Genomic DNA, 72089 nt, shown 5'->3' on the forward strand with positions numbered 1-72089 from the left:
AGGTAGTTTTCCTTATCAGTTAAGATAATCACCTGTAATGTGATTGAATCATTGGTCCCACAATTTAGCCATACATTAGTATTTCTGATGTCAACTGTGGAGACTTTTCCAGTTGTCTCAAAGCAGGAGACAAATGCAAATCTTGGTAGCTTTTGTCCCAGAGTTCAATGCTCTTTGGCCAGATTCTTTCAGATATTTCATATGAGGAAGGTATAGTATTTAACACAAAATGTATTAATTTGTAGATCATTTAACACGGAATTTTGATATAGCAGAGTGACACAGTAGTGTACTGAAATCACAATACAGCACGAAGTAGGAATTGCAATACACAGATGGATAACAAAGTAAGTGTGATTCCCATTAACAGAGTCTATATACTTACTACCATAATGCTGGATATCCCCACCTGTCAGGAAGGAATGTATGGGTTGAAGTCGGTTCAAGCCTGTTGCTCTCTTCAAAGTTATAATCATGGAAGCACAGAATAGTTAGGGTTGGAAGGGATCTTCAAAGGTCATCTGTCCAACCCCCCCTGCAAGAAGCAGGGACATCTCCAACTAGATCAGGTTGCTCAGAGCCCTATCCAACCTGGCCTTGAATGTTTCCAGGGATGGGGCATCCACCACCTCTCTGGGCAAGCGGTTCCAGTGTTCTACCACCCTCATTGTCAAAATTTTTTTTTGAATCATAGAATCATAGAGTGGTTTGAGTTGGAAGGGACCTTCAAAGGTCATCTAGTCCAACCCCTGCAAGAAGCAGGGACATCTTCCACTAGATCAGGTTGCTCAGAGCCTCATCCAACCTGGCCTTGAACATTTCCAGGAATGGGGCATCAACCACCTCTCTGGGCAACCTGTTCCAGTGTCCTGCCACCGTCAGCATAAATTTTTTTTCTAATATCTAATCTAAATCTACCTTCCTCTATTTTAAAACTATTAGCCCTTGTCCTACTGCAACAGGCTCTTCTGAAGAGTGTCTCCTCATCTTTCTTATAAGCCCCCTTTAGGTACTGGAAAACCATTATAAGGTCTCCCTGGAGCCTTCTATTCTCCAGGCTGAACAGCCCCAACTCTCTCAGCCTATCCTCATAGGATATATATTTGTGCTTGGGATTGCCCTGACGTGTGTGCAGGACCTTGCACTTGGCCTGGTTGAACTTCATGAGGTTGTCATGGGCCCCCCTCTCCAGCCTGTCAAGGTCCCTCTGGATGGCATCCCTCCCCTCCAGCATGTCAACAGCAAGTTCATTTTGTTTTATTTCTTTTTTTTTTCTTTTTTTTTTTTAGTTTTTGTACTCCATGTTAGGCGGAGCCATATATACACTTCCCCATGCTGATTTTGGCTACCTCAGGGAGGCAATACTCTCTATGGATTAACTTGGTGAAGCCCATTTACACAACTAGTTGAGCCTCTCAAGTAATATAGCCAGTTGATCCAATTATACAGAAGTTTATACAGAAGAAAGCCCACTTTTTAGCCCTCTTTGTCTTGTGATATTTTTAGTTTTCCCTGCAACAGTCAGTTCCTCCCTACACTCTTCCTTGAGCTTTAAGAACACATTACATGTGCCCATCTCCTCTGATTCTTCTTTCACTTTAGGAGTTTGTTGCTCCATTGCAAGTTTCCTTCCATATGAAACTTGGCTACTCCTCAGAAACAGTTTCAGTTTCAATTTTTCAGTTTAAACAGCTCTCAGAAACACTGATTTGCACACCCCTCTCCCTTCCCCCTCAGTACTTAGCCTTGGAGTCTATATATTCTGGTATTCTGGTCTGGGAGCTACTCTCTAGAATTAAAAGTGAAAAACTTTTCAGAATATATATAAGGCCATGCACTGAAGAGACAGACCATACAAAAAGAATGGTGTGCACTATATAAATGAAGATTACAAGATAATGTGCACATACTTAAGTGGAAATTAAAGTTACACTGCAAATCTGCATACATTTGATGATTATTAGTGTTTGACTTTGCAAATTTGAGCCGAGTGGTTAGGTTTTTCCTTTTGAATTTCATTTTAACTGGAATACACAAAGTAATCCGTTCCTAACCAGTTTTTAAGCCTGACTTCCATGTAAATAAGCTATTGTGATCAGATAATGGTTATATAGCTAATTATAAGACTATTTAAATAACCCTCTAAGATAAGAAAGAAACACCATACAATATTTCTGACTCAGATTTTTCCAGGCACTTCTTAGCAATATTCCTGCATGTTTTAAATGGTAAAGTTCCAATCTAGTCTACTCTGATACAGGGCAAAGTTCAACATCTCACTTCAGTGTAGTTTAACTTAATGAACATAGGCTATATTGCTGGAATGAATAGGTCTAGTTGTGTTTAACATTAAACATTTTTTAAATAAAATATTGACATTAGTCTGTAACAGTGCCATGCTTTTCTCAGATTTTCTTTAATTGCTGAGGATTCAAATTCTAGAAAGTAGAAGTTTGACATCCATTTAATCTACATGCATTGATTTAAACTTTGAATTATTTATTTCTTTGTGTGGATGTGTATCTGTCAGCTTAGGAAGCTTTCATTAAAATGCTGCATCAGGATGCTTAGCTTGTGTTACAATACTGTTAACAGTATTTTCTATTGCCTCACCCTGTGTCTATTATCTCTGTAGAATCACACCTTTTTGAAGTGATAGCATTTAACTTCTGAGAAAGCAAATGGCCATAGAGAGATGCAAAACACTGGATTACTAGATTTTAAACTATAGGTCCTATACTATTGCTCTCAGTTTGGGTTAAATTTTAGGAGACATTGCATACATGTGAATATATTACCTAAAAGTCATGCAGATAACCCTCTGTAGTAGTCAAAATCTGTAATCTAGAATCAGCTTTTGCCGTTCTTATGCACTGGGTATTGATGAATGTGCAAAATTTCAGCTCAGTCCCTCTCACACGATTGTGTACTGCCTTTTTTCAGTGTCGAGTAAAAGACTTTCATTCCTTCTTTTGATTACGCTATTTTAATTTGTGGTTTCTTTTGCTTGGCTTGGAATTACTGTATGTTTGTAGGATTATGTTTATTTTAAAATAGAGCTATTTTGCATATAAAATCATTACTGCAAGGATATTTCTTGGTAAGTGTTAGATATTTAGAATTTACTCATGCTTAAGGGCACATTTAACATCATAACAGCCTCTGATAAGCAGAAAGTAGGTCACATTATCCAAGCATCACAAGGATATTCTGTTATTCTTCATACATTTGTCTTGTCAGATTTGTCCATGTTTGGGGAATTTTTCAAGTTTCTTCTTTTTTTTCTTGCCGTAACAAGAGATGAGAATTTGATGACTGAGGAAGCAATAAGTATGGATCCCAGACTACTGTCACAGCTTAGTAGTTTGTGCATTAGAATCATAGAAATATAGAATCACGGAATTGGGTTGGAGAGGACCCTTAAAGGTCATACAGTCCAACCTCCTGCAAGGAACAGGGACATCTTCAACTCAATTAGGTTGCTCAGAGCCCCCTCCAACCTGGCCTTGAATGTTTCCAGAGATGGGGCATCTACCACCTCTCTGGGCAACCTATTCTAGTAGTTCACCACCCTCATTGTAAAAAAAATAGTGATAGTATCTTCTGAATCTTCCTTGTAATTCTACCTAGCCCATTTCCACCACATATTTTAAGAGAAGTTAACTGTGTTTTAAAAATAGAAAATGGATGCACTGAAAAATACTTATTATTCCTAAAAACTGATTGGAAAAAAAAAATCCTATACTATGAAATGACTACTGAAAAATCTCTTCTTTTAATGAGCAAATAAGTATGGCAGCTAATAAAGTAATTCTGCTTGCATATATTTTTCTGAAGTAATCAGTTTTCAATCATGTTGTAGAAGTTACAATTACTTCTTGAAGAGGTCAATTTACTATTTTTATAGTGTTACTTTTGGTGCAAGTAGACTACAAAATGCAGGGAGTTTTAATATGATATGTCAATGTAGATTTCTGAGTGGAAAATGTGTTAACAATTTTGCATGTGTACATACGAAATATCAAAGGGTTGATCACTTCATAGGGTTTGGATCATTACACTACTTTGCTACTCTTTTATCAACATGCATTTTAGAATCTACATGAGCAGAAACCAAAACATTTTATGTTTTGCATAATCTCTGAAGCAGACTGTCTTGTCAAACTTGCTGAAAAGGGCTTTCATGCAAAAATGAACTCCTCTTCCCATAAGGAGAAATTTCCACTCTTCCTTAAAACTAAAATACCTCAAATCTGCACTTATTTTTCATAAGTGAGTAAATAAATATTTTTTTTTTCTCTAGGAGAAGAGAGCTTTTGAGGTCACTCTGTGTGTAAGCAATATGTGATGGGAACTTTGTGACTGATCTCACCAAACTTTAGGTGTTTACAACAGAGCTGTCTACATCTGAGGTTGTATGGGTTGGCACTGCCACCAGCAGAGCTCTACTCCCCAGACGCCATCCAGAGTGAGATCCAGCTGCTCAAAGATAGGTGTCCATTTGTGTGTGAGATTATTACCAGAGCTCATGTGAAGGTGGAAACAGTTTTTGTTTTTCTTCCAGTTCTACAGTTCACATTGGTAAAGAGAGGAAGGGGAAAAGTTGTACTTTGCTTGGGTTGTGCAGGCAGCTTTCAGAGGCTCTGGGAATAGAATCCACTCTCTGACTTTTGTTATACTTCTTCGTCTTCTGACAGAGCTGGACTTGAGAGTTTATGAGTAGTTTCAAGGGAAGACAAATCCTTTTTGAAACTGTCAATCTAAATTCAGAGGAAGACAAAACAATAATTACTTTGTTTATGACATTTTCAGTAACTTTGTTTAATAGACATTTGCATTTTGAGATAGAATAATATTTCCAGACTGGAAATTGAACCTCGGATATTTAAGCCAGATATTTTCATCTTTTTAAAGCTTTACAGGGTGTCTCCAAAACACAGATTCTTTTCCAAAGAGTTCTGATTATAAAGAAAATTAGAAAATTCTGAATAGCTTTATTCACTTCTTAAATCACTTATTTAAAGAGAATTTGATTTGTGCTTCAGAGCTGAGCATGCTATGGAGCAGGAGCCAATGCTCAGATTGACATTTCCGTCATATTCCATTAAAGTTTAGTCACTATGTATTTTTTTTTAACTTTTGAATTTACCTTTTCCATGGCAGTTTATTTTTGCAATGATTTGAATATTCAGTTTGTTTTCCATTAGTGGGATATGCTGATTTGCTTAATTTCTGTTTTGCATGTTTTATTTCTCTATACATATTAGCAAGGCTGTATTATACTTATTGTCCAAGATAATTAGTCCTTAATGTTCCATAAAATTACAGGCTACCAACATTTAAATATCTCAGCTGTGATATACAGCAATTTATAATGTTTTCTTACCAATTGCATTAAGCCAGTTAAGGCTTAATTGCAATTAAGAATATTTAATTCATACCAACTCCATTTAATAAATTGACATTACATTTGCTCAGGCTTTATAAAATGAATAATTTGAACTGTTATAGCTCAAATTAAAAGATTTTCAAATAAGGATTGTTTTTCTCACACTTTGGGTAGCTTACCAGGCTCTTAGTTTTATTTTTTAAGTGTTTCTTTTAAAAATAATGGCTTTTTTTTTTTTTCCTTAGTAAAAAACTTTGAACACATTTCGTTAACTGAGAGGAATCTTCCTTTCCTCCCTCAGATATCATAAAACTTGTCTGGCCTTTGTCCTTATGGATTTGTGAACACAAGATCCTTAGCTCTGAAAGAACCCACAGTTCAAACAAGGAACTATATTTTAGATGGATGTCCATGCACATACTTCCTCGCGTAAGTAGCAATAAAACTACTGGCTGACCCTAGAGACTTTAAGGGATCAGAGAAATGTAGAATCTTTTTCAAATTGATAGGCATTATGCAAGTGGGTTTAGGACCTGCAGCAGAACTCTTCTAATACCATCTAGCTTCATGTCTAACAGGATTAACGGCAAGCATTTGGATCTAATCACATTTGTCTTTCTGCCAGTAGATCCTGAGCAACATAAAAATTGCCTGGAAGACAACAGACATTTTTGGATAATGAGAAGGGCTTTGTATTGGGCAAGTCTGCATGGGAAATTCTCTTCCTTTGGGCATTTTAAAGGGTGTGATTTATATAGATATCTGGCTGGATTTTAAAGCCTGTTCCCTATAAAATGTCTGAAGGAAGACAACAGAAATAACCCCAAATCTATGGGCATGCCTATTTCCATTGCTTGCATTTGTTCCAACTTCTTCACAGTACCAGCTGGGTGGGGTAAAACACACCTATGATTTTACAGTTTCATGGGCACAATGGCATATAGTGCTTAGCATACCTTAAAATACACATCTACTTCACATTTTTTAAAATCTTAAAAGAATAGAAAATGGATTTTTCAGAAGGGAATTAAATGATGGACCAAAATTGTCTTCCTTGGGTTTGCATCTTCTATTTGAGCTTGACAGTCTTGAGTTTCTCACCTCAAAGTTTCTTTTTGTCCCAGGCTGTATCAAGGGACTACATACTTTTGTTAACTCTACAATTTCCTTTAAAGGTTGAATTCATTATGATAAGTGGGAGAATTAGATAACACATTTAAATGCATCCTTATAAATTCATTCTGTTTTAAAAGCTAGAGTAACCACCACAAAAAGGATAATAGTAGAAAAGCTGAAGTGGTAGTCAAAGAAGAAAAATCTTTGTTCAAATCAACTTTAGATTCCTACTGTGATTTTGAGTTTTCAACTATGTCATGACCTTACATCATTTTACAGGTCTGGATATAACCTTAGTAACAAGATATCCATAGTAACATGTATATTCCAAGGTAATATTTTGATCAAAACCTTTTAATGGTCTGATTTCTGAAGTTCTGGTGCACTGTGTTACTTATTTCAAGATTAAGTTAGAGCCCAGGATTCCAATTGTTTTTTTTTAATATTCTTTCTCACACCATGGATTACTATTCCCAAAAATTGTCTTGTCACAGACTTTTTGTCTTGTCAATTACAGGTATGGCATTGTGTGTCATAAGTGAGGGCAGAGATTGCTATATCATACGGTACATGGTGTGTGTTGAAAGCGAATATATAAATTAAACAAAGTAGTTTAGAACATAACCCATGGACGTGCTTACAGTAGGAAACACATTACACTAAAAGTGTACTTCCTATGCTATGCCAACAGAAATAAATGAAAATATTAACTGTTATAAATGCATTTGTGTTAATTTTAAGTTACCTTTTAAGAAAGATGAAAAAAGTCTTCACAGTTTTATGACTTTAAAATCAACGTAAAGTACTGAACTGCTAAGACATTATTTGAATATACTAAAATAATATAAAAACTCAAGCAACAATTTGAGGATGCAGTATAAAAATTAGAATGCAATGGCATCCAGCCAATAATTTACATTCTGAAACAGAGTTAAGTTGGAAAACACTTTCTGTTCTGAGGCTGTCTGTATGAGCATTTTAATTCAGGGAAAGCTGGAAATGCTGAACATCTGTTGGATTTGTTGTGATTACGGTCTTCACATTTCATAAAAGTGGCAAATGCAGGAAGTGATAAATTACAGAAGGGATATTGTCTGTAGAGACATGATCATCAGGTTTACTGCTCTGGCACTTTAAAACTTTAGATTGTAAATTGGATGCTTTGGTGACTGGAAGATGTTTGGATCATATGTTAGCAACCAGCATTTAATTTAAAAATTAGTATTCTCTATGAAATCCTCTTAAATATCGTATACAAATATATTTATATTTGTAAAATCTAAATTAATTTATTCAAAGCGTATTATCTTGCATTTAATAACCCCCCCAAAAAAAAAATCACGGCATTTTGCCCTTATCTGTTACCATACATCTCCAATTTTTCTTACTACAAGAAGATTATTTTCTAATTTTTCCTTCAGCACTTATGTTCTTCATTTTTCAGAGGGAAAAAAGTCTCCACAACACACAGGTTATACATTTGTACTAATAATGGAGTATTTATTATTCATGAATTTTGTAATTGCATAATATTGCCTCAGATGATCTTTTAACATATTAGCTGTTTTATTTCTGATAACCTTCCTCTCTAATGTAAGTAGGGCTGATATTTTTTTTTACCTTCTGCATATCAGATTATTTTTAGTCATAATTCTCTACAGTTTTATTTCCTCATTACTGCACTTCAAACACATGAAACAGGAAAAAGGTGCCCCCAGTCCCCCGTATTGTCAATAGTGATCTGGGTTATGGATGCAATTTAAGAACACTTTATACGGCTTTCACCCATATCTTTCTACTGCACAAATGTGTACAATCTCTTCTCTGCAAGCCATGCTAAATTTATGACTTTTACAGTCTCATCACAATCATTGTGTTTTACCTGTTTTTCTTTGTTCGTAGCAAATGCTTGACATTGATGTAGGTAACCTGGTGATGATTCAGAACTATAAACTTCATTGTTGATTCTCAGCATGTCTGCATGACTACACCAAATCTGAACCCATGACTTGAAGAATCAGGTAAAACTAAGGTCAACAGCTGTAAAATCAACAAAGATGATCTATTTTGGATGATTTACAGACATTGTAGCTCTGTTTTAACTTCAGCATTACTGGGCTCAAAATCAAGATTAAGAGACGCAATTCTTAGGAAGGAGGTAGCATTTTTTATCTCTTTGTTTTTCTTCTCCCTTTTTTTTTTTTTTTTTTTTTTTTTTTCCCCTGGGAGATCCACTCTTCTGCACATTGGATTAGATAGACCTTTCTACTGAGACTTAATATGAATTGTTCAACTAACAAGATATGAAACCTGAATTGACAGACTAAATTTGGAGATGATGCAAATGAAAGTGTGTGGAGATGTAGTGTAGTTTAACCTCACTCGGCAACTGAGTACCACGTAGTTGCTTGCTCACTCTCCAGGGGGAATGGGAGACCGAATCGGAAAGATCTCAGCAACTACTGGGAAGAACGTTAGCTCTATCTCATCTGAAACCAGAACAAGATAACAAGGATATTTACTTAGCAATGCACAATAAAAAGAGTGGGTGTTTATTAACTTGACTGACAAGTTCCCTTTGTGTAGATTGACAAAATTTAGATAACTGAAAATTAGAAGATAATAGACATGGAATAGGCTATTTGAATCCATTTGATTCTGACTGAGAATACACCTCAATTTTAAATGTTTATTGTGCTCTTGAATAAATTGAATAAAAATTTAGTGGAAAATATCGTCATTACTGAATCTAAATTAATATAAATATAAATTGAACAAACATTTTCATATGGATGAAATTTTTTTTTTGCTATAATGCTTAAAGCAGCTTTTAAAGAGGAATGAAAAGTTACACCATCACAGACCTAGTTATAGAAAAATATTGATTTTATGAAAGCCTGAAAATATTGGAGTAGTATCTTGATTCTAGTAACTATTAGCAATAGAAGTTTTAAAGAGACGTCTTTTCCACATTCCTAGTAGCTACTACTCGGAATGTTCATTTTAAGCTTAACATCACCTAAACAAATGAAAGGGATGTGTTAAGTCATTTCTTTAAAATTTAGAACAACATACCTAATCCCTGCTGTTAGCCAGAACACAGTAATAAATCACACAGATTTCTTACCCTTTGTGTTGGCTTTTTTTTTTTTCTGCTAGGAAGGGAGATAATCTCTACTGTCTCTCTTCTCTAGTTCTCAATCAAATAATTAGACTGCATAGTTTCCACAAGAAAGAAGAATATACTGTATTCTTGTTCCTTTTATGTGCCATAACGTTACCCATCATTTGTAAGACCAAGAGAAATCTTAAATCAGAAAAGAATGAGGCCAGGCCTGAGGTGCATTATGCAGCTGTAATAGTAAAGAATTCTTTTGACACAATTTTTGATCAGAAAACTATAGCTTCACCAACGCTGAACTAGTTTCTAGACAGCAGTCCTGTAATGTTGAAACACTGCCAGTTGAAACTTGCTTTTCAATTTAAAATGTAATTGGTGCAATAAAATAATATATTCCACGTAAGAAAAGAAAACATTTTTTGTTTGACCTATAATTAGGAGACAAAATTCAGGTTAACAATGTAATGCTGTAATGATAGCCAAATGTGACTCTTGAACAGGTCATAACCATTAATACTATGGATGTGGGATATTCTGAATCATGATAAAAAATTTCTGAAACAGCATATAGATAAAATAGTTGCTTAAAGCTTTCACAGGTAACATCTGAATGCACTACTTATCACACTATGTAATAGCAGTTAAGTGAGACTTAGTCTGAAATCAGTTTATTCTGAATTCAAAGTGAACTTCAGAATACATTATCAAGTAATGAAAAAATCCTTTATCTGCTTCTTCAGAATTTATCGTCTTAAAAGATTTGATTACTGATGAATGTTTTAGTGAACATAAAGAAGACATACATTTTTCATTCATTCAGAAGGTCCAATAATATAATATTTCTTAGCTGTCTTTGGAATGCTTTTATAATCATCATGATAATCAGAGGTCCCACAAAATTTTCCTTCTCGAATTCTGTTTTCATAGAATCATAGAATGGTTTGAATTGAAAGGGATCTTTAAAGGTCATCTAGTCCACCCCCCTGCAAGAAGCAGGGACATCTTCAACTAGATCAGGTTGCTCAGAGCCCCATCCAACCTGGCCTTGAATGTTTCCAGGGATGGGGCATCCACCACCTCTCTGAGGAACCTATTCTAGTTTTTCTACCCTTATTATAAAAACTTTCTATTTTATTTCTAGTCTGAATCTATCCTCTTTTAGTTTAAAATTATTACCTCTGGCCCATAACTACAGGTCCTGCTAGAGAGTATGCCCTTATATTTCTTATAAGCCCCTTTTAGGTATTGAAAGGCTGCAATAAGGTCTCCTTAGAGCCTTCTCTCTTACAGGCTGAACAACTCCAACTCTATATCCTTTCCTGATAGGAGAGCTGTTCCATCCCTCTGATCATTTTTGTGGCCCTCTTCTGGACTTGCTCCAACAGGTCGATGTTGTTCCTATGCAGAGGACTCCAGAGCCGGTTGCAGTACTCCAGGTGGGTTCTCACCAGAGTGGAGTAGAGGGGTAGAATCACCTCCCTCGACCTGATGGCCATGCTTCTTTTGATGCCAACCAGGATGTGGTTGGCTTTCTGGGCTGCAAGCACATGTTGCTGACTCATACTGAAGTTCTCATCCACCAGTGACACAAGTCCTTCTTCACAGGGCTACTCTTAATCCCTTCCCCACCTAGCTTGTACTGATACTAAGGGTTGCCCTGACCCATGTACAGGACCTTACACTTGGCCTTGTTGAACCTCAGGATATTTACATGGGCACAGTTTTTGAGCTTGTCCAGGTCCCTCTGAATGGCATTCTGTCCTTCAGGAGTTTGTCATACCTTCTGAAGTATATGAGAGTATATAGAGACACATCAAACTGAAGGATAATTTAAGAAGCTTAAAAGTCTCTTACAGTCTTAAAATCTCAATTTAAAAATTACTTATTATGTTTATTAACTGAAATACAAGAGCACTTCTCAAAGAAGAATAACTGATTAATAATAGATGAAAACTCTAACAAAGTTTATATGGTACTATAGATATACAATGTGCTATTATTGTAACATTTGTGCTGAAAAATAATAATCTGCTTTTTCGGCATGTCCCAAATATTATTAGGTACAACACAAAATTATGAAGGGGGAGAAGAAACACAACCTGGCAAGCATGTTATTACAACAGAAGAGATTAATACTTATGTACACGACTGAAGTTTTCTGAAGGTGAAAAGGGAACTTGGTGCTGGTAACTTGAATGAAAGGGAAAATTCTAACAGAAGAAGGAAGAAAAAGGTAGAAGTCCACTCTGTGTCTAACACAAGGAATTCCACAGGAGGCAGTCACATGGACAGAGAGTACTATTTAAAGTTATATTAAAGTGTGGATCCTCACCCTCTGCACAAAGAGGAAAGGCTCAGTTTATAATAACAGTTTGTAATAAAAGGTTGTCCATGCCACAGAGAAGTATAAAACCACAGCTGATACTTCACATGTTTTCTTTATGCTCAGAGGAATGCAGGTACAAACTTCCTGGCCTGGAAATCTGGCATAGTTATAACTGCTAGAGAATTTAGGGGCAAATCATAGGAATCACAAGGATTTGGTGTGATGTTTCTAAATATTTTGCCGCATTCAGGAGTGTAGAATTCTGTGTTAAGATATAAAGCATATATAGGTGGTGATACAGCAGAAAGGTGCAATTTTTCCATAGTCAAAAGCTCTAACATTTAAAGATGTGGGAAAAATGGAGATTGAAGAGGTAAAAGGAAGTGACAATATCTTTGTGAATATTTTTGTCCAACAATGAAGCTGAACAGAGGAAGTCCCACTGTTCTCTGCATAATTAATACAGGAAGAAACATATTGGCTGGGGAAATATTTATGAAAATCTGTTATCAGATTAACTAGGAGAGTTCCAGTTTGATTACAACCATACTTGAGTGCATGACGACACAAAATTCAATAATTACATCAGATAAAGTTATGATATACTGTATTCATCTATAAAATATTGTCTTTCTTTCTTTCTTTCTTTCCTTCTTTCTTTCCTTCTTTCTTTCTTTCTTTCTTTCCTTCTTTCTTTCCTTCCTTCTTTCTTTCTTTCTTTCTTTCTTTCTTTCTTTCTTTCTTTCCTTCTTTCTTTCCTTCTTTCTTTCCTTCTTTCTTTCTTTCTCCTCCCACCCCCACAAGTCCTCTGTTCTTTCGTGTTCTTATGGGTTCTTTCTTAAGCCGTTTTGGACAATGTCACCATTCATGATTTCTGGTATAGAATAGCACAGGTAAAACTTCTTCCAGTCTTTCCCTCTGTTTTTCTTCTCTGGCTTACATGGTTCAAACATAGCTTGCAAAAAAAATGCTCCATAAGTGTCCATATACATGTGTAGGTTTTTCTTGAAGTATTTCTGTCTTTTTCTTAAACAAAGCAAGTCAGGAGGGAGATGGAAGGCCTACTGTAATGTACAGCTGTCATAAGGTTGAATAGTGAAATTTTAATTTGAATCCTCCCAGATGGGCATTTAAAAAATGCCCTTAAAAATTTATCTGCATTTTTAATGAATAAAATAATCATACTGACAAAGTCCTCCTAGTTGTCATTTGAGACACGCTGGTTCCAAAAAAATGTAATTTCATCACTTAAAAAAAAAAAGAGTCTTAAACTTAATTCTTCAGAAACTGGTATGGGTTCATGATTAAGCCACAGGAAAAGTACAGTAGGGAACACAAACCATCCATACTAGCTCTTGAAACCTTTGTGGAATATATAGTAACAAGTATATGTTTCAAAACAGTAATTCACGCTGATATATGTTTATAAAACTCCAGAAATAGGTTCCATGACACTTAAGATTACTTTCCCTCTGCAGAACGACATCTGTCAAAATCATCTGTTAACTGGCTGTGCCAACAGGTAAAACCTGAAGAGAAATACATGCCTCAATTTTAGCAAGGATGGGAAGGGCTCTGAATCTTGAGAAAGATATCTTTTATCCTGTTTTCTTTAAACATCACTAAAATAACTATTGACCTCTTACCTCCAACATAAAATGTTTGAGTCAGCAGATCATAAAAAGAAAAAAAAATAAGGAAAACCGTTTTATCCTCTCTAAGAAATAGTGCTATTGGTCAGAAAATAAACAAAGGCTCGAGAAGCTAGAGAAAAACAGATGACACTGGAATTGCCAGAAGGAAGTAGGAAACAGCAAGAGAGAGAGAGAGACTAAACTGTGCTTCAGTTAATTTTTGGTGTACTTGCATGTACAGAAGCCCACTACAATGATGTTTCATGCTTGATTATGGACTTTCTTTTGGGACCTACCATGATTTTTATTCCCTTTACTCACTCTACTACAATTAATGTTGGATTCTGAGAATCTATCTTTCAGAAAGATGTAAGCTAAATTTGATGGAAAGAAATATTAAAAAAAAAAGATATAATAAGAAAGAAATCTAACCAGGTTATATGGGCATCTAAAATTAAAACTTCATTTAACTGCTCTGCAAAATCTTTCAGTATGCCTTGATAACGCTTAGCTTATTTGAAAATCACCTGAATTTATTCATTTATTCTCAAACTAAAGATGTCAAAAGTTGGTTTATTTTGTAATTAATGCTATCATCAGCCTTTAATTTTCATCCTGATCCTGACAAAACACAAGAATTGAAAGTAGTATGTTTAAAAAAAAAAAAAAAAGAAAAGGTCAAGTGTTTGCTCAAGGTAATAAGCAATTAAAAGTATTTTAAGCAAGTGAAAACACAAACTTTCATTGTTTTTAGGATAACTGGCATGAATCTGCCTTGATATTTCAATCTGAATGTCGGTTGGGGGTGTGTTTGATGTCTTTTGCCTTGCCTTCCCCTTCTTCTTCCCCTTTCCCTTCCCCTTCCCCTTCCCCTTCTTTTTCTGTCAGAGTATTCATTCTTGGCAATAAGACAACAAGGTGATGGTGAACTCCATATAACTGACATTTCATTACTGTTATTCCCACAGACATTTTAAGATAATGCATCTTACTCTATAATGTGTGTCAGTACTTAAAAGAAACTATAATAATGATCATTTACTATCCATATCTGTCATCACCCTAATTGCGTTGAATGATTTCACCTCCTGACAAATGAGGTCAGGTACAAAAAAACTGTATATCTTACATGTTCATTTTCATAAATACTAATCATTCAACATAAGGATGAAAAATGGGGTTGTCACCATTGAACATGCATTGAGAGTAAATATCAGAAGGTAAGAAACACAGTTGCTGAATGCTAATTTAACAGGGTTAGGCCTCTGGCTTCTCTTTTACTATCAATAAATAACATGGACTGCTGCTGCATTCTATGTGTAGATTTTAGGCTGTTGTGTCATTGTAATGACTGACAGTTGCAGTGTTAGGAAAGCCAAAATAAAGAAAAAAAGAAATTTCCTGGTTAAGTTTCTGGACTAGGATATACATGTAAGAACAAGTTGATAAAATTCAATGATAATAACCATATGTGCCACCATGGTAAAAAGAGTTTTATTAGTCAGGTTTGCAAAAGCAGCACATGTTCTTTGCATGGATTATTTTTTCTTATGCCTTGTCCTGTCCTGTCTCTTTTACTGGCAACACCTCGTAGGTTGGCTTTGTAGCTTTGTTTCTACTGTGCCAAAACCTTTTAGAAATTATAAGTTAATGCTTGGAATTCATATAGATATCTTTACATGTGCTGTGCTGTCCTCCTACTCCATTGACAACAAGGCTAATCTAATATTACACCAGTGAATCCTGCAAAGCAGTAATTTGTATTTACATTGGGCAGACACTGCCTGTCAGCATCTGATCATAGCCTACGTCTTAGAAGCTAGGGAGAAACTGAAGACAGCCTTCCTTAAAATTAATAAGATAGTGTCGTAGTTCAGCCCCGATCGGGACCAGACTATGCAGTCTCTCTCTCACTTCCCCCACCCTCCGAGAGAATAGGGAGAGATAATGTAAGGAAAAACAGCTCAAGGTTTGAGATAAGGACAGGGAGAAATCCTTAAAGTTACCGTCACGGGCAAAACAGACTTGACTTGGGGAAAACTATTCATTTATTACTACAAACAGCAGGATAATGAGACAGAGACCAAGATAACCTCCCCCCACCCCTCCCTCTTCCCAAGCTTAACATTATCTCTACTGCCTTCCCCCCTCAGGTGGCACAGGGGGGAAGAGGGAATGGGGGTTGCGGTCACTTCATCATATGTTGTTTCACGCCGCTGCTTCATGGTCGGGGGAAGAACTCCTCACATTCCTTCCCTGCTCAGTTGTGGGGTCACACGCATAGGCCACAGTCCTTCCTGAAACTGCTCTGGCATGGGTCATCTCTCTTCCACGGAGCACAGTCTCTCCAAAACGGCTGTCCCAGCAGGCCCTCCACGAGCCACAGCCTCCTTCAGGCATCCACCTCCCCCGATGTGGGGTCCTTCACGGGCTCCAAGTGGATCTCTGCTCCTCTGTGGACCTCCATGGGCTGCAGGGGGACAACCTGCTCCACCATGGTTGTCACCACAGGCTGCAGGGGAATCTCAGCCAGGAGCCGCATTACTCCTGCCCCTCCTTCTTCACTGACCTTGGCATCTGCAGCCGTTCAGTTCTTCACAATTGGCTGGCAGATGCCTCTCAGAATCTCTTCACATCATCCAGCTCATCTCCTCTCCACTTCTTGCAGCAGAGCTGGGCCGAGTCAGGCCCAGTCAGCCACCTGGCAAGAGGCCAGAGGGCGAGGCCTGCAAGGCCCTTGAGGCCTGTGCCTCCCCCTCTGCGCCTCTGCCCCCGCTCAGCTTCTTCACATCTTCTCTTCTCTCTTTTTTTTACTGTTTTCCCCTTCTTAAATATGTTATTGCAGAGGCGTTATCATGGAACATTCTGCTACCAATCGGCTCGGCCTTGGCCAGCAGCAGGTCCGCCCTAGGCCCGGCTGAGTCCACTGAACAAAGGGGAGCAACTTCTAGCCGTTTCCTACAGAAGCTACCACCTTAGCCCCCCCACCACTAAACAAAACCACAACAGATGGTCTCTGATGGCATAGTTCACTCCAGATTTTACACCAACTCCTGCCACTACAAAATAACCTGGGGCCAGTGACAACATGTGTTGCACATGTAGTGTAACTGCCAAGTTTTTTTGGCAGCCCTGCTAGGTGGCATCTCCTTTCAGGACTCTTTTTGGTCCAGCTGTACTCCAGGGAGTCTGTCACCTTGTGTCCCATATAGCAGCTATGCACACTTCCAGCTAACTTCTAAGGCCTCCAAAATCAGTTTAGATCCTAGGGTAAATGAGCCAGGCCAGGCCAAACTCCCTGATCTCAACCTCACTGCACTAACACTCACAGAATCACAGAATCACACCAGTCTGACTGATGTTGCAAGAGACCTCTGGAGTCCATTTGGTCCAACTCTGGGACTGCTGAAGGCCAGGCTTGTGTTTAAAGTCTGAGGTAAAGGAAGCATTCAGTACCCCAGTCTTTTTCATATCCTGTAGCACCAGGCCTCCTGCCACATTCAGCAATGGGCCTACATTTTATCTACTCTTCTCTCTTCCACTTATGGATTTAGCGAAGCCATTCTTGTTGCCTTTGGCATTCCTTACCGCTTTCAGTTTGAGCTAGATTTTGGTTTTCCTAGCCATGCATTCTTCTACATGGTGAGACAGTCTCTCTATAATCCTCTCAGTTTTCTTGTCGCTGCTTTGACCTTCTTTATTTTCTTAGGAACCCCTTGTTCATCCATGTAGGCCTCTTGACATTTTAACCTTATTTCCTGGTCACTGGGGTAAAGTACTCATGATAGAGACTTATTAAATACTCTCATTAAAGCCTGCCACCAGCTTTTACATCCACCACCAGTTTTTTATTGTTTGTGAGTACCAGGTCCAGCAGAGCACATCTTGTTGCTTCCTCTGGTATTTCCATAAGGAAGTTTTTGTTGATACCCTACAGGAAACTCCTGGATTGCTTATGCCCTGCTGTGTTGCTCCTCCAGCAGACAACAGCGTAGATGAAGTCCCCCAGGAAGACCAGGGCCTGTGAACATGAGCCAACTTCTAGCTGCCTGTAGAAGGCATTATCCACTTATTCTTCCTTGTCAGAAAGCCTATAGCAGACACTCACTACCGTGTTACCCATAACTGGTCTACCTGTGAATCCTTACCCACAAGCTCTCAGTTGGGTCCTCATCCACCCTCCAGCAGAACTCCATGTGTTCCAGCTGTTCTCAGACAAACTGCAACTTCCCATCCTATCCTTCCTAAAGAGCCTGAATCTCTCCATTGCAGCACTCCAATCACATGAGCCATGCCACCACATCTCTGTGATCCCAGCAAGATCACAGCCCTACAGCTGTGCATAGGTATCTAATTCCTCGTATTTATTCCTCCGTGCTGTGTGCATTACTGTGCAGGCACTTCAAAGAGGCACTCTGACATGCTGATTTTCCAGAAACATCCTGTTTTGGGTTTGGGTTTTGTTTTTCTTTTTTACCCATAATAGTGCCTTGTAGTTACTTTACATTTACTTATATGCAAATGTTAGATTTCAGTACTCCTAAGCCCAGTTTTGTTGATTTTTGTGTTCATTCATATTGCTCCAGGTTCTTCACTTGTTAACCTTGTCCATCACTCCTTCAGAGGGCTGCTGATAACTTCCACTGCTGACATTCCCATTTTAAAGCCCACCTTACCAGATCAGCCATCCTGCTGGCAAGGATACCTTTGTTTCACTTAATAAGGTGGATCCCATCTCTCCTAAGTAGTTTTTGATGTTCAAGCAGAGTCTCAAAGTCAGAGAAAGCAAAACCTGTTGCTGATATCAGCTCTGCAATTGTTGACACACATCATCAGTGCCTTTTTCTTAATAACCCTTTTCCCTCACTAGTAGGATTAAGTGAAACACCACCTGGGTCCCTGTACCCCTGACTATCATCCCTAGGGCTCTGTAGTCACTGTTAATACTGTCCAGGTTACTCCTGGCAGTATTATTGGTGCCCACATGGCAAAATAGCAGGAGGTAGTAGTCAAGGAACTGGCAAATGCTGGCAGGCAATCCAGTGCTGTTGTTTACTGTTGCAGAGTACTGTTGACTTATACACAAAATGTCACCAGATTTCAGTGCTGAGTGAAATGATTACCAGGTAGCTCATAAATCAGTGTGAGAGTTTGGGTAAAAGGCACTGCAATGTGATAAATATCTATTCTCTGTAACCTTTGCTTTCAATCAAGGCAGTAGAAGTAGGAAGAGACTGCAACTTCATCAGAAGGATCTGATATACTGTATCACAAAACATTGTAATACAGTGCAAATAATAAAAAATAGTTTTTCTTATTGCAATGTGTCCAGAACCTTCCATTGATCTTTTGTTTCTGCAGCAGTTCTCTTTTCTAGGTTATCAACTTGATTTTTCAACACTTTACAGTCCTTAGTATTCCCAGTTAAAATAATGCTGTGTACATGAATCAATCTGCCTGAGAGATTGTGGAACTCAAGGGCAGCCTTGGCTGCAGTGACCATGAGATGGTGGAGTTCAAGATCCTTGGGGCAGCAAGGAAGGTATGCAGCAAGCTCTCTGCCCTGGACTTCAGGAGGGCAGACTTTGGCCTCTTCAGGTATCTGATGGGTAAAGTCCCATGGGATACAGCCCTGGAGAGAAGAGTGGCCCAGGACAGTTGGTTGATATTTAAAGAACACCTCCTCCAAGCTTAGAAGCAATGCATCTCAGTGAAGAGAAAGTCAGGCAAAAACGCTTGGAGGCCTGTGTGGTTGAACAAGGAGCTCCTGGACCAACTGAAAATCAAGAAGGAGGCCTACAGAGGATGGAAGCGTGGACAGATAGCCTGGGAGAATTACATAGAGGTTGTCCAGGTGGCCAGGGATCAGGTTAGGAAGGCTAAAGCCCTGATGGAATTGAGTCTGGCCAGGGACGTCAAAAGCAACAAGAAAAGCTTCTATAGGTATGCTGGGGACAAAACGAAGTCCAAGGAGAATGCAGGCCCTCTCTAGAAGGAAATGGGTGACCTGGTTACCTGGGACATGGACAATGCTGAGGTGCTTAATGGCTTTTTTGCCTGTCTTCACTGATAAGGGCTCTAGCCACATCATCCAAGTTGTGGAAAGCAAAAGCAGGGACTGGGAGAATGAAGAACTGCCCACTGTACTGGAAGAGAAGGTTCAGGTACATCCATGGGTCCTGAGGGAACCGGTGGATGAAGTTGCCAAGCTGCTGTCCATGATATTTGAGAAGTCGTGGCAGTCTGGTGAGGTTCCTGATGACTGGAAGAGGAGTAACATAACCTCCATTTTTAAAAAGGGGGACAAGGAAAACCCGAGGAACTATAGGCTGGTCAGCTTCACCTCTGTGCCTGGCATGGTCATGGAGCAGATTCTCCTGGAAACCATGCTAAGGTTTGAGAGGAGCAAGGAGGTTGTTGGTGACAACTAAGGGCAGATTGTGCCTGACCAATTTGGTGGCTTTCTATGATGGGGTGACAGCATCGGTGGACAAGGGACGAGCAACTGACATCATCTACCTGGACTTGTGCAAGGCATTTGACACTGTCCTGCACGATATCCTTCTCTCTAAACTGGAGAGACAAGAAGTTCAACATGAGCTGGCAATGCACGCTTGCACCCCAGAAAGCCAACCACATCCTGGGCTACATGAAAAGAAACATGACCAGCAGTTCGAGGGAGGTGATTCTGCCCCTCTAGTCTCCTCTAAGTGAGATGCTACCTGGAGTACTGCATCCAGCTCTGGAGCCACAACATAAGAAGGATGTGGAGCTGTTGGAATGAGTCCAGAGGAGGGCTACAAAGACGATCAGAGGGCTGGAGCACCTCTCCTATGAGGACAGGCTGAGAGAGTTGGGGCTATCCAGCCTGGAGAAGAGAAGGCTCTGGGGAGACCTTATAGTGGCCTTCCAGTACCAAAGGAGTCCTACAGGAAAGACGGGGAGAAACTGTTCAGTAAGGCCTGTTGTGACAGGACTTGGGGCAATCATTTTAAAACAGAGGGAGGTAAATTTAGATTATATATTAGGAAAAAAATTTTTACAATGAGAGTGGTGGAACACTGGAACAGGTTGCCCAGAGACATGGTGGATGCCCCATGCCTGGAAACATTCAAGGCCAGGTTGGATGAGGCTCTGAACAACCTGATCCAGTCGGGGATGTCCCTGGTCCTTGCAGGGGGGTTGGACTAGATGACCTTTGAAGGTCCCTTCCAACCCGAACCATTCTATGATTCTATGATTCTATGATCATGCGTCTTTTAAGGCAAGGGTATATATAGATATGCTCTTCAACGTTCCAGTCTTTCTATATGGTTTAATCATCCTAATGGAATTAAACCTATATTAGAGGCAATAGGAATGACTTTTGAAAGGTAAAACTTTTGTCACTTATCATGTACAGGAATTTATAAAAGCTTCATTTTGATAGGGAAATGGGTATGTAGTATCAGGCTTAAATAGCTAAAACATTACAAGGTCTTGTAACTTTTATGAATACATTTAATTTTTCTGTGAAATACTTGAGAGGGAAAATTAATCCACCTATAGTACATACTGCTAATATCTTAATGTGACTTACAGCGCTGATGCTTCCACATCACCCACGCTAACATAATAGAACTGCAGATAGAAACATAAAGCCTTGTTTTGCTGTTTACTTATGAAACCTCCAGCAATTTTCACTGTAAATTTTGGTTTGAGACTACAGCAACTGTGAGGAACAGCTCAGTTGGGGCTAATCCTGAAAGGTGACAGATGCTTGTAAATCCCTTGGTGCACAGCAAATACTGTTTCAGGATCTAGCCCTTTGATCACGGCCAGCATCTCAAATGGTTCAAGAGGCAAATCCATAGCTTTTCAAGGTGAAGAAAGGCATGTGTAGTCAATTAAGGGAAGCAGTTATCTTAGAAAAACTTTGTGGAACAGGACTTGGGGTAATTAACTTGTTTGTGAATTAAAATGAAGTTATTGAATAAATTGCTTTGAAATTTCAGAATGAAGCTGAGGTTAATGAATTTTTTATTGCAGATTGGAAAGAAATAATTGAAGGAATTGCTTTTGATGTCTTGCAAAGGAGCTTGTTCTAATTAATTTGTTTTTATTGCAAATAAGAATGAAATTAGTGAATGGATTTGACTTTTTGGGGGTTAGGAACAGAATTGATTGGCTTGTTTTTAGGATCTTAAACATTGCTGAAAGGAATTAAATTGTTAGATGAATTAGTTTTGTCTCTAATTGATCCTAAATAATGAAACCTTCTTTGTCTTTGTTTTAGCATGGAGAAGAAATACTTTAACTAAAATTACTGCTTTTGACTTTTTAGTAGAACAATACAGTTTGCTGTGTATTAGTTTGGGGCTTGATTTTCACTCAGGCACTAAGAACCTTTTAGTGAGATAGCAGGGCCTTGATCCCAAAAACTTTTTGATGAAACCCTCTCTTACAGTGCTATATGTACTGTCAAAACTACAGTTCTGTACTGTTGGCTCTGGAAAACCAGTACAGTCTCTGGAAAACCAATATATTTATACAACCCTTTTTAATCTGAGAGATCAAAAAGCTCCTCTTGAGTAAGCTTGTTAATTTATTTTACATATATTTTCCTTTCAAGGTACAGGACTTATATTCCCCACATATAAAAATTAATCTGTGATAAAATGAACGATGTCTGTAGACAGAATTGTCAATTTCTTCATTCATTTAAATTACAGACATGGAGTTAAGTCTCTCCCTGTCTCAGAGCTTTCTAATAATCAATATATAAAGGAGACTTTCTGTAGAGAATAAGGATCTTTAAGTGACAATTACTGACAATAGCTTTATACTGCTTACTTTGTACAGGTAGTGGAGTGTGCAGTTGTGTAACTTTTCCTTGTGTATCTATCACTGTTAGTTGCACTAGAACTCTTTTTGTTGGATGAACTACAGAGCAGTATTTACATTAATTTTTTTTTCAAGTGATACATCATTACTATAAAGACAGTGTTAGAACAATATTCAAGACAGAAAAGAAGTCAGAATTCTTCCCCATCTATCCTGGGATGAAAAAAAAAAAAAAACAAACCAATACAAAAAAACCCAAAGAAGATAGATTTGTCTGAGTCTCTGCAATGAATTTTTCTGAACTCAGTGAGAGTTTGGCTTTCCATTAGCATTATCCGCATCTCTTATGGGCAGAAAACAAATTAAAAAAAATATCCGTAGCCAATTAACACAGCAATGAAAAGGAAACATATCCCACATGTAATTATCACCTTTGAAAATTGATAATTATGTTTTGTAACTATATTGTCTATTATGACAGTGAAAAGCTGGAAATTTTGTTCTTGTTTATATGTTTAATTAAGGCATCTAGCTGTTTTCGAAGAGAATGAGTTAACTGATATAAGCTTTTATAAGAAGTCAAGATCCAAAAGTTTTGTTGAAAGCAGAGGTTGGCAAAAACAGTTTTTAAAGCTTTCAAATATTTAGTTATTACTGACCACCTTCTGTATCATACTTATTAGCATAAAAGTATGTGTGGAGGCCAATGGTTTGCTGCTAATTCTCAGTCTTGGGTTCAGATGTCCAGCAAACTTACCTCAGTTCTTAATTACCAATGCTGAAACTGAAGCTTCAATGTAGTATTTGGTTTGGTGAAGTCACATTGATTTTTACAAGATCTGAGGATTAATTTCATTACTTTAGTTTCTGGTTAATATGGAAACTTTCAGTCTTCAGGGAGATTACAGAAATCTAAACACATGTTCTTTATTTCTTATTATTCTCATCTCTCCTTTTCTTCTGTAATATGCAATAGAATACAATTATGCTATTTTTCTATGCCCAGAATTTCTTTTCCTTTTTTTTTTTTTCACTTGTTTAAGGTTCACAGTATTTGTAGTGTGAATTCAGTTATTGATTTGTTGCTACCATTTTAATTTTCTGTAACTTTTGTGGATCAAATAGGAGTAACACAACCCCTTAAAGCCAATAACCTGTTACACAAACAAGTTTAAAGCTATTCTAGCAAGAATGCATTGAAATTTGCTTGGCACACTTCCAAAACCTGCGGGATAAAACATAACTTGGAAGTTAAGACTGTCCAGACGATCTCTTAAATTTAATAACAGACATTCTTATGCTTTTGTAAAAGATCCCTCCCTCTCTCCACAGCCTCATCCCTCCAGGAGCATCATGCATCTCTACCACACAGAAGGCTGAGAAACTTACACATATCTGGAACATATTTTAAGATTAAGGCCCACTTTGTTCTTTTTTATTTGAAGTGTCTTGCAATACACATGTAAAGTTTGTCCTGGTTTTGGCAGGGATGGAGTTAACTTTTCCTCTCAGTAGCTGGTATGTTTTGGATTTCGTGTGTGAAGAATGTTGATAAACACCCTGGTGATACCAGTTGTTGTGAATGAGACCAAGGACACCGTCCTGCTTTCCAAGTCTCGCTAATTTGCAGATGCAGGAAGCTGGGAGAAAGACAGACAGAATAATTGACCCAAACTGGCCAAAGAGAATATTCCATGCCATAAACGTCATGATCATGGGGGCAGGTGAGGGTGGGTATCTGCCTTCCTGGCATCCATCTTTCCTGCTCGTTTTGCTGGCATCATTCCCTCTACCTTGCTGGCTCCCTTTTGCTCCTTTGCTTGCTGCTCGGTTTTGTTTCCGTGATCGCTGCTTGGGACGGGCTGTATCGGTCATTGGGACATTGGGTGGTAAGAAAACACATATTGTTCACTTTGTATATTTTTAATATCCTTATATTCTGTTATTATTGTAGTTTTCCCTTTTTATTTTAGTAAATTATCTTTATCTCAACCCATCCTTCCTTCCCAACTCTCTCCCCCATCCCCCTGGGGAGGGGGAGGGTGAGTGAGAAACTGTGTGGTGATTCAGGCTAAACCATCACAGTCTTTTTGGCGCCCAACATGGGGCTCGAAGGGCTGAGGTAAGGAGAGATCTGACTAGAGTGTGTTAAAGTTGTTACAAGTGCTCATTATTTTATTTGAATCCCTGGTCACAATGTTGTACTACGTGTTCACATGGTTGTGTTATGTCTGTCCTAAGTTGCATCACATATTTCCTTTGATGCTGCTTATCATTTGTCGGAAATGGATGAGAATTCTCATTTTGATTTACTGGGCACTACTGGCTTATGATATTGTAACATCACTGGTCATGAAATTAGTCTGGTCCTTGTTTTCGGCATTGCTGGCAACTCCGTACTTTGGATGCCATTTGGTAAGAATTATTAATAATCGCACATTTTTATTTTTCTCCCCGGAGAACCAATCTATGGGGAAGTCAGAGGAGGGTACCTTCCCCTACTCCTTTACCTTCCCTTTTTCTTTTTACATCAGCTCTTGAGAATTTTGAATATCCTTGGGATGTGCAAGCCAGCATACTCCTATTGCTCTGTCTCCTTAATGGGTTTCAGATGTTGTTTAGGATTAAACAACTATTTAAAAAATTCACCCAGAGATCTGCCTTGAGGTTGGAGGGGCAGGGGTGGCATGGTATGTGGGAGAAGATGGGCAGGTACCTAGAGAACTTCTCACCTCCATTGGTCTGGAACTTCACTCCCGAACAACTACAGAATCCTGATGAAGTGATCGAATATTTAAAAGAAAAATACCATGGTTATTCTAAAGAGGCAAAGCTTATCGCTTTGTGTTGGGCACTGGCTAGTGTCTACCAAACACTGCTTAACGTGCAGCACCTCCAGGAAGAAGGGAGAAAAAATCAACCGACCGATACCATGGCTACTCCAGCCCCAGCTACCGGCACTGCAGCTACTCCAGCCCCAGCTAACGGCCCTGCGGCTACTCCAGCACCAGCTACCGGCACCGCGGCTACACCAGCCCCAGCTACCGGCCCAGTGGCTACTCCAGCCCCAGGTACCGGCCCTGTGGCTACTCCAGCCCCAACGACAGGAACTGTGGCTACTCCAACTCTAGCTACTGGCACTGCAGCCAAATCAGAGAACCAACCTGTGTCAGTATCTGTCGCCCCTGTACAGAAGAAGAAATCTTGGAAGTGAAAGTCAGCTCGTTTAGTAAGGGATGAGGAAAAACCAGGACCATCACGAACAGAGAAGGAAGAAGAGGAACTCATGAGAGAGGAACTCATAAGAGAGGAACTCATAAATGAGACTGAAACCACCCGATCCCTATCCCTGAATGAGTTGCGAGATATACGAAAAGATTTTGGCCGCTGTTCAGGTGAGCACTTTCTCACCTGGCTGCTTTGATGCTGGGATAATGGGGCCAGTAGCCTGGAATTAGAAGGTAAGGAAGCTAAACAGCTGGGATCCCTTTCTAGGGAAGCAGGCATTGACAAAGTGATTGGAAGAGGTGCACAAGCTCTCAGCCTCTGGAGGCGACTCCTGTCAAGTACGAAGGAAAGATATCCCTTCAAGGAAGATATTACTTATCATCCAGGCAAGTGGACCACCATAGAGAGAGGTATCCAGTACCTAAGGGAATTAGCTGTGCTGGAAGCCATTTATAGTGACCTAGACAGTGAGGAGTCACCCCAAGATCCAGATGAAGTCCGGTGCACACGGCTCGTGTGGCGGAAGTTGCTACGGAGTGTACCATCATCGTATGCCAATTCATTGGCAATTATGCTCTGGAAAGAGGGAGAGGGACCAACAATAGATGAATTGGCTACTCAGCTCCAGCAATAAGAAGACACTCTCTCTTCTTCCCTTGTCTCAGCTGTGGAGAAACTATCTTGGGAGGTCCAGCAGTTAAAAGAAGATAGGTCCTACTCCCCGCCCATACAGAGCAGTATTTCATCTATTAGGAGTAAGCGTTTCCCTGCTCAAGAGAGACGGTACACACGGCGAGGTATCCTGTGGTTTACCTTGCGTGACCAAGGAGAGGACATGAGAAAGTGGGATGGGAAACCTACCTCAGCCCTAGAGGCACGGGTACGTGAGCTGCAGGGAAAAATATTTGCAAATAGAGGTTCTCCCCGGAAAACTGCTGCTCCAGTCTCCAGTGGACAGTTCCCCAGACGGAATAGAAGGGCTGATCTTACCTATGATCCTATGGAAGGGAATTCTAATTCATATTCACAGCAAGTGAGCGACGAATATTATGAACAGGATTAGAGGGGCCCTGCCTCCAGCCAGGCGGAGGAGAGGGACAACAGAGTTTATTGGACTGTATGGATTAAATGGCCTGGCACATCAGACCCACGAGAGTATAAGGCTCTAGTAGACACTGGTGCACAGTGTGCCCTAATGCCATCAAGCTATAAAGGGGCAGAACCCATTTGTATTTCTGGAGTGACAGGAGGATCCCAAGAGCTGACTGTATTGGAGGCTGAAGTAAGTTTGACTGGAAATGAGTGGCAAAAGCCCCCCATAGTGACTGGCCCAGATGCTCCCTGCATTCTTGGTATAGATTACCTCAGGAGTGGGTATTTCAAAGACCCAAGAGGGTATCGGTGGGCTTTTGGTATAGCCACTGTGGAGACGGAGGAGAATAAACAGCTGGCCACCTGGCCCAAGCTCTCAAAGGACCCTTCTGTTGTGGGATTACTGAAGGTTGAGGAACAACAGGTACCAATTGCTACCACCACAGTGCACCGGCGGCAATACCGCACCAACCGAGATTCCATAATCCCCATCCTCAAGCTGATTTGTAGACTGGAGATCCAGGGAGTGATCAGCAAGTCCCACTCACCCTTTAACAGCCCCATATGGCCAGTGAGAAAATCTAATGGAGAGTGGAGGTTAACAGTGGACTATCGTGGCCTAAATGAAGTTACGCCACCGCTGAGTGCTGCCGTGCCAGATATGCTAGAGCTTCAGTATGAACTGGATTCAAAAGCAGCCAAGTGGTATGCCACTATCAATATTGCCAATGCCTTCTTCTCCATCCCTTTGGCACCAGAATGCAGGCCACAGTTTGCTTTCACTTGGAGGGGTGTCCAGTATACCTGGAATCGATTACTCCAGGGGTGGAAACACAGCCCCACCATTTGCCATGGACTGATCCAGACTGTATTAGAAAAGGGTGGAGCTCCAGAGCACCTGCAATACATTGATGACATCATTGTATGGGGCAACACAGCAGAAGAAGTTTTTGAAAAAGGGGAGAAAATAATACAAATCCTTCTGAAAGTCGGTTTTGCCATAAAACAAAGCAAAGTCAAGGGGCCTGCACAAGACATCCAGTTTTTAGGAGTAAAATGGCAAGATGGACGTCGTCACATTCCAATGGATGTGGTCAACAAAATAACAGCTATGGCTCCACTGACTAACAAAAAGGAAACACAGGCTTTCTTGGGCGTTGTGGGTTTCTGGAGAATGCATATTCCAAATTACAGTATGATTGTAAGACCTCTCTATGAAGTGACTCAAAAGAGGAACGATTTTAAATGGGGCCCTTAACAATGACAAGCCTTTGAACAAATTAAACAGGAGATTGTTCATGCAGTAGCCCTTGGGCCAGTCCGGACAGGACAAGATGTGAAAAACATCCTCTACACCACAGCCAGGGAGAATGGCCCTACCTGGAATCTTTGGCAAAGAACACCAGGGGAGACTCGAGGTCGACCCCTAGGCTTTTGGAGCCGGGGATATAGAGGTTCTGAGGCCTGCTATACTCCAACTGAAAAAGAAATGCTGGTAGCATATGAAAGAGTTCGAGCTGCTTCAGAAGTGATTGGTACTGAAGCACAGCTCCTCCTGGCACCCCAACTGCCAGTGCTGGGCTGGATGTTCAAAGGGAAGGTCCTCTCTACACATCATGCAACTGATGCCATGTGGAGTAAATGGGTCGCACTGATCACACAAGCGAGCCCGAACAGGAAACCCCAATCGCCCAGGAATCTTAGAAGTAATCACAGATTGGCCAGAAGGCAAAGATTTTGGAATGCCACCAGAGGAAGTGGTGACACGTGCTGAAGAAGCCCCACCATATAATAATTTACCAGAAGATGAGAAGAGATATGCCCTGTTCACTGATGGGTCCTGTCGTATTGTAGGAAAACATCGGAAGTGGAAAGCTGCCGTGTGGAGTCCTACATGACGAGTTGCAGAAGCTACTGACGGCCAAGGCGAATTGAGTCAGTTTGCAGAGGTGAAGGCCATCCTGTTGGCTTTGGACATCACTGAACGGGAAAAATGCCAAAACGCTATCTCTACACTGACTCATGGATAGTGGCAAACGCTCTGTGAGGATGGTTAAAACAATGGAAACAGAGCAACTGGCAGCGTAGAGGCAAGCCCATCTGGGCTGCCGCACTGTGGCAAGATATTGCTGCTCGGCTAGAGAATCTGGTTGTAAAAGTACGTCATGTAGATGCCCACGTACCCAAGAGTCGAGCCACAGAAGAACACCAAAATAACCAAAGGGTGGATCAGGCTGCTAAGATTAAAGTTTCCCAAGTGGACCTAGACTGGCAACACAGAAGTGAACTATTTTTAGCTCGGTGTGCTCATGACACCTCGGGAAGAGATGCAACATACAAATGGGCTCGTGATCGAGGGGTGGACTTGACCATGGATACCATTGCACAGGTTATCCATGAATGTGAAACATGCGCTGCAATTAAGCAGGCCAAGTGGTTAAAGCCTCTTTGGTATGGAGGACGATGGCTGAAGTATAAGTATGGAGAGGCCTGGCAAATTGATTACATCACACTCCCACAAACCCGTCAAGGTAAGCGCCATGTGCTTACAATGGTGAAAGCCACTACTAGGTGGCTAAAGACTTATCCTGTACCCCATGCCACTGCCCGAAACACCACCTTGGGCCTTGAGAAGCAAGTTCTCTGGCGACATGGTACTCCAGAAAGAATTGAGTCAGACAACGGGACTCATTTCTGCAACAATCTCATAGACACCTGGGCCAAAGAGCGTGGCATTGAGTGGGTATATCACATCCCCTATCACGCACCAGCGGATCCACCAATCGAGCTGGCCCTGCCCAGTCAGAACTGTTACATTTTGTAGAGGGTGATAAAGTCCCTGTAGTGCATCTAAGGAATATGTTAGGAAAAACGGTCTGGGTTATTCCTCCCCTGGGCAAAGGCAAACACACCCGTGGGATTGCTTTTGCTCAAGGACCTGGATGTACTTGGTGGGTGATGCGGGAGGATGGGGAAGTTCGATGTGTACCTCAAGGAGATCTGATTTTAGGTGAGAACAGCCAATAATTTGAACTGTATATAATAATTTCTATAGTTCTTATATGTCATATCAAAGGTATTGCAGCAAGGAACACCCTGATCAGTGAAGAATGAGCTTCAATAAAACCAAGAGAGATGCAACAATGATGGAACAGGAACTGACGCCCAACAATTTCCTCAAGATCAACATCTTCAACTCACAGACCATGAACATGATACACCAGCCACGCCAGATGCACCAACTGCGAGTTCCAGATGCAGCATGCAACAGCCCCATACTACATACCATCTCTCTTGTCCTGAAAGACTGTTATGACAGATGGAACCCAAAGTCATGGACTAAATTAACTCAACAGACATTGGAGGGATAGCCCATAGATTGAAGGAGTTACATCTGTGTGTGTGTATATATATGTATATGTATACGCATTACGTAGATGGTATGGAATAAGGGGTGGATACTGTCCTGGTTTTGGCAGGGATGGAGTTAACTTTTCCTCTCAGTAGCTGGTATGTTTTGGATTTCGTGTGTGAAGAATGTTGATAAACACCCTGATGATACCAGTTGTTGTGAATGAGACCAAGGACACCGTCCTGCTTTCCAAGTCTCGCTAATTTGCAGATGCAGGAAGCTGGGAGAAAGACAGACAGAATAATTGACCCAAACTGGCCAAAGAGAATATTCCATGCCATAAACGTCATGATCATGGGGGCAGGTGAGGGTGGGTATCTGCCTTCCTGGCATCCATCTTTCCTGCTCGTTTTGCTGGCATCATTCCCTCTACCTTGCTGGCTCCCTTTTGCTCCTTTGCTTGCTGCTCGGTTTTGTTTCCGGGATCACTGCTTGGGACGGGCTGTATCGGTCATTGGGACATTGGGTGGTAAGAAAACACATATTGTTCACTTTGTATATTTTTAATATCCTTATATTCTGTTATTATTGTAGTTTTCCCTTTTTATTTTAGTAAATTATCTTTATCTCAACCCACGAGTTCTCCTTCCTTCCCAATTCTCTCCCCCATCCCCCTGGGGAGGGGGAGGGTGAGTGAGAAACTGTGTGGTGATTTGGGCTAAACCATCACAAGTTAGGAGAACAGAATTATTAAAGCAGAAAAATAAATCAATCACTAAAAAGCTGGGAAATGTAGAATTAAAATTACCTTGTTTTAGCCATTTTTATTTGTACACATGTAAAGGTAACTTCTTAAGTATAGGATACTAAATCACCTTTTCTGCCAAATGTCTGCCTTATTTGTGCAGGATAAATGGGGTTCAGGTAATGAGCTTATTTTTTTTGGCGAATTTGGAGTCCTAGACTGGCTGAACTTGGTGCGAGCCCTACTCTGTAGTAAAGATAGATGGGCTACGGAAAGAATGGAATGCTCCGTAATCTGGTTCAGATGTCTCACTGGAACCAGAGAGATTTGGAAAAGTTTTGGTTTAAGCAATGTCCTGATCAGCCCAAGCCTGGAGTAAGCCTATACAAATATAAGTTTTGGAAACCTGTACAGTGACACTGTAGTTGAATCAAGTGTTCTGGAAAAAAGTTGGACAACTTCTGCAATGGACGATGCTAATAATCCTACTTATAATTCACCTTTATTTGGAAGAGAAAATTAGTAGATCACTTTGTGGCATTTATGTATCATCAGTTCACAGATTCTTTGCATTTTACATTTGTGGTCCCACACTGAAAAACAGAGAAGAACAGAAACTTCTGGTAAGAGAAATTCCTTGCAGATTTTTTGAAGGGCCTAGAGCAAGTAGGACTGTAAACTTGCCTGCTTTTTGCTCTTTCCTAACAGCCCAATATTGACCAGAAGAGAGGATCAGTTTGGGCTAGGTGGGTCTTGTATTTCCATCACAACTGGTAAGTAGGAGTATTGCCGACCTTCCACTGTTTGTACCTTTCTTTCCGAGATGTGTGTTAGCTATGGCCCTATTTTTGCTATAGTGTAAACCAAGAGGGGCAATCCCTTGATCAACTCTGAAGAAGGTGCCTCAGTTGCGCAGACTGTTGTCTGAACCTACAAGGACAAATAATATATTGTATAAATATTTAGTCTTGGGTTCTGATCATGTGATACAATAAGGTTGTGGCATAAATTCATAAAGTAGGTAAGTAAAATTGGAGCCTGTGCTCCAATTGCTAGAGGGTTAAATACTTTAAGATACAAAGCAATTCTTCTGTGTTCTTTTCTGAAATCAGTCAACTGAACTATCTTTAAGATCTCACTTGCTTAACTCATTAATTGTATTAAAGAGTTTGCACCACAGGTATGCTACAACTTACGAAGAATGAAAACTTGTTGTCACTTGTTCTTCCCGAGGTGTAAAATCCAAGCTGACTGGATCTAAAGAAAAAACAGCATCATGCTCCCTGGATTATAGAAGTCTTGACTCACTATTACTGTAGGCAGTTTTACCACTTTAGACTACTTCTAGTTCACATTTTCTTTCTGAGTATCCCTCTATTAAAAATATTGTTAGTATGGCTTGTTAAGGGAGCTAAAAGTACCTCTGAATATTAAATGAGAGAGGGCAGTAATATTACATCCATAATTGCTCTCTCTTATTCTTTACACTTTTTGATAATTGGCCCTAGAAAGTATGAGTGGCAGATTGTGTGCAAGGAAGTTCACACTGCAGCAGGAAAAGAAGAGAATTTATAGACCATGGGAATGGAAATGCCACAGTATTTTTATCTAAAAATATCTTCTGGCTTTGTTGCTGAAATGGTCAGGTATAGAGAAATAATAGTTTTCCCTTGTTTATATGGATGCAGAATACATTAATTAGATTTTAAGAAATAGAGAAATCTGTTGTATGTAACGAATGTCTCACAAGGAAGGAATGTGTATAGTTATAGTTACTGGCATGGTAAAAAAAAACTCTGATACCAGCTGAGGAAGGAACAGCAGTATACCAATGATCCTTATAAAGAATGGGGAAAAAAAAATCAATATTTTTAAACCAAGTAAAAACATTTTCTAAACGAATATCTAAAAGGTTATTTTGTACAAGTGATTACAAAATTTGTAGTACTAGCCAGAATTAAACAAGTGAAGTAGTGGAATACTGCATAGCCACCACACACAGACCAGGATTATTCTAACTCTTCAGGAAAAGATGTGAAAAGTAGACTGAAAATATACACTAAAAATGCTCCAAGATCCAGAATTGTGTTTGCACTATTTTCTAATAAAAAGAATAGAGAAGCTCTGATTTATTTAGCCATCTTTAAACACAGAACAAGAAAGAGTTTGAGGAAGATGTTAGAATCATCATGACATCTTTGATAAGCTCAATCTTGCAAAAACTGTCACACAGCTTGACTTTTTTACTGTGAGCAGTTTTTACTGTTCACAGTGGTAAATGTAAATACATGAACAAGTGCTGCAAATTAAGTTTTTATTTCCTGGATAAAAGAAAGACTGTATCTGACATAAACTTATTACTCTAGCTTCGTAGGATTAGAAGGAAAGTACTTTTCTCTCAGTCTAAAAGTTTAATTAAAAATCTGAAGCAATATCATAAGTTGTTTCTTCACAAAAAGATGAAAAAATATAAGAAAGGAATACATTTATTTTAGGTAAATGAAACAGTTCAAATGCTGGACTTATGCTAAAACTTTTTCAGTGAGAAAACAGCAACACCTTAAATAAATAATCATCTTGAACCTTAAATAAATAATAATCACAAAAAGAGACAAAGTAAAATTTTTGCTGTTGAAAAATCTTAATGCTACTGAATAAGTGAGTAAGAAGTAAGTTAAACAAGTATCTGTTTCTCTGATACAAATCTTTTTATAGCTGTCAGTAAGCTAATAATAAACATGCTTAAATGTTTAAGTTTTTTTCCATAACCTAACAACAATATGTTGGTTTTAGCAGGAGAATAACAACAGAAGAAATAATTAGGGAGCTGGTATCATCCTAGGAAGGTTTCTCTCTAAATTTTACATTCACTAGTGTCAAACTTACAGGCTCTTTTAAGAATAAGAATTTAGGTTATGGAATTACACTCAAATGGAAAATGACTAGTTTGGTCTCACACAAAAGTCGTAGACAATACAGAATGTTTCCCGTAGGTGAATGCTGCAGCTATATGCCTGCATTGTTTTCAAACGTCACTTATAAAATCTTTTCTAAAATATTATTGCATCTTGGAAAACCACACGTTTTCCTTCTCAACCTAGATCAAATTATACTAATCCAGGTGTGATTTTTCTCTATATGATAAGACACATATTGTAAACCTGAGCCAATTTACTGAATAGAAAAGCGATCAGAGGAATAAGCAAAAGTCTTTGATCCAGCTGCTGCATGAAGTATGAAAGGAAGTTTGTTATGCAAAACTGAGAACATACTCCAAAAGAAAAATCATTCTTGATGGAAGTAAAACAAGGAGGATCAGTCTGGGCATAAAAGAAGTAAAAAAAAAAAAGCATTAGTCTGTTCTCCTTTAATATGAATGGTGCAATTATTAGTACCTGTTCTGTATAGATTGCACCAGAGGTTTAAGTATTGTGAAGAAAATGAAAACTTCAAAATTCAGCACGCAACTAAACGTATTTAGACAGACTAACATATCCAGATACTAAACTGCACTCCCAGGGCTTGTCACCAAGAAGCATATTAATGTCTTACTTTTTACCCTAATGAAAATATTAATTAGAAAGTTTCACTGTGAAAGTTCAGTAGGCTTCATTAGTCTTTGTGGGACAATGACTAGGGGGAAAAATAGTTTCTCTAAGGTCCATCCTAATAGAAGGACTTTGTAGGGTAAAATGCAGTTGCTGCTTCCAGGATGAAATGTGGTAGGCATGCTCGCTACTGGAACTCCCTAAACACCACACTCTGCTTCCCTAAACATATGCTAAGAAGAACAGAACGGAGAGTGGAGTGGAGTGAAGACACTGCAGCCAAACTCTGTTATACTACCTGCAGGGATGGGAACTTCATGGTACTTAGTGGCTGGTAAGCCGTATAGTAGCTGATAAACTGCATCACAGCTGTCAAACAAGAAGAATGTCAGTTGCTGAGACAGCAATTGTGGCAAAATTGTATCCTTTGGATGAACTTTGCTCATTATAATCTCATTATAATGCTAAAACATACGTCCATCCCAAAGGCTACCCGCCTCCAAAGTGAGACCACCCCTTACTGGACATGCACCCTAAATATATTTTACTATACTTTTAAGAAATGAGGTGAGAGTATTTTACACGAATCAGTAATAAAAGAACATCTGACTAGAATCACTCAAACTCCATGTTAATATAAGAAACAGCATAAAAGTAAATGGACCAGGGGATAAAATTAGGGAAGCCTCCATCGTAACTTTTGGGATCAGTCAACGGGCTGAACCTGTTTTCTCCCCAACAGGGATTGCCTATTGGTTAAGAACCTTATTCTACTGTGTTGGTTTTGTTTTGTGAGGGGGGGGGCTACGGTGGCAGCTTCTGTAAGAAGGTGCTAGAAGTTGTTTCTCCTTTGTCCAGTCGACTTGGCTGGGCCTAGGGCCAAGACAACTGGTAGCAGAATGTTCCCTGATAACGTCTCTGACATAATGTATTTAAGAAGGGGAAAAAATAAAAAAAAAAAAAAAGAAAGAAGAAGATGTGAAGAAGCTGAAGCCGGGACAGAGAGGGGGAGGCGCAAGCCTTGTGGGCCTTGCGGCCCTCACTCTCTGGCCTCCCACTGGGCAGCCGACTGGGCCTGACTCGGCCTGGCCCGGCTCCAAGAAGTGAAGAGGAGATGAGATGTGAAGAGAACCTGAGAGGCGTCTTCCTGCCTGTTGTGAAGAATTTCTTGTGAGAGGAATGGCTGTAGACGCCCAGGTCAGTGAAGAAGGAGGGGGAGGAGTAACGCCGCTCCTGGCCAGAATTCTCCTGCAGCCCGTGGTGATGACCATGGTGAAGCAGGCTGTCCACCTGGAGCCCATGGAGGTCCATGGAGGAGCAGAGATCCACCTGCAGCCTGTGGAGGACGCCAAGCTGGGGCAGGCGGATACCTGAAGGTGGCTGTGGCCCATGGAGGGCATGCGCTAGGGCAGCCGTTCTGGAGGGACTGCACCCCGTGGAAGAGATGACCCACGCCAGAGCAGTTTGAAGGACTGCAGCCTGTTGGTGGGACCCCATGATGGAGCAGGGGAGGAATGTGAGGAGTTCTTCCCTCGACCATGAAGCAGCGGCATAAAACAATGTGTGATGAACTGACCGCAACCCCCATTCCCTTTTCCCCCCTGTGCCGCTTGGGGAGGGGGAAGGAGGTAGAGATAATGTTAAGCCCTGGAAGAGGGAGGGGAGGGTGGTTATCCTGTTCTCTGTCTCATTACTCTGCTTGGTTTTTAGTAATAAATGAATAGTTTTCCCCAAGTCGAGTCTGTTTTGCCTGTTACGGTAACTTTAAGAATTTCTCCCTGTCCTTATCTCAAACCTTGAGCCTTTTTTTCTTATATTATCTCTCCCTATTCTCTCGGAGGGTGGGGGGAGTGAGAGAGAGACAGCATAGTCTGGTCCCAATCCAGACTAAACTATGACAAAGTCAAAGAAAAATACATTGCTTTAAGTTTTTTAAGTATAGCTAACTAAGTATAGTTAACAGAAAAAATGTATTGACAGAGGGTATAGTTTATATATTTCAAAAGAAAAAAAATAAAAGAAGTAAAAAAATATCAGTAAAAAATTTATATAACCAAATCTGTAAGAAAAATGTTGCAACATGAACTTTACGTGCTTTCGTATATTTAAAAAGTTTATGGCTTTTTCTACCAGTCAGATTAACTTTACTAGTTCAGAATTGTCTGAGGAGCTATGCAACTCTTGCTAAATCATATCCAGCAATGGATCACATTTTGACTGCAATTAGAGCATGCATGGTATATGTATTTGGCATAAAAGAAGTGGAGAGTTGAAAGGAACCTGGAGGGATCATGTTACCTGTCTTCCTGGTCTGAAGTAGCATTAAGTGTACTTAGGTTATCTCTGCTACTACTGTTTAGTTTGCACTTTAAATCTTCCAGTAGAGATTTTATAACCTTTACAAGTCAGCCTTTACCCTTTTTACTGTATTTGCAGTAAGCTTTAATTTTTCACATGTGGTCCCAGAAAACGGTTATTCTTCCACCTTCTTAACAGAAAACTAGTTTCCTTTGGATTAAAGCAGGCTGTAATTGCAGTCCCTCCTCATGATGCACCATATTTTTTTCTTTCATACATTTGTTTAAATCTTTAACTGCTACACCCAAAGCTGGATGTGCGCTCCAAAGGATAGCTCCCTAGAATAAGTACCTCAGAATAGCTGTCATCAGTGTCTTACATATAACATTCTTGTCAGCACATCCCACAAAGGTAGCTACCTGCCATGGTGATTAGCAACAGCATTGCACTTTTGACTCACACTCAGTTTTATCTAATGCACTCAACATCTAATTCCTTTTTGCAGCACTTCAGCCCAGTTAGTAGTCGCTCATTTTCCATTCTTGCATTTGCTACCTCCTTTCCAAATGTAGGTATTTGCATTTACCTTTACTAAATTTCATCTGACTGATTTTATACCAGATCTCAAGTTCACAAAAATATTTTAAAATTCCAGACTTGCTTTCTAAGGTATGTACAATGCATTTCAAGTGTTAAATTTTTTTTCACTACATTTTCTATTTAATTTAGTTACATAAAAAGTAGTATTTCCCTCTAACTAATGCAGTAGACCTGTCATTCTATTTTTCCTGAAGAATTCACATTTGCTGCACTTTTAATAATCTTACTAATTTCCTACTTGCATGTGAATTGCTTGTAATCATTCATTCTATCATCATTCCAGGGACTGAAATGTGGGACAACTGGTTTCACTTCTTAAATATGGACATATTCCTTATCTGTTTCTATGCTCTTAGATTTTGGTAATGTTAATTTAGAAAATGAAATATTTAGATTTTTAAGCGTGTTTCCTGTAAATATCTTTAAGAAAGGAATAGAAAACCAATTTTTAATTACATGTGTCTAGATTCAGTTGCTTTGAAATTTAAAAGTTTGTAGTAAATATGTTTAAACATAAGTAGTATAAAATCACATATTATGCTGTTATATGTTAACTGAGCTATCTCATTAACACAGAGATTTCTTTTCCCTTTTCCTTTTATAGTCTCTTATCGGTCATGCTCCAGTCTTTGAGAATACAAGGTTAAGTGTTACATTTTGCTGTGAAAACTGAAGAATATAATACACAGAATTGTGAGTCTATTATAGAAATTGTTAGTAGTAATAGATGATGATAAAAATCCCAGAATGAAGGCCTTCACACCAGGAAGACTGTTGTGATAAGCTAATCCCAGCCTGCACCTTGGTGTTTTCTAATACTAGCATTCACCTCATTCCTTAGGTGGTTTTATTTTCATTTTTTTTTATTTCTTTCTATTTTTTCTTTTCTCTTTTTATACGATTCTTAATTTTCTTTTTAAATTGCTAAGAAAGCTGAGTAAGATTCTTTCCCTCAGCCACGAAAACAGTTACTAGCCATTAAATTTCAAATTTCTATTGGAAACCACTCAGCAGTAGCAGTTGGTCCTTTGATCACTGTGCTTTATAATGTAAAACTCCATGTTGACTGACTCGGATCCTCAGTTGGACATAAGACATTCCAGGAGCTTACCTGTATCTAAAAGGACCCCTTTCCCACTGTCAGCACTGTGTATTAGAATGCATGTAATTAAAATATTGTGTGGCAGGACCTCTTCTTATAATGAACATTTTCTGCGGTTTTACTTCAGGAATCTCCCTCTCCTTTTCTTCTGCTGGCACATGCACAGACATTGATTGTCACTGGAAAAAGAAAGATCTTGCTGAGAATATATAATTTCCTTTTGTGTGTTCTACACACTTCTCTTTTGCCAGGGAAACTCTAGATGGTGTGTTCAAATTGAATTCTGGTCCTGTTCTGGCATCCAGTCCTTCCTACAAGGAAACCTTATTTCACTTATTGGTGGATTGCCCAACACTCAATAAACCTCCATCTCTTAATTTGTTTTAATAAAAAAGTGAGTCATTCTACAACTACGTAGATAGCCAACTGCTATGGGCAATAATCATCCTCAGAGCATCTCCCAGGGTGTGAAATTGTAGGTAGCCAAGTTTATAATTCATGCTAAGTAATCTTGGATACTGCAGCCCTTCCAGCCAGTTCCCACTGCTCTGCCAGCTGATTAGCAGTAAGCAGTGGCACCAGATGGAGCTGTGTTAAGTTTGTCTCGGATGGAAGATGCTCTTTTTTAGAGCTTACACTGGCCATTACCTGTGCATTGCATCTATCCTTGGTATGTGGCTGCACTGAGAGACAGCTACAGGATGTACAATATTCAGTTCCTGTGGTGTCTGGCATGGTGAACCTTATATTTGGCTGGTAACACAGGAACAAAGAGAGTACATTGGCGATGACTGCAGAAATGAAATAGCTTCTCTGGGCACACAGCACTCTCCTGAGAAAAAATACAATTTTTTCTAGTGACTGAACATCTGCTTGTAAAAGGAAATGCTTTCTGATCATGGGAGAGTTTATTTCCTTCCTCTGTTAAATGAACTCACATCATCCCATTACAAAGCAAGCTGAGGGCTGCTCTGTGCTGCCAACATATAGTGAATGACTGACTCAGCTGGAAAGATGTTTCTGTGGTTCAAACTGAAATCAGAAAAGCATGTGCAGGTCATTCCCTTCTACCCTGTAGGTCTCTACAGGGCTCAAGACACAAAATATTAATTGGCCTACTGAGTCTGGGCAAAGGACTGGGCAAGGCACTTATTGAGGTCATCTACATCTAAGTGGTTATATTGAGAAAATGAAGAGTAAAATAGTACTTCTGGTGAATAATACTTCTAGTAAAGTCTGTTCTTAACTTTTTTTTTTTTCTGATCTAAGTAATTATCTTATTGGTTTTGTATTATATTTTTCTAATTATATCTAGATAATATTTTTCTGTTATATACTAATAATCTGTATTATATTCCAATTAGATATAGTAGTCCAATTATATATAATACTTTCTAATTATATATACTTCTAATACATATATTTGTCTAATTTCTCAATATTTGGGGTTTAATGTAAGTAATTCATTCACTTGGGACTTGAACATACAAGAAAATAAAATACAGCTCTATTTGATCACTTCAGAGTGCAATCTTATTCATATTTGTTTATTTTACACTCTATAAAAATGGCTTCTATTGACAAAAAAAAATTCTCTTTCTCATTCTGCTGCTCTCATTCTTGTCTGACTATTAGGAGTACGACATATGCACTGTACACTTCTACTGGAAGCACACAAGGGGAAATTTAATGGAACAAACCCTGAAAAATTAAATATGCTAACATAGCAAATCTAGAATCTGAAAAAAACTTTGATTGCTATCTACTCTGAAAGTCTTCAGATTTCTTTTTAATTCAGTCATACAGTATTTTTTTTCTGAGTTACTGCATCTAGAGATAAATTATTGCTATATGCTATTTGGAAATATGACAGATCATTAAAATGTAATGAAGATTTGAAAAAGTTCTACCAACTTACAAGTTTATAGAAGAGCTTAATTCAGGTTTAATTTGCTCCTCCACCAACCAAAATTGAAATGTAATGATGTAGAAATCCTCAGGATCCTTGTTTTATCATGGTATGCTTTGCTGCTTCCCTTATACCTTGAATATTTAAATCTAATTTAGATGACTCTAGCAGGTAATCTGCCAATATGCAAATAGGCTAGACGATTTAATATTTGTGTCTTCAGCTAATAATTTTACATCAGACAATTTGTATCCCTTGCTTTTAGCCTTACTGGCAAGAAAATAAATTGTATGATGAAAGAAAACTGCCAGACTGATAGCCACTGTTTTCAGATGTAGCAGTACTCGTTTCAAAGTAAGGTTAGCAGTCTGTACAAACTGCATTTTCCTTCAAAAAAAAAAAAAAAGGAAAGAAAGAAAAAAAAAAAGTATGTAAAATGAATATAAAAGTAAATCCTGGCTAGTATGGCATTCAGAAGCCATCACTGTACAAAATGCTTCTAGTGGGGAAATTCAGCAGTGTAAGTGTTTAGAATTCAACACACACTTTCTGAAGGCAAGTGAGAATAACGTACACACAGTAAATGAATGCAGTGAACTGAGGAGTACTGTAAATGTCGTTTGGTTGACTATAACTTTTGAGGAGTGTCTAGAAACAGAAAGGCTAATCTTTCATATTCTGCCTAACTGAATAGCCAGTGAAGATCCCTTCTCTTACTGCACTTTACATCTTTATGTGTAGCAGCCTGTATTTCTGGCATACTGATGAATCATAGAATCATAGAATCATAGAATCACATGGTTGGATGGGACCTATAAGATCATCTAGTCCAACCGTCTTCCCACTACCATTGCTGCCACAGCTACTAAACCATATCCTGTAGCTTCTCATCAAGCCGCCTCTTGAACACTGCCAGGGACGGAGACTCCACCACCTCCCTGGGCAGGCCGTTCCAGTGCCTTACCACTCTTTGAGAGAAAAAGTTTTTCCTCAAGTCCAATCTAAACCTCCTCTGGTACAACTTGTGGCCATTTCCTCGGGTCCTGCTTGTTGCCTGGAAGAAGAGGCCAAACCCCTGTTCATCACAACCTGCCTTCAGGAAGCTATAGAGTGCAATGAGGTCTCCCCTGAGCCTCCTCTTCTCCAGACTAAACAATCCCAACTCTCTCAGCCGCTCCTCATAAGACTTGTGCTCCAGACCCCTCACCAGCTTTGTTGCCCTTCTCTGGACACGTTCCAGGGCTTCAATGTCTTTCTTGTAGTGAGGGGCCCAAAACTGAACACAATACTCAAGGTGCGGCCTCACCAGTGCCGAATACAGGGGGATGATTACCTCCCTGCTCCTGCTGGCCACACTATTTCTAATGCAGGCCAGGATGCCGTTGGCCCTCTTGGCCACCTGGGCACACTGTCGGCTCATGTTCAGCTGAGCATCAACCAACACCCCCAGGTCCCTTTCCTCTTCACAGTCCTCCAGCCACTCAGCTCCAAGCCTATAGCGCTGCATGGGGTTATTGTGGCCAAAGTGCAGGACCCGACACTTGGCCTTGTTGAACCTCATGCCATTCAGCTCAGCCCAGTGATCCAGCCTATCCAGATCCCTCTGAAGGGCCTCCCTACCCTCAGGCAGATCAACACCGCCACCCAACTTGGTGTCATCTGCAAACTTACTGAGGGTACACTCAATCCCCTCGTCTAGGTCATCAATAAAGATATTGAACAAGATGGGCCCAAGTACCGACCCCTGGGGGACACCACTTGTAACAGGCTGCCAGCTGGACTTGACTCCATGATGGATGCTAATGGGAATGGGGAATATGATATATGTAAAGCTGGGTCATATCAGAAACTGTTATATCACTTTCAGGGACAAAGCAAGAAAACTACAGTTTACATGCAGTATTTCTGTATGTAAAATAATTGTTATTGTAATATGTAGTAAAATACAAAGTATCATAACATTTTTCATGGGAAGAGCAGTGGGAGGAGAGAAGAGTGTATAGGCTCAGTAGTATTTTTTTTTTTGTTTTGTCTGTGTTTGTATATGCATACATAGATGTATGTTTACACACCTACATATACACTGATGTACATACACTGAAATACTTCCATGAATTGTTACTTGAATAGCAATATCTAAGGTAATGGCACCTACTAGTACTATTGACATGGCACTTGCTATGCGTTATAACTTGTGTATAGCTGTATGGAGACACAACACTGATGGGAGGAAATATTTCTTTATTATTTGCTTTTCTTACTTTGGAAAGCTAATTATGTCAATCACTGATGAGGTCTAGGGTACAGAAGATTTAATTTCATCTAGCTCCCCAGAAACTATTTAATTTACATAGCATAGATTTGAATTTAAATCAAACATATATTAGCATTTGCTATGTTATAACTTACATATAAATTTGATAAACAAGACAAAATGAAGGATAGTTTTTACAGTTAGCTTTGAAACTGTCAAGGCTTCTTTTCATCAGCAGGTATGTTCAGTGGTATGTATTTGTTTGAATGCACATAAAGATGTAGATAAGCACTCACTATGTGTGCAGGTTGGATAAAACTGTGATGTGAAGATGGAGCTGCACAGCTGTTTAGCTACAGCTCCAGCCTTAACTAGTCCCAATAATAGAAAAAGGTGAAGGAATACACAACATTTATGCATCCCTCTTGGCAAACTGGTATTGGAATATGTTCTTAGATCAAGTGTTGAGGTATTTTTAGTTGCCACTATCTGCAACTGTTTAGCATATGCTGTAGTTAATATGATTTTTCTGAGTATGAAGTAGTGAGAGCAACTTGCTTGTCTGTGCCAAATATTTTTTTAATAAATCTAGTCATATGTATAAGATTGTACTGTGAATAGTCTGCTTTGATATGAGGCAGAAAATCCCAATAAAGGAAGTTCAGAATAAGAAAAGGAAGGAGAGAAATATTACTCAATATAAGCCAACTATGTGGAATATGACAACCAATAGCAGACACTATGGTAAGCAAACTGTGTTATTTCTTCTCCCTGTCTTGGTAAGAGGAGGCACAGAAGGGCACACAGCAACAAGGAAAAGAAGACAAATGGAAATAATAAACAGTAGCCAGACAGTCATTTTCTTGTCTATAGCCTTTCTTACAATTTCTAATGAATGCAATAAAATAAAAAAAATATTACTGTGTATGAATGTCGGTTGAAATATTTGGCTGGCAATTTAGCGTAAAGCATTTCTGAGATCAACATAACTGTAAAAAACTTTTAAAAATCAGTTAGAGGAAGCCACTGTTATTTTCAGGGCAGTAGGTATCTATTTGTGCTGGAGTTGATGATAGCAGTTCACACCACTGTGTCTGCTGCATAGATTTACATCCTATGAATGTGTCTGTGACTCAATACATTAAAAGTGTAATTGAGATTGACTACTCATTCAATTGAGTTATAACACCCCCCAAAAAGCTATTTAAAACTAAGTTACATTTACCTGATATCTCATATTTCAAGTGAGATAAGTTGAAGTCGTTCAAAGTAAAGTTTCTGTAGCTGATGATTATGACAGTGAACCCATGAAAACAGTGAAGTCAACAGCAGTAAGTTAGGCACATAAATAGTTTTCAGATTCAGTTTAGTTTTACTGACACTGTGATACTAGAAATAGGAATTCTATACTATGAATGCTACATACAAAAGTACAGCTCTAAATGAACTACATACAGCCTTAATTTTCTTTCAAAAGTCCTTTTCTCATTCAGGAAATCATGATTTAATTGCCTACTGAGTAGCATCACAAAAATATATATTAAAAAATATCAACAAAAAAACCCACAGCAAAACCAAGTAGATGTGTTGGAATGAAACAGATGTAACTCATAGGGGTTAGCTTTATTTCTTATTGCAGTGCACGCCCTTTATCTTTCTCAATTTACCATGATGAAATGTAGTATATGGTGGTAAAAGACAAATCCACTGGTTTTAATGGTAAGCTTTTTTTAGCTATACATTTCTATAGATGAAAGAAATGTCAGCTTTATAGTACAATCTTGTAGGGAGTGTCTTGGAAAGTTTCTACTGGCTTATTTGAACAAAATAATTAAAAAAAAAAATAAACTATAAAAATAGTTAAGGAAAATGTTTAGAAAGCAGCACTTGAACTAAGCTTAGGAAATGTTCAGCCTTTCTACAGAAGAAATAGCAGATTTGGTATGATTCATGCCATGTTAATAAATGGTGATTACAGAACATCAGTGTGACAACTATAGCAATTCCACAAGTTAAACAAGTTGATCCAAAATTATTATTATTACTACTACTACTGCTACTATAAAAATTATTAAAAATTTTATCCAAACACCTTGCCTAGATCTTGTTTTAAGAAATACTTGCACATATTCTATCTCCTGCCAGCTCCATAATGACATGGCAGCTGAAATAGATAAATCTTCCTTCAAAGTAACCCACGAGACTTTCCTGATTTCTTGGTTTGTGGTATTTGAAAATGACCAAAAAAAGCTACTGTAGTACATTTACCAGCTTTCATGAAATACTGCTGTCACGAAATTAACATTATTCTCATTTGTTATTATATTATTATTATTTGTTATTATAATATTATCTTCCTAGGATGCTTCAAAGCAAGGTATATAAAATTAGCATCCTTTTTTTTTTGTTTCTTTTTTTTTTCTTTTTAACAATTATTTTTTTCCTGTTTTATTTGTCTTCACTTATTCCCTTGCTTCAAGGTCCTTCTGGTGAATATAACTTGAAGTGCTCTAAAGCATTTCTATGATGTTCCAGTCCTGCCTGTTCTTGGTCTGGGGAATCCAAGTTTAGTATGGAGAATGCCTGCTTGGATGTGGTCAGCTGCATAAATACAAGTTAGTCTGCTGACTTCTCAACCCTACAGGATATGTTATGATTTTAGGAAAATATTAACTCTATGACAGATGTATACCTAGGATTTAGCTTCTTCCCATTCCTCAGGAAATGTGGCAGAAGGAGAAGAAACAAACAACTGTAATATTTGCCTCTGCTCAGGACAGAAGACAGTAAATCCGTGTTTATCTTTGTCTTTCTCTGAAGATTACCTCTTAAAATGTACTTCCCTTTCTTGCAGCAGGGACGTTAATGCACTCAAGAAATATTTTTCAACTTCAGAAACCATTACAAATGAAAAGAGTATGGATGTATTTTAAAAACCCTTCAGCGTAATTCAGACAAACCATATTTTAAAATAATTTTTGTATTACTCTGATTTACACTAGCTGAATAAGCTTTAATTCTTGACTAAAATCTTCTTGATTTTATTTTAGATTTCTAATGCCAAATAACAAGTAAATACCTTATTACATGAACACTTATTACTCCAAAACAATTGCTGCTGGATTCCCACTAACAAAATGCTGTCAATGCTGAGGGAGTAAAAATACCAAAAAGAATCAACCACATTCCCAAATCTGATTGTCTGAATTATTATATCTAGTAATTGTATGTAAGTTATACCTGTACCTGTAATCCCTTCCCTATCCCTCATTTCTTTCAGTTTGTGTTTCATAGTAGAAATATTTGTTGACTCTCCATCTCGTCTGCTCCATCCTGTTCTTAGCTTTTTCTGGATGGAGAGAAGTCTTTGGGGCCTTGTTCATTGCAATATACCTTTCTCACATCACCTGTTCAGACCAAGTTTCCTCTTTAATACAGAAATGAAGTAGAGATATATTGAAGAGATACGATTGAATTATCCCCCTAAAAAAATCTTAATTAAACTGGGCATGTTTTAGCCTTAAATACTAGACCTTACCCCAGACTAAAACTTACTTCAGAATGGAACTAAAGTGCAACATAATTTTGGCATTGTTAGGCTGCTTTATGCTTTTAGATGTTGCAAAAAGAGTAAAGTAGGAAATAATGTCCTATAATAAACTTTTTAAGCCATCAAAACATAAAGGGAACAGTTTGTCTTTTCCACTAACAGGCCACATTGAAGTAATCTTATATTAGATCTCACTGGAGCTTTTCATTTTGAAAGATGTTGAAAACCCCTTAAAACTCCAAGGCTGAGAATCTTTTACTTTCATATGATCCATTCTGCTCTGCTTGAAAGATTACTTTATTGGAAAATGCAGGGTTATATTTACAATAGAAATATTGGGTGTGGTTATAACCCATGTCTATATCTTCTGCTAGAAGATTTATCTAGATAAGATAATCTGGTTTTGATTAGAAAGGTGTTTTTGTTTCTTTATTTTTTCCAAATCTAGAACAGACTACTAACAAATGTCCTGAAAACACTTCAAATAATTTAGATAACTTACAGTTAATTCTATTTTGTTGCTTTTAACTAGATTCACAAACAGGACTGTTAAAGTCATGCTTTAAAGCAGAGGTCATGTCATTTTATATTTTGTATATGCTACGTGCATTGCTATATAGCAATTGCTGTTTTGAATAAAACGATTTCCTTCTTCACACTGGTGTTTCAGAAAATGTAGAAGGCTAAAGCTTCTCTCAAGATGTTTTGGGCTCATCTATGAGCATCTTTCTGTAGAAAATATTTGTGCCAACTGAAGTCTTGAAACCTATCGCTTTGCTTCTCATTATCTAACAGAAAGTACATACTCTTTATTTACAATGTGAATATTCACTTCATGGAATACTCTGAGGGAAAGTCCTGGCCTTATGAAATACTTTGGGATCAATCTGTGATTAAGTCTCTGTGTATTTTATTTCCATGATATATTAAAAATTTTAGACTTTGAATTAAAATAATTAGAGGTTGAAACTTGCAATATCAATCTTTAAGGCATAGATTTGTCAAGATCAGCAAGGTTTCTGACCAATGTTTCTCACAGAAAATACCTTCAGTGCATATACACTAAGGTGGAGAAAACAATCTGATCATATTAAAGACATGGCTATGGATATTGTTTGAAGGTGTTACCACATGTCCTGACTCAGTGTTACATGAGCATTTCTAAAGTTATGATTGTGACTTTTTCTTTCTGTCTTTGTAGACTATACTTAAAAATTTCTACACTATAAATAGAAATTTTAACTAAGGTGAATAAATTTACGCCAATTTTGAAGGTCTAAGTAGATAAAATCCACAAGAGTGTGATTATGAAGCAAAAAAAAATCTGGATCAAATGTTTAAAAAGCATAGTTCCTGAAATAGGTATCTAAGTATAAGCTATTTGAATATTCCTTGATCTTTTGAGCCCCGTCTTTAAAAAGTGATAGTGGAGTGTTAGACAGGTTGGGAAGAATTCTCACACTCTGTGATACAGAAGGAGTGAGAAAGAGAGAGATGTTTGGAGCAGTCAAAGTTGTGTGACAACTTCTTCAAAAGTGTGTGGACTTTCTCAAGAACAAAAATTTAGATGGTATACTGAGCAAGTGCTATAGCCAAAAATACCACAAATAAGCTACATGACAATACTTTAAACTCTGTAATTTTGAAATAGACTACTATAAAGAATAATTAGAATTAAAATATCCATTTGAAATGGAAATGATAAAATTCTCTAGAAGGACAAAAAGTAATATTTAAAAATATTTACCAGATAAACTGTTCTCCTTTAATGGTATTTTTCAGCCTGCAGAGGTTCTCTAGAAGGAACAAAGATCATGGCTGATGGGGCTTCTGTCTATATCATATTTTATAACAGTGCAACCATGACCTTTAGTACAACAGTCCTGCTATTCTGGATACAGTTTTATTAATATGCAGAGAAGTGAGGTGCATCAACTGAGCTAGAGTGGCACAGTGTTACAATGCCTTCAGTATCAGAACTAGTTCATATCCTTCTGCATGTAGCTCCGCACTGTGTAATGCACACATGCACAAATACTGCATGTGTGATATCCAATGTGTTTAGATAATTAATCTTATTTGAGTTTGAAAATATATGAATAAATGTAATCAACTAATATTTCACAGCGCAGAGTCATTTTTAATGAATAATGTTTTGCTACTCAAAGAAGTATGAACACTGTCTTTAATTCAAAGACAAAACGAAAGGGATTATTTTGGCTATTTTCTGGTTTTGTAAGAAATATTTAACTGACCTTGAAGAATATATTTATTTATGTGTATATAGAGCTATGCATGGGTATGTGCACGTATATATTGGAAATTCAAAGTTAAGATCCCACTTAAACATGAAAAAGAGGAAACCTATTCCTTTTACAGCATGAAACATTAAGATCTACAAAATTACTCTAGGTTTGACCCATGGAACAGACAGCTTTTTATACTTCCTTCTTTGTTCCATTTTTATCAGGTTTGGACACTGTTTTATTTTTAGATTAAAAAGTTTTCTGAGAGCTTTTGCTTATGGCCAAAGAACATTTTAAACTTTGAAACCAAGGACATTGATACAATAACTACATGAGCATAACCTTCCTTTTCCTTCCCTATTTTGTCTATATAAGATTTTTTTTTTTGTTTTAAAAAATAAATTCTCGTTATCATAGATTCATAAATGGAGTTTTAAAAACTGACATTGGAGTTACTATTTTGATATCAGGTTTTGTAACAGACATTGTATCTTTAAAATTCTTACTCAATGGTTCATCTCTTATCTCTTCAGCATAATTACTTTCCCCCCATTAAAAAATGCTGTAAGTGTGCTGGATAAATAGTGTCAGTCTGTTTCTTATTCTTATCCAAAGAAGTTGTTCTGGTTTTATATAGTGAGGGGGGGCTAGGTTGGTAGCTTCTGTAAGAAACTGCTCCCCTTTGTTCAGTGAATTCGGCTGGGCCTAAGGCGGACCCACTGCTGGCCAAGGCCGGGACAATTGGTAGCAGAATGTTCCGTGATAACGCCTCTGCAATAACGTATTTAAGAAGGGTAAAACAGAAGAAAAAATAGGGAGAAGATGTGAAGCACCTAAGCAGGGGCAGAGAGGGGGAGGTGCGAAACTTGTGGGCCTTGCAGGCGTCACCATCTAGCCTCCTGCCGGGCAGCTGTCTGGGCTTGACTCGGCCTGGCCCGGCTGCAAGAAGTGGAGAGGAGATGAGATGTGAAGAGAACCTGAGAGGCGTCTGCCAGCCAGTTGTGAAGAATTTATTGTGAGAGGAATGGCTGCAGATGCCAAGGTCAGTGAAGAAGGAGAGGGAGGGGTAACGCAGCTTCTGGCAGAGATTCCCCTGCAGGCCGTGGTGATGACCATGGTGGAGCAGGCTGTCCACCTGGAGCTCATGGAGGTCCATGGAGGAGCAGAGATCCACCTGCAGGCCATGAAGGACCCCAGGCTGGAGTAGGTGGATGCCTGAAGGAGGCTGTGGCCCATGCAGGGCCCACTGGGACAGTCGTTCTGGAGGGACTGCACCCTGTGGAAGCGATGACCCATGCCAGAGCAGTTTCACGAAGGACTGTGGCCCGTGGCAGGGACCCCACGCTGGAGCAGGGGAGGAATGTGAGGAGTTCTTCCCCTGGTGATGAAGCAGTGGCATAAAACAATGTGTGATGAACTGACCGTAACACCCATTCCCTCTTCTCCCCTGTGCCGCTCCTGGGGAGAAGGAGGTACAGATAACGTTAAGTTCAGGAAGAGGGAGGGGTGGGTGCAGGTTATGTCTGTCTCATTATCCTGCTTTGTTTTTAGTAATAAATTAATAGTCTTTCTCCAAGTTGAGTCTGTTTGCCCGTAACAGTAACTTTAGGATTTCTCCCTGTCCTTATCTCAAACCTCGACCTTTTTTTCCTTATATTAGGAAACCCTCCCAGTTCCCTCGGAGGGTGGGGGGAGTCAGAGAGACACTGCGTAGTCTCGTCCCAATCCAGGCTAAACTACGACACAAACAATACTCTTATCTGTGAAGAGACTCTTGGAATGGATTAAGGCATTACTTAAGACTATTAAAGTTATACTAGTCATTATTTTCAGAGTAATTCTAGAAGCAGAAATTAATTTAAGTTCTAGTTCTGTAAACGTAATACCTTGTTAACTAATATTTCTTTTGCAAAATTCAAATACACTTAACATTGAAACTGTAGCCATCCAATGATGTGAAAGATATGGTTATGAGTTTAGAGAGAGAGAATAAGTTTTTTAAAAAACATGAGCAGTCTTCCAGCTCTCAGTCAAAATCAATGTTATTTCCATAGCACCCTTCTCTTTATGTGGTAAAAATCTGCTTTTTTAATGAATGAACAAAAGATAAACCAGTAGGAATTAAATATGTCCAGATAGAAATAATTTTAGATTAAAGATTTTCCTAAGTTTTTAATGAAACTTCATTTCTTCTTGGTAAGTAGGATACCTACCATCTTATTTTTCCTGCACGATTGCCCTGTTTGCTCTTTTGTAGCTGTGAGCAAATCATGACAATGGTAAAAATGTAAAGGCTGTAGATATTTGTGATGCACATGATATATGACTTTCTTCTATGGGTTTTCTTCCTTTTCCCTTCATTCAGGCCATCAGCATACTTGTTTCCAGAGGACAATGTTTGTGCTTAGTGTTCTTCTATTCCTAAAGTTCATAGTTTGCTGTGTGGTTCACTTCATATCCATTAACAACTTACCAGCCCAAATATTGTTTTAGTGTAATTATTGTGATGCAGTACTTGCTAAACAATTTCTGTCAATAATAAATCAATTTTTTTTCTTTCAGAGTGAGTTTAAAATATACATTGACACTACTTTTCAGTATCCCAGCTTTGCTTACATGATGGATTGACAACAGCCACAAAATAAAACAACTTCTATCTGGACCTAAGTTACAACTTCTATCAAGCCTCTGAGGCTCATATTTGCTCTCCTAAACGTTTTTTTTTGTTTATCTTTTTTTTTTTTTCTTTTTTTTTTCTCTCTCTTCCCCCCTCAGTAGGCCATAATGTAGGTGAACATCTATTTTGGGGAAAAAAATTTCTTAGATTTCTAGAAGCAATACCTGAGTTCTGAGTCAGCATAGTAATACAGCAGTTACCTAGTCCTCTTCCCACTCCACAATATTCCCAGAATGTGTTTGGATTTGTATAAAAGTATATTAATATGATCAGAACCATTCTAATCTCAAATTGTAACCTAGCATTAGTATATAGATTTACTAATTTCATACATACATATCTATGTAGATATATATAATCTTATAAGGACTGTGAGTGGATGGCACTTTTGCGCAATCGGAAGTCTTAGCAGAAAAAACTTCTTATTTTTAAAAAACTATAATGTTATATAATTATGTGGATATTCCTCAGACATGGAGTCTGGCTGACTTAACTGGGTCTTCATTTAAATGTTGCATGCATGAAGATGCCATGGTTTAATTAGTAACCCGCAAAAAGTTACTTTTAATAAAATCAAGACAGAAATCTTGGAGGGGAGGGCATGCTCCTGGGCCATTGAGGTTACTTACATATTTTGTAGGCAACAGATTCCTATAATCTGAATCATATATATGCCGCTTAAAGTTTGTTGGCTTATTTACCTGTGTTTCCTGAAGTAGAACTAGTTTCACTTACGTTTTCCAGTTTGTTTAGATATATTTCTTGAATCAGTGTCGTTCTTTAGGTTAAATACTTTTTTTCCCTCCCTTATGATTTCTCGGCTTGTACCACCACTCTGTTTAGAGACACTGATAATAGCCTTCCTGAGTGTGTTCAGCTAGGTAGGACAGAAAGTGCTCCTGTAATCTCATCTGATAATGCAGGCAACATATTTTATAAAATTCGAGATGCTAAGGGCTAAGTGACCTCTTTTGTGGAGGCAAGAGGCAAAGATAATTGGGGTTCCCATTCTTTTGATGGAATTAGGCAGCCCTGGGGCAAAGTAGGGTCTATTCTATCTGAAGTTTTGGGGAGAGTTAGGCTACTGTGATTCCTGAGGCCCTTACTTTCAAATAGAGCAGAGTAAGCAGGCCAAAGTCTTCATTGTATAATACAGTAACAGACTATTCTAGAGGGATCATGTAATGTTTCATTTCTAAATGGCAGTGAGGAAGGCTGTGGAGTATATTTTCCCCAGTCTCAAATATTTCTGCTCTTCATCTGCAGCTGTTGCTAATCAGTCTTCTCCCTGGAAGGCAAACATTTGGTAACCTTGTGCAGATAACACTTTGGAGCAGTCTCACTGAAACTTCTCAGAATTCAGTTGAACAGGTTTGTGATTTCCGTCCTACATTTGTAAGTCTGAGACTGAGGGTAAATATAGACTTGATGGCTTACAGTTCTGTACTTTGGAAAGTTTTGCATTCTCAGATTAACATTGTTAGGAAAAGGAAAACTATGGCTGAAGAGAGAGTGTGTGAGCTTGGTCATACATGGCTAATGAAGTTAAGGTTTATACAATTATTAAGAGCTTAAGAAAATGTGGGACATGGTGTGCTGTAGAGCAAATCCTGAGTGTGGCAGGAATGTGTGGTTACATTTTCTACAGAGTAACACATGAATTGAGTTCATAGGTTTTCTAGGGCAGTAATGTTTGAGGAATGCATCATCCAGGTGAGCATTGGCACATTGAAATCTGAACCCTTGCTGTGAAGAGCTGGGTTGCTGTGATTGCTCAACCTCCCTCCTTGTGCAGGGAGCCATCAGCAAATTTTCTGTTTGTGATGCAGTACCTAACCTTCCTGTCCACAGCCTCTTTTCTCTATTACACTGGTGGAGGTTTTTCATGCATCATCTGGACCACAGCATACCTCTGGTAGGATATGTTTTAGTTTCTTTCCCTTAAAAGTAGAATCTTAAACAAATTGATTCAGTCTTCCTTTGACACTCTCAGTAGTTGAATGTTATGTCAGTTCTTTAGGAACATCTGTGTGAAACTTTTATGGAGGTAAGAGCATCTAGGTTGCAGAAAAGTTTTGAAGAGTAAAAGGAGAAAATGATGTTAAAAGAAAAGAGGCATACATAGTGCCATACTCTATGTGTATGGCACTGTATATGTGTATAGACATATACAGTTTGTTTATTTTCCCTTTTAATAACACAATCTTCAATTTATTAAAAACATTTTTTTTTCCTAAAATTCTTGCCTCGTATTTCTGCTATGGATAAAATTCTCAATCTTTGCTCTTTCCCTTTTACATTTCTTCTTGTGATCATTTTGGCTAACCTGTACAGAATTTCATCTGTCTTTTTCTGATACTCTTTTCAGTGTTTCTTTCATTATTATCTTTCAGATGGTATTTCACAGTCTGTTAAGAAATTTACATTAGATTTTACTTTCTGTACTTTCTAACTCATAAGTACTCTTCACAGAATTTCTGAAATTGTTTTCATGTTTGCATGTTATTTATAAAGTTGCCTTTTTTCACCTCTTTTTTAAAAAAATATTTCTTTTTTTTTCTGTATATATTCACTTTTCTAATCCAGCATTGCAGATTTTTGCATGGCAGTTGAGCTGACTGTAAATGTCAGCCTTGATCATAGAATCATAGAACAGTTAGAGTTGGAAAGGACCTTCAAAGGTCATCTAGTCCAACCGCCCTGCAAGGAGAAGGGATGTATTCAACTAGATTAGGTTGCTCAGAGCCCCTTGAATGTTTCCAGGGATGGGGCATCAACCACCTCTCTGGGCAACCTGCTACAAAGTTCCACCACCCACACTGTAAAAAATTTTTTCCTAATAGCTAATCTGAATCTACCTCCCTCCATTTTAAAACCACTACTCCTTATCCTATTGCAACAGGTCCTACTGAAGAGTTTTTCCCCATCTTTTCTGTAGGCCCCTTTTAAGTATTGGAAGGCCGCGATAAGGTCTCTCCAGAGCCTTCTCTTCTCCAGGCTGAACAGCCCCAACTATCTCAGCTTGTTGGGGAAAAAAACAAAAACAAAACCAAAACAAAAAAAAAAAGGGAGAAGAAGATGTGAAGATGCTGAGCGGGTGGCAGAAGGGAGGGAGAGGCACAAGCCTTGTAGGCCTTGCAGGGCTCATCTTACACACAATCTTTGAAAACAGTGTTAAGTAAGTTTAAATAACTTTGCAATATCTTTTTTAGTGCATTTATCATTTTCTATAATGATGGAAACAGTTTCTTGGTCTGGAGTTTTTAAAGGCAATTACAAAATTTGTAGCAGAAGTATGGAGCATTTTAGAATTAAGTACCGTATCTACAGAATTGCCAAGGTAGAGTCTGTTTTCACTTTCTCCCTCTTTCCATCTCCATGTATTCTAAACTTAGATGTATATGAAAGCAATGTTAAAATATGTCTCTAGGAATGGATGTTTTAAATAGTTTGCTATGGTGAACTGTAGTTCACTATGGTTTTCACAGATTTTCTAAGAAACCTGATGTAGTTGAAGATGTCGCTGCTCCTTGCAGGGAGTTTGGACTAGACGAACTTTAAAGATCCTTTCCAGCCCAAACTATCCTATGATTCTACGATTCATGTGTCATAAAGGAGTTAATAATAGATCACGAATCATCAAGTTCCAAGCAGCATGTCATAAAGGGCAGAAACATACGTACCCTACAAACTCAGTTACTCTGTGCAAGTATATGTATGTGGAACATGTATATGGTATACATTTTATTATTTGTGCATGTGTGTGATTTCTAGCAAAGAGTATACTCCATGTTTTCCGGCAAAAAAAAAAGAAAAGGGAGTTTTGGTTTCTGGTTTGTTTGTTTGTTTTTTTTTTAAAGAAGATTCAGTATTTTAACCATCGTTTTAGAGAAACTAGATACCAATGATGTTTAGAAGAACAAAGGGTAGAAAAGTAGACTTTATAATCCATATTTTCTGTATATTCCAGAAGAGACAACAGTTATTGTAGTAACAATAACTACTTAGCAAAGGAAATACTGTGTAAGCACCAATACCAACACTAAGTATAAATCAGTTCTATTGGAAAGGATCATAAGTAACCAAAACTATGGGGGGAAATATAAAAGGCCCCTACAAGACCATTTCTGAGATATATAACAGACAAATTATTTAGTATTGATATTTTAGCCATAACTCTTTTGAATTAAAAAAGCATGAGAAAATACATCAAAACAGAAAGTAATTCGAGAAATACATTATAAATGTTATAATGCACACTATAGCAATTAAGCATTTTGTTTGGGGATCCAAGAACTGACATTTAGGTTGTAATATTTTTCCTGATAACTGTAATTCAAGTGCAAATGAAATGTGAATATAGTACATTATACATTTATACATCACTGATTGACTGTAGACTTCTTTGGTTTCATTTGGGAAAAATGAAATAAAATGTGGCTAAATTAGATTTTTAATTCATTATTTCCAAATGACACAGTCAGAGATACTCTGCAGAATCCCTGTAGATATTTAGTTGCCAGGATAAAATAAGCATCTGAAAAAAAAATATTTCTGCAAGTATAATAATTCTCCTGATTTACCTGTTGTTAGCAAGAGCTGGGATTACATATATTAATCCTGGCACTTTGAGTCCTTGCCTCAATGTTTTTTACTACATTCATCCATATTCTATGAGCCTTATTTGCAAGTATACCATCATGGTAGGGTGCCTAGGCTTAGAGACTCTTTCAACTCAAAGACACACACAGGGAATAGCTTTTTCTGAAGTTAGTTATTTATGGCAACATAAAATCATAGAATGGTTAGGGTTGGAAGGGACCTTCAAAGGTCATCTAGTCCAACCCCCCTGCAAGAAGCAGGGACATCCCCCATTAGATCAGGTTGCTCAGAGCCCCATCCAACCTGGCCTTGAACGTTTCCAGGGATGGGGCATCCACCACGTCTCTGGGCAACCTGTTCCAGTGCTTCACCACCCTCAGTGTTAATTTTTTTTTTTCCTGATATTCAATCTGAATCTACCTCTCTCTATCTTAAAACCATTACTCCTCGTCCTATCACAACAGGCCCTACTGAACCGTCTCTTCCCATCCTTCTTGTAGGCCCCCTTGAGGTACTGGAAGACCGCTATCAGGTCTCCCCAGAGCCTCCTCTTCTCCAGGCTGAACAGCCCCAACTCTCTCAGCCTGTCCTCATAGGAGAGGTGCTCCAGCCCTCTTATCATCTTCATTGCCCTCCTCTGGACCCTCTTCATCCGGTCCACATCCTTCTTATGCTGGGGGCTCCAGAACTGGACACAGTACTCCAGGTGGGGTCTCACCAGGGCAGAGTAGAGGGGCAGAATCACCTCCCTTGACCTGCTGCCCACATAAACATAGAGAATTAAATGCAAAAATGGAACATTATATGAAGCATGAACACTAGTTTTTATCTATTTGATCTACAAGGTAGAGTACTAGTAGCTACAGCAGTTAGATGTGGTATCGTCCAGCTGAAAGAACTAGCTTCAGATCTGTAAGATGGAAGCTCATGAATACCTCAGTCAATCTGATGTTAACGTCTTAACAACATGGCTACTGTAACTAAAATAACCCTAAAAATAATACTACAAGTGTTGGGGTTTTTTCACTAATGTCTGCACTGTGCGGATGTATTGACTTTTTCAGAGTATCCCCGGGTGCTTAATAAATCATTGATTTTCAGATCATTGACAAGCATGTTATTTCCATTTTATCTCCAATTTGGTCTTAAAACATTTTGAATTTTCTTTTTACTTTGTGTATTTTATAGCTATTGAGTCTCGGAGTGATCTGGACCTACTCACCCACGTTACTGCTAGTTGAGCTGATCTTCTTGGTTGTCTTGTTTAGCTTTGTGCCTTTTTCAGTCCTTCTTAATTTTCCTCCCTATGCCCCAGGACGACTCTTCCAGACTTTATTCTTATTCAGGATATTGCAATTTGTGTGACTTCTTTGAGATTAGTATCATTCTCCATTTGCTTCATACTGCTTATAAGGGAAAAACTCTACAGGACTTTATTTTCCCCCCAGTGAGTGCACAGAACTCCTATTATTGTTAATGGAAGTTTCATGTGCCCATTAAGTTGTAGAATCGATTCAAGAAGAAGAGAACTCTAATTGGCTTATCTTCTTGTAACATGGAAAAATTTAGTTCATTATCTCTAAACTAAACCTAGTCAGTACTGTCATGTCTATAGACTAACTTTAAATATCTGCAGTGATAGTAGTTCTGCTGTCTGTGTTGGCAGTTTTCTTCAGTGTTTGTGGCAGAAAGAGAGGAAGAGTAATAAGGTATTAAAAATAAGAATTCCATCTACTTTGGAAGGTTTGTGAATGTATCATATGCAATCAGCTGTCTGTAAGCTCTCAGTGATCCAAAAAGAAAAATTGTGATTGCCCCTTTGAGCCCCACGTTGGGAGCCAAAAAGACTGTGGTGGTTTAGCCCGGATCACCACACAGTTTCTTATTCACCCTCCCCCTACCTAGTGGGACAGGGGAGAGAAATTGGGAAGAAAGGAAAACTCGTGGGTTGAGATAAAAACAGTTTACTAAAAATACTAAAAACTACAAAGCTAACAGGATATAAGGATATTAATATATACAAAATATACAAAATGAACAATGTACAATTTCTCACCACCCGATGTCCGAATGACCGACGCAGCCCGTCCTGAGCAGCGATCACAGGAACAACACCGAGCAGCAAGCAAAGGGGGAGAGCAAGCTAGCAAGGTAGAGGGAACGATGCCAGCAAGCAAGAGAGAAGAAAAGAATGCCAAGGGTGCCCAAACGGATACCCGACAAGAAAAGGAATAACTGAAAATGATGCCCCCTCCCATGGGCAACCCCCACTTATATACTGAGCATGACGTTTATGGCATGGAATACTCTCTTTGGCCAGTTTGGATCAATTATTCTGTCTGTCTTTTGCCCAGCTTCCCGCATCTGCACGTTAACGAGACTTGGAAAGCAGGACAGTGTCCTTGGTCTCATTCACAACAACTCGTATCATCAGAATGTTTTTATCAACATTCTTCACACACAAAATCCAAAACACACCGGCTACTGAGAAGAAAATTAACTCCATCCCTGCTGAAACCAGGACAGCTGCAAATTCCTACATGTTAAAACTTGTATATGTTGCAAATAGTCAGTAATGAATATTCTGAACCATGTCCTTTACACATATAATGAACTAGTGCAGATCTTAGGCTATTCCACACTGACACCAGTGGGGTAGGCATAGCATAAAAGAAAACATGCAACAGAATCTGAGATATCTATTCTTTTCTGCAGATCTATTAAGTACTGAGATGTCTTAGCTATTACCTCACATTTGAAAATATTTGGCTTTCAGAGAAGGACTTATTAAAAATTATTTTTAAATAAGACAAACAAAAAAAAAATCTTACATAATTCCATGGTAATTCACCTGCTGCACTAAGAGGTAGCAGCTCCTAGATTTGGAAGCGTGTAGCAGATCTGAAATTGTCATGTATCTTCACTTGTTGATAATACTAAACTGAGAGGTGCTGTTGACTCTCTTTAGAGACAAGAAGCCTTGCAGAGGGATCTAGATAGATTCGAGCATTGTGCAATCATCAGTGGCATGATATCTAACAGGAAAAAATGCCAGATTCTGCCCCTGGGATGGAGTGACACTACGCACAAGTATAAATTGGGCGAGGAGTGGCTGGAGAACAGCCCTGCAGAAAGGGATCTGGGGGTGCTGGTTAACAGCAGGCTCAATAGGAGTCAGCAGTGTGCCCTGGCAGCCAAGAGGACAAACCACATCCTGAGGGCCATCAAACACAGTATAACCAGCTAGCCAGAAGAGGTGATTATCCCACCGTATTCAGTGTTGGTTCGGCCTCACTGTGAATACTTTGTACAGTTCCAGGCCTCACAGTTTAGGAAGGATGTTGAGATACTTGAATGCATCCAGAGGAGGGCAACAAAGCTGGTGAAAAGGCTTAAAGGTATGTCCTGTGAGGACTCTGAGTTTCTCTAATTTGGAGAGGAGGCTAAGGGGCGACCTCATTGGTCTGTACAGCTTCCTGAGGAGGGCAGGTGGAGAGGGAAGTGCTGATCTTTTCTCTCTGGGATCCAGCAACAGAACACATGGAAATGGCTCAAAGCCACGTCAGGTAAAGCACAGACTTGACATTATGAACCGTTTCTTTACCAAGTGAATGGTCAAATACTGGAACAGGCTTTCTAGGTAGGTGGTCAATGCCCCATGCCTGTTAGTGCCTTATAAAGTGCTCTTCATAATATGCTTTAACTTTTGGTTAGCCCTGAAGTGGTCAGGCAGTTGGACTATATGATCATTGCAAGTCTCTTTCAACTGAACTATTCTATTCTATTCTATTCTATTCTATTCTATTCTATTCTATTCTAACCATGCTCTTCTGTCATCTTTACAAAATATTTTAAATAAATAATCTTTAACTAAAATAAGCACAATTATGAATATCTGATACTCTGTTTGGTTTATGTACTTCAAGTGCTGGAAAAAAAAGGGTCAAAATCTGTCTTTGAGGGTATCACCTGTGAACCTACATCTGATAAAGAAATTAGACATAATACAGTGTGGTTCATGTATTTGAGATATCTAAGTTTATAATGTACATAAACTCTCCTGCTACTCTTAGGTGCTACTTGTATTACATTAAGGTTTTCTGTTTATTATAGGATGAGAAAGGTGATAGCCACATGCTACCTGAAGCCAAACAGCACCTCGAAAGTAATTTATTCCAGGTCTCCAATAAGGCCTAGGGTGATAAATGTTCCTGGTGAACATCTGAAAATGAAGTTGAAAAATTCACTTCTTGTTTTTGTTTTGTTTTTTTTTTTCTTAAAAAAAAAGGACTGATGATTACCTGTCCAGCTTTTATTTAACAGTCTAGTGTGTAAGAACATTTACTAAGATCAAAGTGATTTCTTTGCATGTTTCTGAATTCTCTAAGTGTGCTATAACCTCTAGTTTAAAGGTGAAGTGTAGGGGCAGGAAACTGCTACCCCTTCTCCTGAAATGTGCAGAATCTGTTTCATTAGAAAGATAGCAAGCATTATTCTCCAGGAATTCTCTGTGTCACTTCTGTAATCTAGTACTGAGACATTAATTCAAGATGGGAGAAGTGGGTTTCTGGATCCTGCTGAAATTCATCTAGAATTTAGATTTGCCAGTCTTTGTAGGAAGTGTACCAATATATATTGGAGCAAGAAACACAATTTGAAGAACTCTTCTGGCAAAACAACCTTTTTTTTTTTTTTTTTTTTTCCTATAATATGTTTTGTAGAGAGGACAGTGAGAATTTTCTTCCCTGTTGATTCTTTCTTTGAACCTTCCCCACTTCTTGTCTCCTGAAGAGATTATTAGCTGAATACTTAATTATGCTATATTTAAAAGAATGGATATTAGTGTCTTGGAAGAAGGTAATGAGCCTTCTTTGATTCTTTGAAGCAATAGTTGTAGACATCTACTCTCAAATGGGGAAAAAAGAAGAAAAAAAAACCCAGAAGGTCAGATATCATGTGTATGAAACCTCTTAGACTCATAGAATCATAGAACAGTTAGGGTTGGAAGGGACCTTTAAAGATCTTCTAGTCCAACACCTGCAAGAAGCAGGGACATCTTCACCTAGATCAGGTTGCTGAGAGCCCCATCCAGCCTGGCCTTGAATGTTTCCAGGGATGAGGCATCTGCCACCTCTCTGGGCAACCTGTTCCAGTGTTCCACCACTCTCATTGTCAAAAATTTCTTCCTTATATCAAGTCTGAATCTGCCTCCTTCTATTTTAAAACCATTACCTTTCGTCCTATTACAACAAGCCCTGCTAAAGAGTTTCTCCCCATCTTTTTTATAAACCCCATTTAAGTACTGGAAGATCGCTATAAGGTCTCCTTGAAGCCTTCTCTTCTCCAGACTGAACAGCCCCAGCTCTCTCAGCCTGTCTTCATAGGAGAGGTGCTCCAGCCCTTGGACCTTGCCTGGAAGTTATGCAAGAGACAAGGTAAATTTAGAGCTTTAATGCTATTAATTATTCTGAACTCCCATGTAGTAGGTCTATGTTTAGATTTCTGTGCTAAAGGTCATGACTCTTCCCTGTTCTGTATTGGAGATCCAATCAAGTCTGACTCAGCTTTCTGAGACTGGCTCTGGGGACTGAACTATCTATTGCAGTCCCAAAACCTAGCCTAAAGACTGTCATTTAGCCCTTGGAGTGGCTTGAGTCTAAAAACTTTGAGAAAATCGACTACTTTGTGTAGTAGCATATTATAAAATTTTCCATCATTGATTGAATTTTGGTTTTGATTAACTAAGAGATAAGACAGCTGCTAATAATAGCACATATCCAACATAAGAAAATACGTCCAAAGAGGAAAAATGGCTTCTTTAAAAGAATAAGCCAAAATTAATACTTATAAAGTATTATTCCATTCTGATACAGGTAATGTCTTCCTCCCTTCTCTTTATTCTTTTCCTAAACTGTGAGTTAATATTCTCTAAATTTATGGAGTTTCATTAGTGAAAAGTAATTTTTACATTCTGATTACCAATTTGTCTTGGTCTAGTTCTTTTTTGTTCTGTATTGATACTACAATTTTTGCAAAATTTGCTAATTGCTAATATTCATAGTGTGAGCTTAGTTTATACTTAGAGCACTCAAACTTGTTATTGCAATTCATGATTGTTGTGGTTTAACCCCACAGGCAGCTAAATACCACACAGCTGTTTGCTCACTACCCCCACAGTGTTGTGGGGGAAAGAATCAGAAAAAAAAGTAGAACTTGTGGGCTGAAATAAAGACAGTTTAACAGAGCAGAAAAGGAAGGGAAAACACTAATACTAATACTGCTTCTAATACTAGAAGAATATACAAAAAAAAGTGATGTACAATGTAATCACTCACCATCCGCTGACCAATGCCCAGTCAGTCCCTAAGCAGCAGCTGCTGCCCCCTTGCCAACATCCGCCCCCCCAGTTTTATTGTTCAGCATGATGTCAGATGGTATGGAATACCCCTTTGGCCAGTTTGGGTCAACTGTTCTGGGTGTGTCCTCTTCTGGTTTCTTGTGCACCTGCAGTTTCCTCTCTGGCAGAGCAGTTTTAGAAGCTGAAAAGTCCTTGACTTAGTGTAAGAACTGCACAGCAGCAACTAAAGCATCAGTATGGTATCAACATTATTTTTATACTAAATCCAAAATACAACACTAAAACAGCTTTTAGAAAGAAAATTAACTCTATCCCAGCTGAAAACAGGACAATGATGAATGTAAGAGAGAGCATCTTATGTGTTTATTACCTCTCTTTCTGCATATAATGTTAATTTTACAATCTAGAAGATAACGCATAGAGAATTATTTAAAAACACTTCTGAGTTTTCTTAAGCAACTAGAATTATATCGCTATTTTAATAAAACCTCTAACATAATTTCATAAAATTCCATATGTAGTCTCAACCAAATATGGAAGCAATCAAGGGGCATGTGATTTTTTTATTAAATAATTAAAAACATACTTTATGGATTATAATCCAGATTGGTGGTTGAAAGTGCTATTTGTGTGGAAAAGTAATCCTAAGTGGTCCTCATTAATTTAGAAAAAAAATGAAAGCCAAGGCAGAAGGCAGCCTAGCCTTTAAAATGACAAATCCTTGTATTTTTGTATAATGGACAAAGCTTACAGTCAGACTGCTTAGTTGATGTGAGATATTGCACGCATCAGGGTGATCTGAGGCTACAGGTTACATGAGAAACTGCCATTCATGTTCAGCAAGGATTGAAATCTAGCTGTTACACAACAATAATAGTGCAAAACATGAAAAGGGAGAAGATAGTGAAGGAGGAAGTATCCTGCTTTGCAGAATGGAGGTGTAAAATGGTGTCCTGGAGCTATATCTTAAAGATATATTCTCCTCTCTTTGTTTAGAAGCACAGAGCCATATTCTCTGTTGATATAAAGGGTATTAGTGTGTTGATTTAAATTGAGCTCTATAGATCCACCACTGAAAAATCTACTTCTTCTCAAATTGCCATCAAATGTCTGTGTAAAATTATTGCCAAGAAAAGCAGGACAAGGTTTGTTACGTTTTTATAAAAAAAAAAAAAGCAGTGATGGAGGATAGAAATTACTTCTGGTAAGTTCTCTGTTTTGCTGTGAACTATTTCAGTCTTTATTTGATAGACATAACATAATAGAAAAAAAAGAAGGAGCGGTGAACTGAAATGTAGAAAAGGGAATGGAGAAAATAAGTGGTGTAGAGACTTTGAAAGAAATTATAGGACAAAATAACCTGGTTTGTCATCTCAGAATTCATTGGCTCTGTATTTCCTTGAGGAAAAAAGCTCCCCTGGAAAAACAAATTTCCAAGGTTACAGCTGGAAGAAGAAGCAGAACTAAGCTACTTCCTTAGGGGACCGACTTCTTCATATTTAATTTCCACAAACGTTTCAGCACTTATTGGTGTGAACGCTGATTAAATTAAATTTTAAGCTTCAATAGTTGAATGTTGGCCAAAAGCAAGTTTCTGTTTATTTATTTGATTTTGAAATTTAAACATTAAGTAGTGTTGGTTAGTCACATAAATCACAGAATAGAAACAAGGCTACTCAAGCTGTGCAATTAATGAGCACAGCTCCAAGCCTGAGCATCCATCACTGAAGGACTACATAAGGAGGAGGAAGTGCATGCTGCAGTGAAGCTTGAGTGGTTTTACCTAAAGAGTGCAGACAATTTCATGAACAGTTCATGAACAGAAGTCTAAATTGTTAGACTGCATGAATAACAATGAGTTATCCATCCACCTTTGTAATGGAAACCATCTGGCTGACAATTGTGTTAGTTAAGCCGCTGAGAACTTTGCAGATGCTATTTAAAAATCAGGACCAGAGGGTTCTAGTGAATCTTCACGTACAAAAAAAAAAGTATATATTCATATACCTTTAATATGCTATCTTCAGTTTCAATAATTTTGTTGTCTAAGAAGTTAGATAGCTATAAGATTGAGATCTCATTTAATATTGTATTTTCTGTAGATAGGTTGGTTAGGCAAAATGTGTTTTTGCATGTATGTGTTTGCCTTTGGCATCAAGCTGTGCTTTTTTTACTTTGATATAAATTATCTTCACTTTTAGGAAAATGGAGAGCTACACTTCAATGACAGTTAAGAAAACTCTATAGGTTTAAGAACAGTCTTGAGGCTAGTGTAGGAAAAAGAACACAAAGTATTTACTCAAGGTATATAAAAATAAGGTCTTAATGGAGTGTTCTGCTCCTTAAAGATATCTTCGAACCATTTAACTGAAACAGGAAAGAATTTGAGGTAGCAACGTATAGTCTAAAGCTCTTAAACTGACAGAAATTGTTACATTCAGCCAGCATATTCTATACACTTCCCTATGTTAAATGACTGTTTGCATGTAATAGGAAAAGATAACATGGACGAATAGGGACATAAGGATACAAAATTCAAGGAAATGGTGAAAGAACAGGCAAAGGTGAATGAACAAAGTGATGGGAGTCTGAGGTAAGCACTATAATACAGCAAAGCCTAGAGGGAGGTCAAAAAGAACATGAAGACCTTGATGATTCCGTTTACAACAGAGAAAAAAAGTGGATGGGAGTGTGGAAAAGATCTAAAAGAGAGGAGAACAACCCTAATACTAGGTATATACAGGTTGGAAAAATTAATTCTTTAAATTCCATTATAAATTGAAGCCTGCAAGCAATACCTGCAGATATTCTGATAGCTACAGATAACAAAACCTGTGATTTAAACTAGTATGTTGAGAAATAGTATAATATTTAGGTCGTAATGATTAGTAGTTCCATAAGACTTTGGTCCCTGACAGAGTAGAGAGTTTTGACCTTGCAGAGGGATAATACAATATTAGAATCATAAAATCATAAAATGATTAGAGTTGGAACGGACCTTCAAAGGTCATCTAGTCCAACCCCCCTGCAAGAAGCAGGGACATCTCCAACTAGATCAGGTTGCTCAGAGCCTCATCCAGCCTGGCCTTGAACATTTCCAGGGATGAGGCTTCCACCATGTCTCTGCGCAACCTGTTCCAGTGCTCTACAACTTGCATTGTAAAAAATTTTTTCCTAATATCCAATCTAAATCTACCTCTCTCTATCTTAAAACCATTACCCCTTGTCCTATCACAACAGGCCCTACTGAACAATCTCTTCCCATCTTTCTTGTAGGCCCCCTTGAGGTACTGGAAGACCGCTATCAGGTCTCTCCAGAGCCTCCTCTTCTCCAGGCTGAACAGCCCCAACTCTCTCAGCCTGTCCTCATAGGAGAGGTGCTTCAGCCCTCTTATCATCTTCATGGTCCTCCTCTGGACCTTCTCCAACTGGTCCACATCCTTCTTATGTTGGGGGCTCCAGAACTGGACACAGTACTCCAGGTGGGGTCTTACCAGGGTAGAGAGAGGGGCAGAATCACCTCCCTCGGCCTGCTGGCCACGCTTCTCTTGATGCAGCCCAGGATGCGGTTGGCCTTCTGGGCCACAAGGGCGCATTGCCTGCTCATGTTGAGCTTCTCATCCACCAGCACTCCCAAGTCCTTCTCCTCAGGGCTGCTCTCAATCCATTCCCCACCCAGCCTGTATTTGTGCCTGGGATTGCCATGACCCAGGTGTAGGACCTTGCACTTGGCCTGGTTGAACTTCATGAGGTTGGCACGGGCCTACCTCTCCAGCCTGTCAAGGTCCCTCTGGATGGCATCCCTCCCTTCCAGCGTGTTGACAGCACCACACAACTTGGTGTCATCGGCGAACTTGCTGAGGGTGCACTCTATCCCACTGTCCATGTCACTGACAAAGATGTTGAACAGGGCCAGGTCAAACACGGACCCCTGAGGGATGCCACTCATGCCTGGTCTCCACTTGGACGTCGAACCGTTGACCACCACTCTCTGAGTTCGGCCATCCAGCCAACTCCTTATTCACTGAGTGGTCCATCCGTCAAACCCATGTCTCTGTAGTTTAAAAGAGAAGGATGTCGTGTGGGACAGTGTCAAATGCCTTGCACAAGTCCAGGTAGATGATGTCTGTTGCTCGTCCCTTGTCCACCAATGCTGTCACCCCATCATAGAAGGCCACCAAATTGGTCAGGCACAATCTGCCCTTGGTTAAGCCATGTTGGCTGTCACCAACCACCTCCTTGCTCTCCATGTGCCTTAGCATGGTTTCCAGGAGAATCTGCTCCATGACCTTGCCAGGCACAGAGGTGAGGCTGACCGGCCTGTAGTTGCCCGGGTCCTCCTTGTTCCCCTTTTTAAAAATGGGGGTTATGTTCCCTCTCTTCCAGTCATCGGGGACTTCACCGGACTGCCATGACTTCTCAAATACAACGGCCAGTGGCTTGGCAACTTCATCCGCCAGTTCCCTCAGGACCTGCAGATGGATCTCATCAGGTGCCATGGACTTGTGCACCTTCAAGTTCCTCAGATGTTCCCAAACCTGCTCTTCCAGTAGAGTGGGCGGTTCTTCATCCTCACAGTCCCTGCTTGTGCCTTCCACAGCTTGGGTGGTGAGACAAGAGTCCTTATTGGTGTAGACTAAGGCAAAAAAGTCATTGAGTACCTCAGCCTTCTCCATGTCCCAGGTAACCAGGACACCGGTTTCCTTCCAGAGGGGGCCTACATTCTTCTTGGACTTTCTTTTGTCCCCTACATACCTACAGAAGCTTTTCTTGTTGCTTTTTATATCCCTGGCCAGGTTGAATTCCATCAGGGCTTTAGATTTCCTCACCCGATCCCTGTCCACTCACACAGCCTCTTTGTAATCCTTACAGGCTACCTGTCCCTGCTTCCACCCTCTGTAGGCTTTCTTCTTCACTTTCAGTCGGTCCAGGAGCTCCTTGCTCATCCAAGCAGGCCTCCTGGCCTTTTTGCCTTTATTCTCTGATAAATTCTATGTGGAATAGGAAAAGACAGGAAAATGTGTGTATGCAATAGTAAGAATTCAGAAACAAAAGATTACTTGACGTGGCTTGTCAAATGTAAAGAAGGCATCTGTACAAAACTAGCTTTTATTATATCTTTTGCATTGTGCTTTGTGTCTGTGTTTTGGACTGCCCCTATTTTTTTTTTTTTTTTTTTTACTGAAATACCTGTACTACAGTGATACTGAATTATTTCCTTTGAGAAATGCTTGTCTTAAAGAAAAAATTTAAAAATACTGTCCGACAATAAGGACAAGACCTAAGCGTGCTTTTACAACTAGAGATTAAAATTGTTTGTCCGAACTGTAGTGACATAATTAAGGTTACCATATTCTTCCACAGTATTGGTAATGTAACATTGTAGTAGTGGGGAAGTAATTATTAAATACAGCTGGAAGATAATAACATTTTGCTAATGGTGCCAAGTAGCATGTACTTACTTTACTGGTTTGCTTGAATAAAGATTTGTATGATGTTAATCCACTCTGTAGAAATCTTTTGTACCTGGGCAGGTTATTGTCATCCACATCCGTGGCAGGGAGAAATAGGAGCCCCTAAGCAGGCACTGGCCACGGCATTCTTCCCTGAGGAATGCTAGATGGAAAAGTATAAGGAACACCGTTACAGTAGATGTCAGTAGTATTAAAGCAGACAACTGAACTATTTTTTTTTTGTAGTGAAGAAACCCACAAAGGGCTCAGCTGAGCACACCTGTTTAGAGGAATCCTTTTACCAAAAATTGGTAGCTCGATTAAGGAACATAGACAGGTAATGAGAGACAGAGAAATAGTGAGCTGAAGTGACTGTTTTCTACTTAGATCCTCAACAGTTACATGATTTGGTAACTTAGAGAAAAACATAATAACAAAATTTCTCAATTTTCAGTACTCATTTTATTTTCCCATTGATTTATTTCACAGAACTTGTGATGTTATAGCACTTGGAAATCATATTTACAGTTGGTCTCTGGGCAAAAATACATCACTTTCAGTGTTAATTTGACAAACTCTTTTGGGCTTTTTTTCTTTACTAGATTTACCTTAACCTTCGTGACAAGCAAAAGTCTTTACAGTTTTGTTTTTTTTTCTTAATCAATATTTCTTATCTCAGTTGAGCACCAATTTCTCTCTATATATTTAATTTTATAGTAGCATTGCTTTAATGTTGTAGACTACAACTGTTCATGCATAATAAATATATTATCTCCCCTTTGGAAACTTATAATTTTTCTATGCAGTTCTTGGCAAAGTTAGTTATTGGTCATAATTAATAAATTAATAATTCAGAAAGGACATAGACTTGTGAATTATATGTTGGCAGTATACAAGGACCAAATGATGTCGGATCAGTAAAATTTTCTAAAGTGCCATCATCATTATTACCTACTTTGCTTGATAAAAACCTGTTTATTTTATTATGTTTAAAATATAGGATTGTTTTATGAAGCTGAAATCTATGATTGCGATAGTAGTTTCATAAAATAAGCTTTTTAGGATAGCAATTACTTTCTATTTAGTAGATGTACAAAGAAAAGAACCCAAATAAAATTTGTATTTTGTAGATAGTTTAGTTAGAAAATACGTTTTTGACATCACTTTAATGATTTAAAATAACCTAACTGTGAATATCTAAGCTCTGCATGCTTGCAGGAAGGTGAGAAAAGCTCAGAAGAAAAGTGATAGAAGTGTATCAGATTTATAGAATCATAGAATCATAGAATGGTTAGGGTTGGAAGGGACCTTCAAAGGTCATCTAGTCCAACCCACCCTGCAAGAAGCAGGGACATCTCCAATCAGATCAGGTTGCTCAAAGCCCTGTTCAACCTGGTCTTGAATGTTTCCAGGGATGGGGAATCCACCACCTCTCTGGGCAATCTGTTCCAGTGTTCCACGACCCTCATTGTAAGGCAGAGGGTGTAAGTTTTGCTAGAACTGCAAAATAAATTTTTTTTTAAGTATTAATATTGTAAAAAAAGTGCATTTAATTCTACTAACAAGATGTTTGAGGCCTTTGATATTTTAAAGAAAACCAATAAATCCACTCATTTGGGGGTATTTTAGGAAATAATATTTTTTAACTGCTCAGCTTTCACTGAAATTAACTTACCAGAACTCAATGTTTTCAGGTATGTGTGTGTCTGCACCTAACATGACTCATGAGAGTGCTGGTAGAACTGGCCAAGAGAAGTGCTAAGATAATAGTTGCCAATGGAGGGTAAACAAAACCAAGGCATCTCTGAGAATCTGCTGATGACTAGTTTTTGAACCTGAGAGTTCAGTGCTTTTGAAAATATGTCCCCTCTCATAGTATTTTTAATAGCAAAAGGAATTACTGTATCAGACTACTAAGTGTAAATTTCCTCCCCTCTTTTCTTTTAAAATATAGTAAATGCTATTTATTTGGAGAAGAATGTTCAAAATCCTAGATTGGTGAGAGCTACACGGTTGCCATTGATTTTGTTAAGACGTAGGCCTGAAAGGCTTCTTGCCTCTGCAAATCATTGTCAAGTCTTTTGAACTTAGCGTCATTACAAAAATCCTAAATACAATCCTAAACACAAAGGCATATCTACTTGGGATGTTTTACTTTCTGCTGTTTGTTTCCCATTTCCTATCATTTTCAGAATATTTTGCCAGAACAGAGCTAAAATCAGCAAGGGAAGGAAAGATCTTTAAAGTGCTTAAGCCACTTTAACCTTGTAACCTTGTGCGCAAATGAACATCTTTTCATTTTCAAATGGTGATTCACATTCAGTATCCTTTTGAAGTCTCTTAAGCCCTGTTTGCTAAGATTATACTAAGCTTTAGGCAACATCCTAGTTCCTTCAGCCTTATTGATAAAATATCTGTTGTATTTTAGGACACTAGATGTCTTTTTTTTTGAAAAAAAAAAAAAAAAAGCTTCTCATATGAATGATGATAAAACAGGAATCAAGTAACTCTGCAAACTACATAGAGAATCATGCAGTGAATTTATACATGGATATAGGCATTGACTTGCAAATAAAAGGTTACAAAGTAAGGTTTCAACTATGGGCTTTTTTCATTTCTTAATATTAATTACCAGAATGGTCAAAATAATAGCTGTGTTTCCACAGAAAGGGCAGTTGAGAATATGTCCTAATCTTTTTTCTTATAATGTAAGAAAAAATCTGTTCTGCCTTTTAGCTCAGCTTTTCCAGTAAATTCCTAAGAACTTGCAATCACTGTAGGAAGAAATAGCTATAGAAATGCAAGAAATGATCCAATACAAGCAGTATCTACAAAGAGAATTCCAATGTTTAGCTTTCTTGAGCATGACGAGGTGATAATTTTTATTTATTTATTTATCTTTCCATCTTAGGGCAATGCATTTTACATATTATCTTCACATTGTGTGTAAAATATGGGAGGCTGGGGGATGGGAGGGGTGGGTGTGTAGCAATATTGATTATTTTATAGCTACTGTAATTGGTTGCACTGTTTTCTAAAGCATTATCATGTTATATGCAGGAATGGTGCCAGCCCATTTGTCAAAAACAGGACAAGCCTTCCCAATACTTGTTAGTTGTCAAAAGCTTGCTAGCATGTCATGCCATTTGATAAGAGTAGACTTGAACACAATTGAGAAAAAACAAAGAAGAAACCAAACAAACAAATTTTCCAGTTCAATATTGATGGTATGCAGGTATTTTCTAATTCTGTACATTTGTCACATGTATTTGGATGTCAACAAGGACTTAAAGTGCTGTACTTGCAATTCAGAGAAATTGGATTCAGACCGAGGCTTTCTTAAACATTCCAACAGATTTGTACCTGCTGTACATCTTACAAATTTTATGTACGTATTTCAAATTCTGAAGACTCCCCTATCTAGTTAACTTTGAATGTGTATTTGAAAATACAGTAGAAAGAGAGAGAAACTGCATAAGGAAGGGCAATTCCTTGTACTAATCTCTGGCAAGTATAGGGGACAGCTCCTGCAACCTTAGTTGTATTAAGAGCATGTGTGTATCAGTCCAGAGGAGGCATTTTCTGTTTATCGGAATTTTGTAGAGGCAATATGAGTTCTGCTGGCTTTGCAGTTAATAGAGAACACATAGTCTCACCATCATTCTGTATTCAGCTTCTGGTATTTCCAATGTCTAAATAATTTACTAACAAAGTTTATATTCACAAGCATAATACAATTTCCTGAAGATGTTATTGCAATCTACAATATTTAATTAGCCTCTTTTGAACTGCAGTTTCAAGAGTTCATCCATTGGTTCCACCGTGTCCTAGCTGGAAATCTATGACAGGCACACCTACAGTGGAGTTATCTAACATACCCCAGTGTTTTAACTTTACCTCTCTCTACTCTTTAAGCTCCCTGCAGCCACTTTGTCTCCTAGATTCAGTTGCACAAATACGCAAAATAGTGCAAGGCAAGCAGCCATAAAATATTGTGCTCTGTACTGTAACTGACTGCTAGTACCTCTTTTGATTTCCACTTTTCAAAGAAAGAGCCCACAAAGAAGCAATATGGCAGACCGTGAGGTGAAAGTTTTCTGGGGCACAGGCTTCCTTCATCTTTTGTATATGTGCAAAAAAGTTGATTGGGACCAGGTTGCCTGATGTATTGTGCTTATTTTAACTGCTGTGGAAAGACAGCTGGAATCAAACTTGTCATGCTTTTATGAGAACCGATAGGGTTTATCTGTCATAAGACGCAAGAGCTCTCCTTGGCACATGTAATTGAAATAAGCCTACTGTTTGCCAAATAATGCTGGGGTTTTTTTTAATTTTTCTTGTGACTTTCAATTTCTTTACGTTACAAATGTATTTAAATACTGAGGTGTTTGGAGTACAATTATGTATTATAGGGTGTACGAATACTATAGGTTTTATACCTACCAATACATATAGGGTATGTATGCCTATCTTTATCAGTATATCTATATCTATAAAAAGTGTATATATACATAGACATGTAGAGTGTATACATATATACAGTATACTCTATATTGCTTAATTTGTACTTTGAGCACCTAAGCATTTCAATATATATAGCAAGTGTGTATTTATGTGTGTGCATATATATATGGAGGATATAATATCTAAGTCAACATTTTCATAA

Source organism: Chlamydotis macqueenii, chromosome Z (genome assembly GCF_036417535.1).
Source record: "Chlamydotis macqueenii isolate bChlMac1 chromosome Z, bChlMac1.mat, whole genome shotgun sequence".
Lineage (NCBI taxonomy): Eukaryota > Metazoa > Chordata > Aves > Otidiformes > Otididae > Chlamydotis > Chlamydotis macqueenii.